General features: G+C 33.3%; 2 protein-coding genes across 2 annotated transcripts; one reads left to right on the top strand and one right to left on the bottom strand.

Annotated features, from left to right (window-relative positions):
* Window positions 1–22,042: 22,042 nt before the first annotated feature.
* LOC129229380 (DDB1- and CUL4-associated factor 5-like) lies at window positions 22,043–25,541 on the bottom strand. Its single transcript, XM_054863673.1, has one exon. It carries the CDS (start codon window positions 25,425–25,427, stop codon window positions 23,262–23,264), a length of 2,166 nt encoding a protein of 721 aa, XP_054719648.1. The 5' UTR covers window positions 25,428–25,541; the 3' UTR covers window positions 22,043–23,261.
* A 366-nt stretch (window positions 25,542–25,907) lies between these two features.
* LOC129230452 (kinesin-like protein KIF11) lies at window positions 25,908–67,598 on the top strand. Its single transcript, XM_054864851.1, has 11 exons — window positions 25,908–26,016; window positions 27,580–27,721; window positions 38,939–39,012; window positions 51,357–51,435; window positions 55,283–55,465; window positions 60,702–60,917; window positions 61,027–61,093; window positions 63,309–63,387; window positions 66,053–66,245; window positions 67,293–67,381; window positions 67,460–67,598. The coding sequence occupies exons 1-11, from the start codon at window positions 25,955–25,957 to the stop codon at window positions 67,596–67,598; spliced, it is 1,323 nt and encodes a 440-aa protein (XP_054720826.1). The 5' UTR covers window positions 25,908–25,954.
* Window positions 67,599–72,089: the final 4,491 nt, after the last annotated feature.

The following is a 72,089-nucleotide window of genomic DNA, read 5'->3' as shown; positions in this document are numbered from 1 at the left end:
CTGTTATTCAACATGAAATACTTAAGATGCACAACATGAATGACCAATGGGAATAAAAGATATAAAATAAAACAACACGGTACGCACTGCATGCAGTAAAATTAAAATGATGCACAAAATAGTACTGTACAGTAGATACAGTAGCAATATTTACGAGTTAAAAAATGAGGATACTAGTGATGATTTATGCTCCAAGATCGGATCGTTATTCTTATTTAATACATTTTTAAATACGCTTCACCTTTTATTTAAAACGTTTCAATTTGTGGCTACATCTCCTCTACCTGATCTTTTTATTAATCCACAATGCAAGAGCGCGCGTAGCTTCCATTTTCATAATTTTTACTTTGCTAGACTGCTCTGCAAGCTTCAATATTGAAACTAAGTTCTAAACGTTTACGGACTTCTTTTTGTTTTGACTTTTAATTGCACATAGGGAAGATTCACTCATACTTATTGTCGCGCTACCTTCGACGTTTTGTAATTGTTCAAGCATATCGAGAATCTTAGCCTTTTTCAATTTTTTTATCAGAAACTTTCTTTTTCTTTGCATTTTCAAACTTTAGATGAAGGTTGCACTAAGGTGCCATTATGGTTATTTAATGCACTAGACTAGTTTGGCGTGGGAACTTTGGCTGTCAGTGATGCTCAAAGGGACGTAATAACATTCACGAAATCAATATTTAGTAGCCAATAACGAAGCTGATGCTTCCTTCTAAAAAAATTCATGTTGTAGGCGAAAAATTCGCGTTATAAGCCATTAGCGGGAGTCGACTGTAGTCTGTTTTAGGGATGCCCCGAATACCAAATATGCGCTACTTTGATAACAAGGAATTAGCTTTTAAACAATGTTTAATATTTCATATGGTGTAAAACTTTGGTAATTAAAAACTAAACAATTTAATATCCAAGTGTTCCTTTTATGTACATAATTAATTACATTTTTAAATATTTGTGACAATTGATTTCTTTTTCCCAATATATTTTATACAAATTATCAGAAAATTGGCTTCACACATGTATGAGCATTGAACAATATGAGGGTTTTTTTTTTTTTTTTTTGAATACTCTTTCATAAATTTCGTCTTTATTTATTATCTAAATTTAACATTTGAATTTCATATTCAACATCTGAATGCGTTTTCTTGCATTAAATTTCTTAGAATATGTAATTAACAATTTGAATTAATTTTGTGCTATGGTACAATACTATAACTTTCATTCACTGTATGGAAGACCAACTGTGGAATATTTTAATTTGTTTACTATTCGGTTGCCGAATATTAAACGTTTTGGCAGAATAGAATATTTGGTTTGTCTGCCGGATAAGCAGTATACCGGATACCAACCGAAAATTCGGTGCATACCTAGACAGTTTCATATTTAGCTTAAATTAAATGTAACAATTCATGTTAGTTCATATAACGCTATTACTCAGCAGGGGTGCCCACCCTTCCTAAGAACAAGGGCGCACTCCTCTAGATATCGCGAAGACCCTTCCCTTTCAAAGCAGTAGTCCCCCACCCCCCCCCCCAAAAAATGAAAAATACCCCCTCAAAGCACCCCCTAAAAATTTCAATGGCGCAGTCTGCGCCATGAATCCCCCCTCCCCCCAGGTAGGCACCCCTGACTCAGTGTTAAAGGCGAAACAGACTATGCTTATATTTTACTATTTTCGACGTCATGAAAATAGTTTTTAACCAGAGTTTCAATCCAGACAAAAGTTCAACGATACGAGGAACATTTTGTTTAGAGAAACGTAGCCACTTCGCAACGCCTATTAAGCGTTAAGAAATTAAGCATTTTAAGACAGCCATGATAAAGTTAGGGGGGGAGTGGGGGACTACATCTCTTCTCGCTCTTTCTGTTTCTCTCTCTGTTTTTATAGGCTAGGTGTCATGGTTGACGGAGAGGGCAAAAGAAGGACAGTTTAGATTACTTTTATACCTGCTTTAATTTCCATCTCTCTCTCTCTTTTTTTTTTTTTTTTCAAAAAGACAAGGTTTGAAACTAATTTACATTAAATTTGCATTATTTTTTTTAATAATTAACTAAATGTTTCATAACATTTCATGTAAACTACGTAATTGTTAACTACGACATTGTGTGCATTGCGTCCCGGGTGACACTCGGAGCGGTAATTTGGAATTTAACTCCTCTGTTAGGGTCATTTTATTCTTCAATTTTGGAAAGACATAGAGCAAAGTGTTTTTACCGGTAGCTTCTTTTTTTTTTTTTTCAGTATACTTTCAACTCTTTAATGCCAGATTCCTCCTCCCTATTTTTTTTTCTTTGAGAAGGGGGGGGGGGATAATCTGCTGTGACATATTTTGAAGTTTGAAGGTGACTTATATCAAAGGTATGTCTTTTTGTTTTGTTTCTTCAATTTTACCAGGTAGGAAATTCTTACAACGTACTAAGCATAACATCATTCTTACCAAAGTTACATAATTCGTAAACAAATATCGCTTTTTTTTTTGCTTGAGAGCAAAACAGAGCTACGTGACTGAAAATGATGTATCGCCATCTCAATGTAATGACACTGTCCAGCTAAGATTCATTTCAACAGATCACGGGGTCGCAAACGCATAAGAATGAATTCCGGGGGGTTACACTTAGATATGTGCAGACTTTTAGAAGAGAACTATGTTGACTCTACCGGTTATTGTTATGCGCGGCAGTATGCCTTTTAACGGTGTGCGCACCCCCAAAGTCATCAATCATGCGTCTGATTGGCGGCATCAGTTCTTGCTGTTGGCGTCTCGAGTTTTGACAAGCTGATGAGAAAATTAAGAGTTAACACGCAGCTACAAAGCAAAGAATAAATAACAGATGGTAAGAGTTTCATCACTAAAATGTACCAGTATGTTACTGGAAATGTCTGAAGAAGGGTTTTTTCGTTTGTACACACTCTGAAGATCTGGGCTGCTTCAGTACGCCATGAATGAACAAGAAGTGCACACCTGTGTTGCGCAACGCATAGTTATTAAATTTATTGCGAGAGAAGGCACCAAACCCTCTAAAATTTAGATACAGCTTCATGCACAGTTTGTGGAAGAAACACTTCGCACACTCGAGGGCATGAGTAGGATTAAAAATACATGGCAGAAAGAGAAGCTGTAAAAAACGAACCTACTGAAAGGAGACCGCGGACAAGAATCACCGCGTACAACATTATTGTCATTCGTGACATTATTGACGAAGGACAACTAATGCAGGCTATTAATGTCGCCTTTTGGATGAAGTAGAAGCTGCAGACGAAGACGCCAAGCGATAAATAACGTCATTTTACTCTATGAAGATGCAAGGCCTCATACTGCTGCTTTAAAGCGAGAAAAATTTTACAAATTTCATCGCACACCTCTGAAACCACTCGGTACAGTCCAGATTTATCGTCTTGTGATTGGCATTTGTTTGAAACACTCAAAAAAGACCTAGGAGGACAAAAAATTGATGATGATATACTTGTATTGAAGAATTTGCGCAATTCGCTCTTCTTGTTGAGCAATCACGATTGCTTATTATTCTCATTTGACTGTTTTGAATTCCTATCATTTTATTTTCCCACCAGCACCCTCTGCCAGCACCATCGTCGCGTTCTACCGGCCTCACGATGCTGCTCCTCTTGCTAAAACCGTCTCCAGGTTGCGTCCATATCCTACACACACACACGCATACACACACATACACACACTCATGCATGCACACAGACACAAACACACACTCCTACACACACACACATACATATACACACACTCATGCCTGCACACAGACACAAACACATATGCCTAAATACACACAAACACACACACGAACATCTACACACACAGCACTACATACACAACACGCAAACGCATGCATACATGCACACATACACACGCACCCACACACATGCGCCTACACAAACACACACGTACATTCATACACACACACGCTCGTGATTGCGAAAAACATAATTTGAATTCAAGATGCCAAAAATTCAAATTAATATATATTTTTTCTTTTTTTTGGTCCCTTTTCTTTCTATCACGACGGCATCCAAAACTTAGCAGTTTTATAGAATAAAGTGCGTATTATAGGAAGGACACTATGCAGAAAAAGGATAACTGGTGTAAAAATTTCTTGGTAGATACAAATATTTTTTAAAAGAAATTCCGGTTTGTATTTGATTAACCCTCGTAGAAGTAAAACATATTTTAGTACCCAGACGGAGAGACACTAGATTTACAGACATCATAACAAATTCATTTTTGAGCAAAATAAAGCATATTTTCAGGACTGGACTAAGAAACAGTGGACTTAAAGGCATCACAGCCAATTCATTTTAGTAAAACATGTTTTCAACACCCGGTAGAGAGACACTAGACTTCGAGGCTCATTAAAAAAAAATCATTTTTTTAATTTTTTTTTTTTTTAGAAAAGTTTAAAAAAAAATTTAAGCACGGACGGAGAGATACTGAACTTAAAAGAATCGTAACAACAGAATGTTTTTAATTCCTTTACTATATCTTGTGCCCAACTCGCGACACATGGGTAAGGCTTTTGACTCGGAACAAGTAGGTTTCAATACCAGCATCACAGTCGTTGTTTTGAGAAACTAAAGGAGCGAAGGGGTTGATATAATACCTTGTCTGAATTTATTCTTCTAATCAGTTTATAAATGGGGATGATCAGTTTTAAACGTGCACCAGGATGGCAGCTCTTCTTCAAGATACTCTGTCCCTAAAAAACAAACTACGAAATACTACACCCCCTATTGAGTATGAGTGTTGGAAATATTGAGCATACTTCTAACTTCTTGTTGCAGCGTATTCTGTCGAGAAGGTTTCTCAAGCTTTACAAGAACTGAGAGAAAGCAGGATGAGGTGAGGGTGCCGCGAAGTGTCCATGGTAAGTATCCTTATTACTAATAACAAAGCTCTATGAACAGATCTCTCTCTGTCTGGATTAGGATCTCTGTGACGCGCATAGCGCCTTAGACCGTTCTGCCAATTTGCATGAAATTCGGCACAAAATTAGTTTGTAACATGGGGATATGCACCTCAGAGCGATTTTTAGAAAATTCGATTTTGTTCCTTTTCTATTCTAATTTTAAGAACATTTTATCGAAAAAATTATCATAACGGGGACGGGCAAATTATCATAACGTGGACGAGAAAACTACCATAACGTGGACGAGCAAATTACCATAACAAGGGCGAGCAAATGAACATAGCAAATTGGGCGAGAAAATCATCATCCATTATTTGCAAGTATACAGGCGAAACAAATGACCTTTTAATTTTCTACTACGGGCAAAGCCGTGCGGGTACCGCTAGTATATCACAATATAGTAAAACTGGACTGAGGCACAGTGAGAAAATTCTAGCTCTTCAGTGGGTGCCACGAAGCAGAAACGTTTAGTTTATTACATGTAAGGGCGGTTCTGACCAAAAACCCCATCCGAAGGTAACGTCTGGCTGCACTACTGTGGAGATATGATTATCTAAAGTTAATAAAAAGTGTAAACGGTTGGTGCAGAGGATATCGGGGTACCCTACCATGCCATGTGAAGATGTGCAACTCTCGACGAGGTCAGTAATAAACGGCAGAAGAATATTACTAGTGTTTTGTTTAGGTTTCTAACCAATTTTGTGTATTAAATTGCCGCTCCTATTACCTTCAAACACCTTTTGAAAGTTGGTATCACGTAGTTAAATAAATTGAACTTTTAATCCGTGAACTGCATTTTACATTTTTTTTTAAAGATTTCCACCTTAATTTACCAAATATCCTTTGCAACCTATCAAAAAAATTACCCTGGTTACGTAACATATGTAGACGGGTTATACAATGATAGTGCAGTTTTTTATATATATTTTTTTTAAATTCCAGTTTTTCCAAAATTTTCCCGTTTGAATCAAGCATAACTTTGAGTTCCTGTATTAAGTGAATCAACTGCGTAAAACATACCAAAAGATATTGGTTACTATAATTATGGCATACCTAACCTGGCAGCATTGTAAAAGCTATACAGATCCTAATCATATCATTGCGACGCTGCTAAGTTAAGTTTGCCCCAACTTTTGCAACGCGCAAAATATATCCAATTAACCTGAACTGCTGTTCTGGTGGTGAGAATAGCGGTGGTGTAAGTCAATTTCTATGCAGCTGATTGGTCCAGCAGCCTTGCTTCAGAGAAGCCTTGATTCAAAATTTTCATTATGATTGCTTTAAACATTACTGTTGCAAGACAACAAGATTTGTAACAATGGGCTTTATATTTAAACATTTAACGGGGAAATTATATGAAATTTGCTATTTTCCATCCAAACCGAAATAATAATTTTATTTCTGAATTTTAATTTTTCAGTGTTAAGTTGTACCTTAAGATTAAGCAAATCATTTAGTGAAATTCAGAAGTCTCTAAGTGATCTAGTTGCTGAAATATAAGCAAAACCAGGCCTCAGATTACTCAGTGACAATCAGGCCAAGTATAATAAAAGTGCTTAGTAATAAAAATGTTCCTATGTTTAGACCGAAATCTACGCTATTGATTTCTAAATTTCTGAAGTCTTGATTTCTTCTTTTGCAGATATTATTACAAAACCTTCATTTATTCAAAATTGTGTTGAAATGACTTACACTGAATACATTCTAACCAAGACATGTTGCACAAGTTTAAATTATTAAAAATTGAGTAGTGACTGAACGATACAATGTTGAAAACAATATTCAATATTACGCTGTTTTAAACCTCATACAGGTGTAAATTTCAGAATCGTCTCCATCAAGATATTTCAACTAATAGCTTTTGACGATGGGCAAAAATCTCTTTAATGTACCTTAAATAATCCCATAGAGAAACAAATGGAGCTTAATTCGCACCTCCGCCCCTTAATTATAACTCCCAACCAGCTCAAACCACCAACGAAATAGGACAAGATCCAAACCACTTTTTTCCCAGGATAAACAATCTGTTGAAACATCGTGTCCCACTTGTTGGAATGGATGGTGGGGTCACGCAAAATCGCTCCAGACGTGATTTTAGGTGAGTGCTAACGAGGATGGAAGGTGTGAAACATGGTAACTGGTTATTACTGGGATGCTTAGGACATCCCTTTCTTTAACATCGGAATCGCCACGCTCGTAAAACAGCGGGTCTTTGGAATGTTCTTTTTTGGAGGAAGAGCGGGTGAAAGGTCGATTCACCTACCAAGGAAGGAAGAGGAATTGATAGTCGGAACTTTTGATCCCGTTTCCGTCTGCGTCCTCCACCCTGCACACTACCTCCTCCATTTAGTCTGTTGTGCAAGTGGCTGACCGCTCAAGTTGAACCACTCTGGCAACGAAATTCATATTCCTGGAAATTCAGCTGATAATTTCGAAATCTGTGCTCAAATCACTGCAAAGCACAAAACTGGTTAGGCAAGCCGATAAAATTTTTGCCAAAATTTGGAGGAAACAACTGAAATACCGAGAAGCAAAGGGGTACAAGTGCCAGAACTAAAAATTTGGAGATAACTAATACATATGGTTAAAAAAAAAAAAAAAAAACTCTCATCTGTTTTGGGGAAAAAGAAAAGAGATGGTAATAGTAGATCTGGAAGGTGCTGCTATATAACGCGATTTAGAAAAACTTTTCAATGAAAGCCTGCCTATGATTTGAAATTTTCATGCGATTTACTTAAAATTTTAAAAAGCTCACTTGTATCCCTTTGCTTCTGACTGCCTCAATCATATATCTCCTCTCCAAGTTTCCTATCATTGAAGGCTTGAGTGCAGAGGCTTAGCCAAGGACTGGGGAGGAAAAGGTGTCAAAATACATTCAGAATCCTCGTTTATTTTTGTCATATTGCTAATGCTAGTCTAATGTGTCATCCCTTCCCCACACAGTAGAAAATTCTTCTTACACTACTGCTTGGATGACTAGTGAAAAATCCCAAAATAGTGCCATCAGCATTCAGGCTTAGTTAAATAATCATGGCTTATTTTTGCTGCAGTTAAGGCGGAGGGTGGGACTCCTGTCCAAACCTCGGCTGTAGTTTTCTTCATTGTATTGTATTTTCCTGATTATATTGTCTACACGTGCTTTGGGTTTTCCGGAATTAAAAGGAATTTGATTACATGTCGCTGTATATTCCATCAAGGTTCTTACCGTAAATAGCTGACTACTTACTCATTAATTTATAGTCTGAGTAGATAGTGAAAATATACGTAAAGGTTACAAAAAGTAAGGTAACAAGAGCACAGACGGGAGTGCAGATTCTCTGTATGATTAAAAATCACGCTGAAGATACCGAAGACAATCAGAGCTTTCTAACGGTACCGGTGGGTGGAGCTGGGAGTCCACTAACAGGACAGAATATCAATTAGAAGACGGCTGCGTTGACGTAAACATGCCCCGCCTATGAAACAAGATGCGTGATAGCGTTATTGCTTTGGGAGGTATCGGACCACCCTCCTTACAGTCCCAACCTCGCACTAAGTGACTTCCATCTCTTTGGACATTTAAAGAAACACTTAGAGGTCTGTCATGGAAGAAATCATCGTCAAGAGTGTGAAACCACAAAAAGATGGCTTGCTGAACAGCAGCATCGGTTCTGAATTGCTGATAACCCCAAGTGTTTCTTTTAAGGTCCAAAGAGACGGAAATCACTTGGTACGAGGTCGGGATTGTAAGGAGGATGATTCAATACCTCCCAAAGCAAAATCTTTCACATTTCTTCTTTCATTAACGGGACATGTTTCCGTCAACGCAGCCATCTTCATTTTGTCCTGTTGGTGGACACCCAGTTCCATCCACCGGTACCGTTTGAAAGTTCTAATTATCTTCGCTATCTTCAGTGTGATTTTTATTCGTTCAGAGAATTTACAAACACATCAAAGCTCTTATTACCTTACTTTTTGAAATCCCCTCATATAAAAGTTCTTTTTTGCGTCAACTTTTTGCATTCACACTAAAATCTAAATTATGCGTGTAGATTAATCTTAGCATTATTTAGAAGATTTGAAAACAGGTATAATCGAACAATGACCCCGTAAACCGTTTTAGAACTACATAAACTCCTAGTTAGTTAGAAATGAACAGAAATACTTCTTTTGTCGTTTTCCATGGAGGTAAAAGCTAACCTTTGAACCGTTCACTTGCTCGAAAGAGAGAATAGTTATTCCTCATCAGAGACTCATCCGATCCTTTATTTGAAGAACAATTAAAGAACATTTGTCGAATTAGGACGAATATTGGGAAAGGAGTTTGAGGAACATCAGTCAAATTGAAGGACAATCATTTGAAGAAGGATTTGAGGAACAATTGGTCAAAATGAAGAACAAAAAGAAGAGTTTGAAGAATATAAAGGTAATGGATTTCATGCTTTGATTAATGAGAGTTTGCAGAAATTGACAGTTTGTTACAAAGGGTAAGGAAAGGAGAACAAGAATTCTGACATAACGCATCTTGACTGAAAAAAAAAATTCTACCAACTTTTATGCAATGTGGCATGACATTATTATGTGTTATAGCAGAAAAACGATATCAAAAAGCTGTAATATAATACTGTAAAGATATAACTCACTGACATAAACATTCTCTCCGAATTCAAAATACTTTTGGAAAAGTTGCATGCAAGTTAAAGTAACAATAGACATTTGCAGCTCAAGTGCACGTGAAAGTCCTACTCCAATTTTATTATTCTCTGATCTGAATACCTTGACCGCAGTTTGACCTTTACGTCTGTTATACTGTCTCTTCAAGCCTTGTTATAGCAGTTTCAGATTGATTTAAGACTCTTCGAGAAACGTTTAGAGCTTTCCATGACAATAGTAAGATTCCATGGGGAGCCGAAAAGAGAGGAAATGTTACTATGCGTATAATGGAAGTGTGCAGAACATGTGATTGGTTTCATTAAAAAAAAAAGTTTTATAACAGTGCTAGAAATATCTGCTATAACCAGTGGCGTAACGATAAGTTTTTCGCGGAGGAGGTTTTCATTTATCTTCATACACACGCATCAATATACAAAGGGGTATAGTAAAAAAACGGAATTCTCTTTTAAAAGTTATATATATTTTCATTTTTTACAAAACAACCTTGTCCGTTTCAAAAGACTCTTCATTACAATCAATACATTTGTCCCACTGGTGCTTTCACTGTTTGAAACGAATGGCTGACATCGCCTCTCTGGTTTGTTTCTTGACCTCTTCAATGTTGTTGAATTTCTATCCTTTCATGCTAATTTCCCTTATTAAAAATAAGGCAAAGTCGCACGGAGCCAAGTCAGGAGAGTAAGATGCGTATTGCAGAGGAACCATGTTATTTTCAGAGGAAAACTGGCTAACAGATAGATATGTGTGCAGGTGCATTGTCGTTTTGGAAGAACTAATCTCCTGTCTGCCACAGATCGGGTCTTATTTGACTATCACTGCAAGATCAGAGCGAAATCTCGTTCCAATCCCTCTGGGATATAATAGAAAATCTACGAAAAAAACTCTTCGATAAAAAGGAACTGGATTTAAAATTGGTATTTTGCAAAAGTCAGTTTTATTAGCAAACCCCAACTCATTCATAAATGCAAATACTACTGCTTACTACTTCGTCAGATAAACATCATAGCTATCTCTCCCTGTTTTCAATGCCAAATTTGAGAGGAGGGGAACGAAACCTACATAATTTGACTTTTATTTCGAGTAGAAGATTCTTTTGTATTCCAGTTATAAACGAAATTTCTACATAAATTTCCCGATTTAGGGGGAAAATCTTTACTCTTAGTAAAATAAATGAAATTTAATTTAATTTCAAATCAGAAAAGTTTTCAGTTTTTCCTCTTTTTTGAATTTAAAGTACATTTACATTCATTTGTGGGTAGCAAACTGCAAATTTCGCGGCTATTTTACTTTGAATAAACAAGCTTGAATGTTCATTACCGTTTTGTTTTTTAAGAGCGACACTTGGGGGGGCTATGATAAATGCTTCACACTGATGCTGCCCTCTAGGAACGAATCAAAAAACAAAAATCTAATTACAAAGATTCTACACTGGATATAAAATGAAAACAAATATGTAAAGTAAAACTTTATTGCGGCCTTTTTCCAGGCAAGGTCAAGAAAACTATGAAGGTGTATAAGTTTGTCAAACCTCCTTAATTTCTTCAAATGCATATAAAAGTATGGAAAAGTATTCAGCTTCTCTTAAGAGGTAGGCCCGATGTGAGGCCAGGTCAGTTTAGACCAGGGGCGTAGCTAAGGGGGGGGGGGTTTGGGGACAAACCCCCCCCCCCCAAAAAGTTAGTCTCAAAAAAAAGAGAAAAAGAAGAGAGAAGTGAAAGAAAAAAAAAGAAGAAAAGGAAAAAATTCCAAGCGATTATATATATATATATATATATATATATATATATATATATATATATATATATATAAAAGAAGTAACCCCCCCCGAAAGTCGAGTCTAGCTACGCCACTGGTTTAGACTTAAACTAGGGGTCCGTACCTGGAGTTACCGACTTGGAATCAGAGCGGTATAAATTTTATTGATGGAGGGGTCCATGGGCGGATTTACGGGGGTGCCAGGGGGTGCGCCGCACCCCCAAAATTTTCGATTGGGTTTTGAAAAAATTAGTTTAGTATATTTCACTCAGAAACGCAGTTGGGGGAAAAAAAATCATAGCTGCTATACTAGTAAATTTACTTGAATCCAGTGCATCACCACACGTCGCTAGTGCAGGAAAAACATAACTGTTCTCATATTAAGAATTAAAGTAATTTTATCCATTTGGAAAAAAAACCCTAATAAATTATTTCATGCAAATAAAGAAACTTCTCAAACAATTTATTGTTCAGTGCTGTGTTATTGTATAGAATAATTGCATGTTCTGAAATTGGGTATTTATTCGTATATCAATACCAATTCTTCTGTTTTAAAACAACAATGGCTAATAAAGTCAAAAAAAAAAAAAAAAAAAAAAAAAAAAAAACATGGCTATTGCAAGAAACTTTATCAATAAAATCTACACCGAAATCAACCAAAAACCAACACTTTTAATGTAAATTTTCAAAAATTTTTGAAGGAGGACTCCCAGACATTTTGCTGCAGTGGTTCATCCAGGGGGAGGGGAACAAGACTGGTGACCCTCCCCACAAAATGCTGAGTAGGTATTCTTTATAAAAAATATTCTTTATTATTGAAGAGAAGAAAAGATCTGATTTTGGGAAAACGCAGTTATTTTACGAAAAAAAAAAGAATGTTAGGAAAAAATCTTAATTTCTTTCAAAAAGAAACATTGACATTTAAATTTTTCAATAGCTTCAGATTATTGGCGGCGAACTGTATGCCTCCTCGCACAATCCTCTTTCTTTCATATCTCCCCCTCCCCCCCCCCCCCCTTTTTTTTTCATTTTTTCTATTTCGTTTTCATTTTTTCTATTAGTCCTCAAAATGTTTCTTCTCTAAAGCTCTTTCTCCAACCAAAGTTATTACAGAGTACCTCAAATTTCGTTACTTGGGCTTCACTTTCGCAAAATTTCCAAGGAAGATCTTCTAATCACCTAAATACATCAAAAATCGTTTAAAATTGCGTTTTTGGAGCTTCAGTTTTGAAAAACTGCAGTGTCCCTTACGTTACCAAATATGGTCTTACACTCATGTGTTTAAGACTTTAATTTTGGAAAATATTCGAACAAGAGCCTCCAACCCCCCTTTCTCTAATATCATCAAAGAATGTTAATATTTTGGTTCTGAAAACTACTATTTCGAAATATTTAAGTAGGAGAATCCCTTTTTTTTAATACCATGGAGTATTGTAGAAGAACTTCATTTTTAGGGCTTCAATTTCGAAAATTTTCCAGGGGGGAGCTCCAGAACCTCCCGTCCGGTAACAGCATCAAAAATTGTCCTCCGTAGTATTTTTGGAACTTCAATAATGAAAAGTTAAAGAGGTAGCGTGGGGGAGGGAAGGGGGTACATATTTCTATCTGCTTTTCAAAAAATCGATTGGAGACAGTCTATGAATCTCATTCCTAACCCAAACTAATAATATTTATAAGACTAAAATTTCTAAAAATAGCCTTGGAGCCACACGTACCTTTCTTGCCCCTAAATATCACCAAGAACTGTAAAACTGCGTTTTCAAAACTACTATTTCAAATTTTTTTCTGGGGCGTGAATCCCATTCCAAACCAGTAGCTGGATTCACCCATTGCTTCTAATATCGACTTTCGTTTAAGACTTTTTCTGCAGTTTGAAATGTTAAGAATTGCACATCCCCTAATCTTACTAAATATGGTTTACATCGCGTTTTTTGGACTTAAAAGTGTGTCCGCCCTAAAATTATTTTCTGATTTCGCCACTGCCTTGTTATTCCGGGAATACCCCCCCTCCCCAGGTCCCTGATATTGTTGCACCCCCAAATATTTCAGCCTAAATCCGCCTATGGAGGGGTCCCAACGAATAAACTGACAAGGGGCGCGCCTTGGCTCTCGGTGGCCCTGTTAAGAGTGTCATTTTTAGATCTGAGTTCAGCAACATGAAACTAACCGCAAGTATTATTCACTCTGAAGTACGAGGGTCCAAGGGTTTCTACCTTGAAAAAATTTTCGAAAATAGATTTAAAAACGCAGTTCTAGATGACTTTTCGAAATGTTGGGAGGAGTCAGAGGAAGGAGAGGATCGGGGTGCTCCCCCGACAATTTTTCGAAATTACAACTCCAAAATGGCAGCAGTAGATAATTTTGAGTTATTTTACGAAGAGGGGGGGGGGGGGGGTGGAGGTCAAGCGTCACCCCTGAAATTTTTTAAAAATGGCAGCTCTAAAAACGCAGTCTTAGTAGATTTTTGGTGATGTTAAGGGCAGGAGAGATTCGTGGACATCTACAGGAAACGTTTCGAAACTAAAGTCTTAAAAACGCGAATGAGGCAGCTTTTGGTAATGTTAGTGGATTGGTATTTTTTGGAAGTGCAAATCCAGAAACGTAATTTTAACTGTTTCAAAAAAAAAAAAAGGAGTATTCAGGGACTCTCACGCGGAATTTTATCAAAATTTAAGAAGATCTTCAATGACGTTGGCAAAAGGAGGGGGCGGCAGGTAGGGGCGGCGTAGCCAAGGGGAGGGTCCATGGGGTCTGGAACCTCCTCAAAATAGGTAAGAAAGGCGTTCATTATTTTCACACATAATTTTCCTGTTCGTATTCATAAAAAACTCGAATTTGAGGATAAGCAAACTTCATTAAACCCTGATCAAAATGAAATCTACTACGCTAGTAGGGGGAGGGAAAGTGGTGCCCTCCAAGAAAATTCTTGAGGTTATCGCATTTAAAACGCAGTTTTAGACGATCTTTTTCAATGTTAGTGGGAGGGGGGGGGGTCTCTTCTATTAAACCACAATAGATAAATACACTTTACTATACTTATCTTTCATTTGAAAACTATTTAAAACATTTCGTTTCTCACGGATATTTAAAATGCTGCCCCTTTTCAGAAAAAAAAAAAAAAAAAAAGATCTGTGGCGGAGCGTTCTTTACAACTTTCTCGGATTCGCCGCTGGTATGTAGAAGTATAAATAAGTTGAACCGGAAAATAAGCAACACATGCGAAGTTCCACTTTTTCACTCTCTTATTTTTTTTTTTTTTTTGAAGATTATCCCAGACAACCACAAATATCTGTTAGACATCCAAAAAGATCCACCACATATCGAGATATCTGCTGGATATTTTAGTTATCTGGCAGACATCCAGGAATATCCAAGTCATGGATTTGAAGTTTCTAATATCTACCAGATATCCAGATTGTTACATGTTTTAGATATGGATATTCGGATATCCATTGGACATCTGGGTATATCCAAATCGTGGATTTGGATTTTTTTCATATCTGTGAGATATCCAGACTTTTACATGTTTCAGATATAGATATTTGGATATCCTGTAGATAACTATTCGATAACCTCCATCCTTGAGTTTGTATTATGTATTAATTTGTATTAGTTTATTTCTTCATGTTATTGTGCATATATTTTTGATATACGTTGGTTTAATTTGCATTCTAATTATTTTGAATTTTAGCTGTGATATTATGCTTTGCTTAATAATTCGTATTAATAAAATTTGTAGGTGAACAATTATTTAGCATCATTTCTTTTCAATCGTTATAGTATGTTTTTGACGTAACTATATATTCTTTTTTAGCAAAACTAACATAATGGTTTAACGGTTGAAATTTTTTTTCTAGCATAAACTCGCTTATTTTTGTAGCATAACTAGCTAACTTAATGCGCCATGCGAAGGCCAGGCATAATTCAAAGATAGCAACAAGCCCAGCTCTGTAGATGCTTCCCAATCTATTATTTAATTTCTTATGTACAGTACTTGTTTATGTGTATGTAAATAAAGATCTTTGAACTATTTCTGTCGGTTTCTCTAAATTTTTAATAAAAGGGTTCTTTTCACTAAAATATTTGTCATAAGATATAATTTTTATATGTTATAATTGTTATACGATATAATTTTTCAGCTTCTCAAAAAGTGGAATGAAGTCAAGATTACAGTTCCAAACACAATGTACATAATTTGATTATACAGGGTTAGGGAAACCTGAAAAAGCAGGGAGAGTACAGGAAATTCAAAAGTCCTGGAAATTTTGATAATTTTTTTACAACTCTGGAAAATGCAGGGATTTACCTTTCCTGAAACCGTACTGAAAACTAGTCAATAGATTATTAGTCTCTAAAAAATTTACTATCTTAATTTTCATCAATGTTTCAAAAATTTTGCAAACCACCGAAGTTAGACTCACAGGTCTATAATTTCCTGCACTCCCTTTACACCCTTTCTTGAATATTTGAAAATAACTTTAAACGTGTTAAAAATAAGAGAACACTGTCATATACTAAATTTATGGTATAAATAGAAGAGATGTAAAACACAGAATTGCGCAATGGGGTGGTTTCCTTCAGTCAAAAGTACTACTTTTAGTCATTTCATCATTTGTGATGTCATCGGCACAGAGGGAGCCTCCCTGCATCGCAGAAGCATAAACAATGAAAGCTCGCCGATTTAAGTAATTTTTAAACAATATTAAACTTAGTCAAATTATTTAAAAAATGGTCATATACTGTGTTTTTAAGCATGCTCTTTCAGAAAAAAATACTTTTAAAATTTTTTGAAACGACCCCATTCTCTAAACGAAACACACTACACTAGCAATACTACACTAGTAGTAGTAAATTTGGTGCTGCCATCTATTAATAAAGATTAACGACAATGTATTAATCTGACTATTTTTCGAGTGGATATTTTTTTTTCTTCGTGATCTAGTAGGAGGAGAACACAGAACAGAATAGAGTAGTGCGGTAAAAAAAAAGGGGGAGGGGTATCTCAAGGCCAGTGCTCCCCCCAGAATGTTGAGTTGAGTGTTTTTCAAAACTATTCTTTATTATTGAGGAGAAGAAAATAACGCGTCTAGGGAAAGCAAAGTGATTTTAAGACGAAATAAGGGAGAAAATCTTAATTTCTGAAAAAAAGAAATCTTTGAATAAATTTTTTCAATAGTTCCAGCTTATTGGTCAGTTAATCCTTCCCTTTCCCTCCCCATTTTTTATCGTTCGTCGGAAAATTAGAAAGTCTTCAAAATGCTACTCCTCCGAACCCCCCCCCCCCCCCCCCACTGGAAGCATCATTCAAATTCTGAAATTTCAGTTCCAGACCTTTTATTTCGCAAAATTTCCAGGGGAAAGTCCTCGAATACCTAACAGCATCGAAACTTACGCGATTTCGGAGCTTCAATTTCGAAAAATTACCGGCCTTAACATTACCAAATATAGTCTTACAATCGCGTTTTCAGGACTTTAATTTCAGAAAATATTCGGACTAGAGTCTGCGAACTGCCTTCTTCTAATATCATTAAAATTAGGATCTTTAGACTACACTTACGAAAAAATTTAAATAGAATAGCCCCTGAACGCCTCCAATACTGCTTAAGTTTTTAAAACCTTAATTTTCAAAATTTTCCAGGAAAGAACTCCAGAACCCTCTTTCCGTAAAATCTTCATTGCGTTTTTGAACCATCCATCATAAAAATATAAAGTTGTGTATAATATGTGTTGTTGTATAAAACTGTAAGAAAGTTGAAAAATGGTAATAATAATAAAAAATCTTAGAAGAGTTAACCGTTGCATGCAAAGCGCATTGCAGATCTTCAATAAAGAGGCTTACACTCACACACGTACTTAAGATTGGAAACGAAATTAAGTTCTGTTTTCAGCTGACCACCTAAGTAGGTCAGGCCTTGATCCCCTTAGTTTAGTTTTTTCACCTCTGGATAGATTAATTTAAGATTTTAATTTTGTTTTGTTTTCATGTTCCAAACTCAACTGCCTTATCTCATGTATATATATGCTCACAATAAATGAAGTATTAAAACTTCTATTTCATTCATCACCATTTTGATAGATTGCATGTTTAGTCAAATACAAAATTGTTTAAAAGCTATTAATTTTTTGTGTAGTTGAACTCAATTCAAATTCAAGAAATAATTTTAGATTATTATTTTCCAGTCATAAGCTGCAAGTTACACTTGCCAGAGTTAGGAATGCAGCCAGATATAAGCCAGAGTTTAGACAATGCAGATTCACCCTTGTTAGAGATCATCAGTCTGAAAGCTTTAACAGAACTAAACGTAGAAAACTTGTCAAAGAATATCTTCACAATAGTAGCTAATTTACTAAGTTCCTGCAATTGGGGGCAGTGCCATTCAATTAAAACTTATATTTCTTTACTAAGTTAAAAAAAAAAAAGAGGAAAATTTTCTGAGTTTCAGAATGGGATTTTTCAAATCCATCTCAATACACACCTGATGGGGAGGTTATTTGTACCCTGAATTTTACCTTCATTTTAAAATGCAAAGCTGTACCATTTTCAACCCAAGCTGGCATGCCAAATATGCTACCAGTATGAAAATAATTTCAGCTTCTTTGAGAAGTTTTCTCCCTTCGGCTCAGTCATACTACTTTAGGCTGTATTCTTATAGAAACTGAAGGAGAAGCTTCGGTTTCTATAAGAATATACAGCCTAACTGAAATTCAACAGTTTAACTGAAGGTGGATCTTCAGTTTTTGAATGAAGTAACAAGCTGTTCGGTAATTGCTCGCAGTTTTGGCTATGAGGGAATTACTTGCGTCATGTTACTTTTTGCTTTCACTTCATCTGGCAGAGCGCGGATCTATAAATTTTGGGCCCCCTGCAACAAAATCTGTTGGGCACCTCCCCAGAGGCCAGCAGTGTATACAGATGGCACTGTGTTTAATGGCGTTCTATTTAACGACTTTCTCTGTTTAACGACGGCTTTTCACGGTCCCAGATGGTCCACTGTAGTGTTAAAAGCATTTTATTTAAGGACAATTTTTTGAGGTCCCTTGAAGTCGTTAAAAACAGAGCCAACTGTATTTGCAACATGAATAAGCCCCCCCCCCCTCCTGCACTGCGGGTATACAGAACCGAGATTGTTTGCACACTCCTTGCTGGTATCTACATAAATTAACTACCAGTGTGAAGGTAATCTCAGCTTCTTTGCAAGGCTTACAGCCTCCAGCTTTGTTGTGGCAACTCCAGGTCGATGATCCATAGCCAGCCTGCCTATGAATGCTGCAACAAGCGATTTGATAGGTTCTATTGGATTTTGCAACACAAGAGCCTTAAGAGACTTTACCGTGCCTGAGCTGAATTTGCCTGAACATTCAATCAAATGATTTGAAATACCTCTCATGATTTGAGTATCTTCTCTGCTGAACTGTTAATGGTTTAGTTAGTTTTGGATGCAAAAGTTCTTAAAGCTTGATTATTGAATTCTTAATTTTGTTAGATTTTGATCATTTCAGTAATGACAAAAATAAATAAATAAACATAAAAGTCATACAAACCACATCAGGACCAGTGCTTGGAAATCAAAACTATTATTTCCTACTAAGAGTTTATGGGAGTGAACTCAGAACTACATAGTCAAAAGCTCGTTAATTGCTACTTCTTATACCAGCAAAAAAATTGTATACTTTTGCAAATCAAACCCTTGTGAACAATGAGAAGTATTAGTGTATCAGGCAATCTATCGCTTTTTATCTAGCTACCCAATAGATGGCGCCACTGGGGGCCAAACTTTTTAGGGGTGCTGTTATTCCCTTGTAACTTACAGTACATGAGGAGAAATGTCTTGTTTGCAACTTCTGCTGTTGATAAAGTACATTGAATTTTGAAATTGAAAATGACAGTATAGCCACAATTCAAGATACAAGTTTTGGGGAAAACTTCTTTGAAAGATATAGTAAAAATAGAATTTGAATATTGAATTCAGGCTACAAAATTTTTTTTAAAGATAAGTTTTTGAGATAAACAGTTTCAACTGAAGGAAAAGAGTCCTGAAAACTTGGTCTAATATAGACGGAACAGCAGCTAAGTTTAAAAATGCTTGGTTATCAGCAGGGCCAACAAGAGGCCATGTCAACCAAGTTGGAAACTAGGGGCCCAGCACAGAATTGGGGTAGCATAAATTTGGCAAGCTTTAGGGGTCAACGGTGGGAGGGCAGTGACCAGACTAACAAGGTGCCCACCTTGGCTCATGGCAGCTCTGGTTGACAGTAAGCTTGCCACATTTCTGAAATGTTCAACAGGGACACCGGAATGCCCCCCCCCCCCACCTCCAGCGTTGCTTGTAATCCAATCTGTACACATCCCTGGCTAATTTTTGGAGCGTATTATAGGGAAGTTTATTCTCAATGCTATTAATAAATGGTTACTAATTATGAACCTAAAACAGGGATGATAAAAAATGACATAAGCAGATTAAATTGGAACATTTCACTTCTAAGATGCAAATATTTACAATTTATTTCAGTTTGAAAAAACGAAAGAAATTTAAATGGGGAACATTTGAATGAGGAATAAAAAGTTGAACAATATTTAGATATACTTTTCATTTCATATGATTTTTTATAGTCTTTTTTGGTTTTAATCGTATTGTAAAAATCCTCACAAGCTAAACCAGTATTAATTTTATAAGTCAATGTTACAAAGGATAAAATAATTATCCTAAAAAACCCTGGGATCTTGTTTGAAAACTGGGACTGTCCCGGTCAAACCAGGATGTCTGGCAAGCCTAGTTAACAGGCGTAAGGTTAAAAAGAATAACCTACAGCTGCGTTCACATGGCGATCTTGAATCTTTCTTATCACCAAATTCCTTTTTTTTACCGGTAATATGTAGATCAGCCTGTTTCCGGTTCTCAACTGAAGATTTTCTGCCTTTCTAACCAGAATGCATTTTGCTAATTTGCAGCGCTAGGTAAAACTGCTTTCTGAGACATTGGTGTTTGAAGGCGTGTGTGCGTAGACCTGTGTGTATGCACGTAGGCGTGTATGAGAGTTTGTATGTGTGAGAGTGTGCATGTGTATGAATGTGCGTGTTTGTAGGACATGGGCACCACCAACCAGGAGCAGGGGATTCCGGGGGAAGTGCTCAGGACCAGTGGCCAGTGGAGCTGCAGAGGCCCCTAGTCCATGCTGAAAAAGGAACCAAACGCCAAGGACGGTGAAGTGAGAAGAATAAGCAATCATGATTGCTCAAAAAAAAAAAAAAAAACAGTACTGTACTCATGTATTTTTTTACTTAGAATGCAACAGATGAAATTCCTCAATGCGTTTAAGCAAAGGAAAAGTACATATTTTAAGAAGGCAATGAATACATAGTGCACTGTAATTTACCTCATAAGACAGATTTCAGAAAAATACTTTGAGGCAGTGGTGCTCAATCCCACGGGCCACATGAGACCTGCAAAGCTGATCAATGTAGTCTGTAGTTCCATTCAGTATTACGAATCATAAACTATGTTCTAAAAACTTTCAGAACAACTTCTGAAACATCAAGAAATGTACATCATCTCATCTACCCAATGAAGATCAGTTCAACTTCTGAACTCATCTGCATTCGATATTAAAACTGATTATTGCCAACTTGATATGCCAAATGGTCAAAAATAAGTTTCTATAAGACAGATGAAAGCTTCATATTGATAAAGCAAGCTTATACTGTCATCTCCACTTATCTGTGATCACTTTAGGATACACTCATTTTGATAACAATAAACAAATTAAGAAGTTTTATAAACTTACCAACTACAGAGTTTCAAAACTAAATTTAAAAAAACCAAAAAAAAAAAAAAAAAAACCCTCTTTATTTATAGTATTTTTTCCTTAAAACATCAAAACAAAAATTATACATTCTTTGAAAAATCAAAAATAACCGAGTGGCTCCCAGTTCTTAGAGGCTCATTTATGAATTGCTCTTAATTAATGCCTTAATCAGCAAGGGATTTTCCATGAAACTTTTCAGTTCCATAGTTCCAACCCCTCCCCCTCTCCTTTGTTTTTAACAATATGACAAACTTCTGATATTTTCAATGTGAAGCTACAGGAATATTTTGATACATTTATGGCTCAAACTCTTGAGATATTAAATCTGAAATATTCTCTATCATTCTTGGGTTTTTCTTTCTTGTAAAAACTTGAGTAGGCAAAGCCGTTTACGAACATTTCAAACAGGATCCCTGATTGCAAAACTGATAGCATTAAACAATGTGATAGTCACATAAAGCGATAATTTTAATATGCAAATGAATAGAGAAAATCTGGTGATTTTAGTAACATGATAACAACTAACAACATTAACCGTGAACTAATTTTATGTTCAGTATACTGTAGTAATTGCTGATAACTACTATTGGTTTTTGATTTTTCTTCCTTTTCCATTGCGATTTCCCATGCTATCTAGAAAAAAATTAAATATAGTTAAACTTAAAATGCATTCTCTGCATAATTTTTGAGAAGGTTTTTTTTTTTCATTGTGAAAACATTAGATAGATTATGTTTCTGAACCGTTATTGCCTTTGCATAATTTTTAAATTATTTGTACAACAAATACTTGCAATGCCTGAAAATATATCACCAAATTAGTAAAAAAATTAAAATTTCATTCTACTAAAGCAAGTCCTTTATAAAATAAAAATAAATTTCAATATCTTACCTGGAAACATTTATTTAATAATAAAGGTAACATAGTTACAATTATAAATGCAATAAAATTTATAAATAAAATTTCATAACAAAGGTATCAAAATAAACATAAATCATTAATCTTTTATAGAACATTCAAAATGAGCAGATTATACAATATAAATACATTAAGAAGATTTGTATTTAGAATAACGACTAATTTTATGCATAATTTGTTGGACTTTACTGTCTGTTGGATTTTTTTCTTTTATATGTTATACTCTGATAAAAGTACAATCAGAATGTAAAAGCAATAAGATTTTTCATTGCATTATTATGTATTGAAACATTGAGAAAATGTTTAAATATTTTGAATTTACAAAATATATATACCGCAATGAATTAATTGCATCAATAAATTAGGAGTGCCGAGGGTGTAAAGGGGGGGGGGGAGTCCCTGCATTAATGATGGCACTAATATTGATTAGCAAATAAGCTTGCAAATTACTGAAAATCATAAAAGTGAGGAAAGAAATTTTCAGAAAACAAAATGTAATCAAAAAGATAAAAATGATCATACTCCTTATCTTTTTTCAAAGATATTGACATAAATTATATGTTCTTAATGGTTAATGCAATTGAAAAAGAAATATTATTTGAAAAAAACTACAATATGGTACACAAAAAGCAACAAATCAAAATATTTCTCCAACTACATAGGTGACATAATACATTCTGTAAAGCCCAGACCTCATGAATATGTTTAGTAAAACCTCAATGTTTTAGATTGATAAAGTAAACTAGATTTTTTTCAAAAATTTGCAACATTTTTAGAACTCAAAAATTTTTAGGGAAACATCTTCCTTATGCATTTTTTGTCTCCAACAGAATTGGATCTATTCAATTTAATAGCAGTTGCATGTATTTCAATAGAAGTTTCTCCTCATTATATCATTGAACTCATTTAGCATTAAATAAAATAATCTAAAACAAACCAGTATAACTTCAAATAATTCAGAAAAGTACTACTCTCAAATGCATAGGAATTACTGAATTTTGATTTTTTTAAAATTAATATAACACATAAAAAATCAAATTACATAACAATAGATAAAAATTGAGTTTGATGTTCATAATTTTATTTCAAGGTCCAACAGCACTAAATTTGAAAAATAAATATTTAAAAATGCAATTAAGTAAATATTAGTTTTCTTTCTTTCATTTTTTTAAAATGAGGTATGCATCTATACTGTAGCTGTTCAATCTTCTTCCAATTCATCAGCACTTTTCTTCCTGTAATTTCTTTTACTATGTTTCATATTTTTTGAAGAAAAATAAATTAATGAACTAGAATTGGCAGCAACACTAGAATCGGTTCCATTTAAGTCACTGCCAGATGAATTAGGCAGAGATTCATTACTATTAAAATTAGAAGTCTCTTTGCAAACTGTGCTGCTAACATCCACAACTCCATTCTCTTTCTGAGCTGGAAGTTCTTCACTTTCCTCAGTTTTATGCTCTGTTTTGTCAAGATGACTGGTATCAGTTAATTCTTTGCTATTTTCATCAGAATCAGAACTATCTTCATCCAACATGGAATCTTTGCTGATTTTGGCACGTCTCTTCAAATACAATTTTCTTTTGTCTTTTGCTTTAAATATTGTGCTTAAATCTTTACTTGAGTTCCCACAATTTGAATCACAACTTTTAAAATTACTACCACTTGCAGTATTGTCTTGATTTTTTTTGTCAATTTTTACAGAGTCACGTTGGTGATGCTTGGCTACTTTGGAATTTTTCCCATTGCATTTCCCACGTGAAGTTCTCAACTTTTGTTCACGTCTCTTGTGAGCTATCAACCAAGATATTCTATTGACGCCGGGGACTACCTTATCATCCATGATCTTTTGGGATTTTTTGGTATGTCCCTTGGCCATTGCTTTTTGCGTAATAAAAGTAAGAGTAATAGTTGTTGGATTTAGAACATCACTCTGAGGAGCAGGTGTAATGTTATTTTCATTTTGTTTCACTTTTTTACGCTGCTGTTCACTATCATCATCAGAAGATGAGGAACTAGATGATGAGCTAGGCGACCTTATATCAATACACGCATTCAATAGATCTGTATCATTTGAGTCAGAAGTCCAACCTTCTATATCTCTCTGTACCAAAGAGTCGAAAAATGCCATCATTCTTTGGTCTTCCTGAACAGAATGATGACTGTAATCATGAGTCATAAACTGTCCGCTTTCTAGCACTAGATTAATGTATTCTTCATGAGAATACACTTTCCTTAAAAGTTCTTGATCTGACAAGTAATCATCTACATCATCAGAATGTTTCATCGAAAAGGAACTCCATAATTTTACAATTTTTTCTACACCAGATGAAGCCAGCACACCATAAGTATTATTGTATCTCACTTGATTGACGATTGATCGATGCCCTGTCAAAATACGATGAACCTCTCCCACACGAGTGCTGCTTTTAGAGTTTAGAGAGTCTGGGATTTTCCACACATATAATCTAAAATCATCAGACCCAGAGAGAACATACTGGTCCTTATCGCCTGCAAAGCAACAACTCTTCATTGTGCAAGAGTTATAGTATTCTTCATGATCGAATTCAGCAACAAAATAGTCAGCAGTAATGTCATACAGAACTGGTGGAAGTCGTCGTCTTAGAGCGAGCAAATGTGTACCAGAATTATTGAATCTAACACTCATTGCACTATCACTGGGTTGGTTAGAAATATATTTCATCAAGCATACCCTAGGTTTTCGAATGTCCCATAAGCAAACTCCATCTTTAGCATTAGCAGTAGCTACGAAACGAGGTTCAACAGGATTATACATTACAGCATGATATGCAGTGGAACAACCTGCTAGCATCAAAGCATCATTTGCTGTTTGACGAATGTCCCAAATTAAAATTCGACCATCATCACAAGCACTAGCGAAGATATTTTCATTAGCAGGATGAACCGACAAACCATAAACTGCTTCATCATGAAGGAACACATCTAAAATTTCGGCTGTGTTTACATCATGTAGAATAACTTGCTCGTCATTTCCCGCAGAAAATAATTTTGTGTGAAGCGTATTAAATCCCAAACAGAATATGTTGCTGTTATGCTCACCTTTCATTACTTTTGGATTGCTTTTACCCGACAATATTTTGTCAACATTCCAAATTAATACGCGCTTGTCATCTCCACCGGATACTAACCATTCGCCATCATTAGAAAATTCTATTGCATTTACGCAACCATAATGGGCATACAGATTTTTACTATATAAATGTTTACTAAACTGCAATCGATTATCAATCATACGCAATCCCCCCGATCTTTCCCCACAATACTGCTGATGATTGAGATAATGTATACCCGTCATAAATGCACTTTTATTAACGTTTAGTGACATCTTGAATTTCTTTTCAATCCAGATAAATCAAAAATAGTTCTTGACTATAAAATTTACCCCTACATCGCATAATTATTAAATTACAGTCATAAGTACAACCCACTCAGAGACAGGTTCCGCACCATCAAAATCAAAACTATCACGTATCACCGTATCAAGTTGAGTTTACATGAGTCCATTTAACTACTTTGTGGTACAGCAGCGCCCTCTTTGTTTTTGCCTTCATTTCAAAAAAAGCTTTTTATGCTATTTTTTAAAATTTAAATAATCATTTAAGTAACGAATAAAATAAGAAAATTTAGTTCTTATTTATGTGAAATATTTCATCAAAAAATTAGCAGCAAAAAGATGTAAATTAAGTCACATGACTACATACTCAATCGTGATTGGTCAGACATTACTGGTGTGCACATTTGAAAGATAACTTGGCTAAGAAAACATAGCAATCGAGACGGAAAAGAACGAAAACGATAAAAACTTATATTTTTTAATCGTGTTTTGTTCCGACGTTCGTGTTTGCGTACGAAATGAACAAAAGCAAAGAACACAATGCGAAAAACCAACGGATTCAGGTCTTCGCTCGTTGCAGGTATGTTAATATATTTGATATTTTTCTTGAACTCATCATAGTTGATGTAACGATGCATAAGTCAATATAATTCAACCCCAAACACTACACACACAAACAATGCATTTAAATTTGATTCCGTGTTGTTTTTGAATTTTTATTCGGGGAAAGTTTACTTTGAGCTATTATTTGCCTTTAATCTTATCTAAATCGTCAGCTTCATAACTTTAAAATTTAATGTTGTAGTCTTCGTGAAAGATACACATCGTCGTCTAAGATCAACAGTAAGACAGCTAAGCCCAGAAATAAGTGGTATTCTACTGTTGTTCTTAGGCTACGATATGTAATGACCAGATTTTTCAAACTAAAAAATCAAGACATGTCACTTTTCGAGGAGGCAGCGTTTTTTTAGAGGTTGAGTATGTGCTCTTAGTGGAGGAATTTGAGGTTTTGCATGAGAAATAAAGAATCACATTGGATACCCCCACCCTCCTGATGTATGTGTTTCATTAAATTATATTAATTGTTTTGAAATAACTGACTAATAAATGTCTAATAATTCAGTTATAACTGAAGAATTTAGGAGTTTAATAACTCAATGGGTATTAATTGTAGAATCTTTGCAGCACACAAATATATTTGACTAAACTTTTCTCAAATGACTACATTCCAATCAAAGCTCATGCGTTGCTGATTAATGATGGAAAAACTTTAGTTTTTCATATCAGAGTTTCAGGAGAAAAAATAATAAATTTGTTTGCATGTAAAATTTTTGTAGGATTTGTCGGAAAACGAAAATTTTTATTTTAGAAATGTGTCTTTTGTATGTGAAAAAAAAAAATTATGTAAAAGCAAAACAAGATTACAATGTATTACACTTATAAGGAAGCAAATCATGCAAACAGATTAACTGAAACAGATCAAGCTAGGTTGCACCAAATGTTCTAATGTTTAGTTTTTTATTGTTCATTGTTATTTACACACTTACACTAGCAGTTGTGCAAACCTGGCGGTGATACATTTATAAACTGAATATATGCATACTCAGGGACAGATGCAAACCTCCCCTATTTGGGGGGAAGGGTCATGCTGAAGAAGGACCCCCCTCTCCCTGAACGAACTTATGGTTCTGAACATGGGAAAAAAATTTTGCGCAGGTGTCGATAAAAAGCAATGGAAAAAGAAATTTGAAAAATAATTAAGAAATTAAAAAGGCAACTGAAATCTTTTACATTTTATTTATACAGTTGTGGTAACGGATACCATTGTCAATGGCTTGGAGGGGGGGGGTCTTGACCCTCCCCTTGTATTCACCACAATGCACGCTACACGCATTAAAAATGTTATTATAAGTGCCCTGATTTTTGTAATATTGTGTCTTGATTTTTTTGTTTTTCAAAGACATTACAAAGTGTTTTTGGAAAGGAGGAGAAAGAAACGCATGGGAATGTTTAAGCATATATTTCTCACTTGTTAAAATGAGTAATGATTTGCATTTTAATCATCTATATACTTTTTTTTTTTGCAAGTGTGAAATTATTTTCTAATGGCATTAAGATTCCTTTCTTCTTTTTCATGTAATAGGCCATTAAACAGCTTTGAGAAAAGACAAGGTTCACCATCAATTGTTGAAGTTATACCTGAAAAAAAAGAAATTGTATTGAAGGATAAAAACCACAACAGAGAGTTCTTTTTTGATAAGGTTTTCCCGATAGATTCTGAGCAGGTAATACTTTATCGTTTTACTGCAAATATATCAAAGTTATACAATGCTAGTTTTATTTGAAATTTATTAAAAATGATGACCACTTAATTATATAATTAGTGGTGCAAGAATGCGATAGCTATCCACGACATCAATTCAGATGTAAAATTCTATATTGTAAAAGTGGCCATTTTACAAAATTTAATATTTCTTAAAATTAAACTTTTCACAAAATTTCATTTTTAAAAACAATTCTTTCATCTCTTTTAAGCTCAATCTCAGGGTTGGCAAAAACCCGGGTTTTTTAAAAAAAGCCTATGGACCCAGGATTTTTGGGTTTTTTTTAAATAAAACCCAAAAAACCCCAACTAAAACTTTTTTTTAAAAAAAGAAATGTGGTTTTTTTTTGTAGTTTTGAGGCACAATGTGGGGTACTTGTAGCATAAGTATATGGACAAAGCGCAAAAATTGTCTTAGGGTAAAAACACTTGGAAAACTAGTTAAAATTCAGCGTTTTCTGAAGAAAAGTATAAAAAACAACAAAACCTAAGAATGGTGAAGTTTTATATTTTTTAGTTTCCATGATTACCAACAGTTAAGGCAAAAATACTTTTCGAGCAAGGGCGCCCATATGGGGGGGGGGAGGGGGCTCAAACCGCTCTTTATAAATTAGAAATTTATTGCTTTTAGTACCTTTTCTTAGCAAAAATGTAAAAACATTTCTTCTCCAGCCATTAATGAATGAGTTATTAAAAATTCAAATTTTAATAACTCTAATCTGTACTGAACTTTATGGGTCACCTTCACCCATAAAGTCACCTTCACAATTATAGATGGTGCGCGCAAGAGGGGCCGCCCACCAACCAGATGGCTCGATTGTGCCGAAAAAGACTTAAAAATTGTTGGCCTCAGTGGATGGAGGAAATCTGTTTCTGACTGGTCGGGATGGAGGAAACTGATTGAGACGGTCTTGGCCTGCTCTAGGCTGTAGTGCCGAAGAAGAATCTGTACTGAAATCAGTTTCTATGAAGAGAATATCCTGCTAAACCATGGAGAAAATATTTGAGCCCTCCCCACCCTTAAAATTTTGCATATGGGCGTCCTTGTTCTCGAGTGATAAAATCATTGTTCGTTTTTAATTACTACATTTTTTTTCTTTTTTTGCATTTTACTTTATTGTATTTCATTTTGTTATGCAAAACTACTGTAGAACCTCAAGTAGTTAAAATAATACTTTTTTACTGAATTCCAGCTTAATCAAGACACTTCTTTGAATTTTATGTTGCCTGTTTTTCTGTTTCTGTATATAGAGTAGGGTTGCCATTGGCGACTAAAAAGGCGACTTTTGCGACTATTTTTTACCGTAGGCGACTATGGCGACTTTTTTGGCAAAAAAACAGGCCAAAAACGACTATTTTAAAAAAAACGGCGACCTTTTGCAATAAAAAGCGACTATTTTTTCATATTTTATGAAATTCATAGAAAGATTTTGAGCCAGTCAGTTGCATTCCAACACACTATGGAGATTGCATCATACAGTTTTCAGCCAATAGCGTTTCGCCGCGGCGAACGCGTCGATTTACTGAGGTCGAATTCAAATGCAAAAAAAAGGGGGGGGGGGGGGGGGGTAGAAAGATGATCTGATCAAGGATTGTAGTTCCAGGATTTTGATAACAGCCGATGTGAAATAAATACGTTCAAGTAAGTGTTAAAAAATATTATTTACTTTACATTATAACAGGGATAGATCGCCGCCTTTTCTCTTGGTTTTTAAAGACTTTTTCTGGATTTTTCTCCGAAATTTTAAAATTTTCAAATCAATCAAATTTTGAAGTTAAAATATCATATTTTTTCTTTTTTAAGGATAAAATTACTTTAATATGCCTCCCACCATCATACCCGAAAAAAAAAATCGTAAGTTCTGCGAAACCAAAACTAAAAACATGCTGCACATTGTGATTCCCCCCCCCCCCCCCCCCCTAAAGCTCAATTTTCGTTTTCTGTAATAAAATTGCATTATTAGTAATAATCTCCAGTGCTTTGACTTAAGATATCATAATTTGTACGGCAAAAAACCAAAGCCGTTCTTGTTTAACATTCTAGCGTCGAACACGTGCGTCGCCGAAAATTGCATGCCTTGTTCGAAATTGAAATCTTTTAGCATCCGGTTAATGTTTGAACTATTTTAAAAGGTCTTAGATATTTAAAATTATGCAATCTTAGGGCAATTTATTTTGGTTTTTATTTCAATAATTTCTTAATTTTTTTAAAACTTTGTTCTTAAGTTGTTATTAGTTACGTATTTTCGTAAAAATACGAAAATTAAAACTAGCAAACTTCCTTACTTTTAAATTTATGTCCAAAATAAATATTTTCAAAGCTACTTAAACTGAATTTTCCTGTTTTTTGAAGTTTACATAGAAATGAAAATATAGAGAACAAACACTCAAGCGTCGAACACGTGCTTCGCCGAAAATGTCTTGCCGTGCTCGAAATTTTAATCTTTTAGCATCCAGTCAGTGTTTTAATATTTTTAAATGGTCTTAGATATTTTAACTTATGCTATCTTAAAGCAATTTATTTTGATTTTTATTTCAATAATTTCTTATTTTTTTAAAACTTTGTTCTTAAGTTGTTATTAGTTACGTATTTTCGTACAAAAAACGAAATTTCAAACTAGCAAATTTGTTTATATTCAATTTTATTCCCAAAATATTTTCAAAGCTACTCTAATTTAATTTTCTTGTTTTTTAAAGTTCACATAGAAATGAACATAACTAAAAATTGAACTCTAGGTGAAATTCATATGAAAATGAAAATTTGACTCCTTTTAGCTGGAAACTGCTTCAAGTGATCACTAATAGCACTAAAATATAAAATGAAATGAAAATTGATTTAACAATTAACAACAGTCAGAAATTTACTTGAATGTTCATGTATTGGTTTGCAATAATTAACTTTAGCTTATTAGGTAATTTAAAATATGTTTTCACATGTAGAAGTCTGATAACATTACATCAGCATCTGCTAAAACAAAAAACCTGTCACTACAGGAACATAAACTGGGTCCTTGCCCTAAAAGTTAAGCTAAGAAGTAGAACTGGCCCTGCCATTATTTAAGAATTTTTTTAAAGATGTTTTGCTTGACGTTGTCATGGTGCCATGTTCACATGTGCCCCCCTCCCCTATACTAGTTTGTTGTTTACTTTGCTTATTTCAAAAGCCATTTTACCTATTACATTACTTTCCCTATATAGCTATTGCTTAATTATTACATTTGAATAGTAGTATGAAAAAACTGTCTCATTTTAGTTCACAGTTCTTAATTTTTAATAAGACTAGACTTTGAAGTACACAAATCAATGATCAGCATTGAAAAAAAAAATCAACATTTAAATGTATCGACAATTTTAAATTTAAAATGCATGGGAAAATGTCAATACTGTCTCCCCCAACTTAAATACTTTGAAGACTCATGAATATGTTTTACACTTTTTACTTATTAATAATGAAAAAGAGAAAAAAATACATCATTTATTATATGCTTTTACTAAAAATTTTAAATAATACTTTTTTTTTTCAAAAATTAAGAATTTTGAAGAAATATTTTTTTAATAAAAATTCTTAATTTTTTACACTATAAACTTGAATGTGTCACTTAAGTTTTTATATTGCCTCAAGTAGGACTTTTAAAAATAAAGTGAGCCTCACAGACCCTAGGAGATGTGTTACTTTATTTAAAGTTTAATCTTCATTAAATTCTATTATTAGTAGTACCATTAAAAAATGCTGAATGAACCAAGTTAATTTTGAAAAAAAAAAAATATCATGTTTGGGAAAATAAGTTTTTATTTTCTTGTAGTTACTATAGGTAGTCATCTTTTGATTGTGTGACACAATGTATTTTTTTAATTTGTAAGTATTTAAAAAATATTGGAAATATGAACTTCATTACTATTCTGAGAGTTGCTTTTTTGAAGTAGTAATTCCAGTAAAAAATGTTGAATGATGTTAAAACACATGTTAGATCTGAGAAATTAAGTTTTGATTTTTTTCTTTTTTTTGCATTTACTATAAATAGCTATGTTTTAAGATTTTCTGTTGTGTGATTTTGTTACACTAAGTATTTTTTGAGTTAGTAAATAGTTAAAAGATATTGGAAAAAGCAACTAAATGGGTGAAAAAAGCAACTTAATCATTGTGCTGAGGAGACTATTTAGGCGACTTTTTTTTACAATTTAGGCCACTAAAGCAACTTTTTTGAAGCAAAATTTGGATGGCAACCCTAATAGAGTAACAAATATTAAACTTTTTCGTAAGATAATGAAAATACTGTTCATAATATTCTGTTTTCTGTACGACCGGTTGTAAAACCTGTTAATTTCTAAAAATTATACCTTGTTTATTCGAGATTTGTGACAGGTTGGTTTGCAAAAAATAATTCACATGAAAGCCTTTTAGCTAGAGAAGTTTCCTCTGTACAATCTACAAATATTGAGAAAATCAGACATGACAGGACTTAGTCAAGATAATTTGAGTTAGTTATTGACCAGTTAAAGAAAAGAAAAAAATTAAATATATTTATTTAAAATCTTTGAAGTATTTTTTTAATGCTGTTAAGAGTTAAGAAATACTATTGAAGTTCAAAATTCATTTTGTATATCCATTGTCTGTGGTGAAGACCAAAGAAAAAAGAAGTTTAAATTGTGAAAGTATTTTGATTATTTTTTTTAAAAAACGTCTCGGAAAATTAAAAAAACCCAAAAGTGGGCTAAATAATGGTTTTTTTCAAAAAAAAAAAAAAAAAACCCATTGGATCCAATCCGGCCAACCCTGCAATCAATTAGTCGGTAAAAAATCTTCAGCTTCCAAGTACCATATTTTCGGGAATAAGCGCCGCACCCGGTGTAAGCGCCGCATCGTAATATATTCTCAAAGAAAAAAGTTTTTTAATGTATGCGCCACACCCGGTGTAAGCGCTGCACCTTTCATAAGCGCACACTCAGCATTAAAAAACTTAAAAGCACAATCAGTAGTAAAGCAAGCTGGATTAAATGTAAATAAAAAATATTTTTTTATTTCTCGTTAGTATTTTTAATTAACAATAAAGAAATATTTTTTAAAATCCCCATTTTTCACTTTTTGCCTTCGGCATCCCTCGATTGGTCATCACTTTCGATGGTTAATTTATCCGATTTCCAACGGCAAACGCATCTCGTCAGTGCCAAACTCTGGCAGCAAAACGATTTTCAATTGCTTCTGCCTTTATAACCTTAAACTTAAAGGCTGCAGTATAACTTTTCAATTGCTAAAGAGCCATTTCAAAAGCAACTCTAAAAAAATTCGTAAAAAAAAGATAAGCCAAGAACGCACGAACGGCAGCAAAAGATGCAACACGACGATGTGAGTGAATAATAAAATTAGAGCTAGGAGACAAGTTTCCCATTAGGTTACTTGACCAAGCAACCTATTTTCGTGAGAGAGGTGGTAAATTCCCTTTACACACTGGACATTCATCCCTCTCTCTTACTAGTACTTTTGCTGCCTCCTCTCCCTGACCCCTTCGCTCCGACGCGATAAGGCTTGCTTGCCCACGTGTATCAACTCTCTTCAGCGAAACATGTGCAATCGCAGACTCACCTTCCCTCCCCCTCTTTACTTTACTTGTCGCGAAGGTCGAAGGATTTCCTGACCCCTTCGCTCCGCCGCGATAAGGCTTACTCGCGCACGTGGACCAGCATTTCTCTCAGGTTTGCCAACTCCTAAAAATGTTTCCCCCTAAACTCAACACATAAAACCCCTAAATGACGTCAGAAAGTCACGTGATCCTTTGACTGGGACGTCACACGTGGGATTAAAAGGTCACGTGACCATTGCTATTTTTCGCTACTGAGTGAGTAAAGGCATTTGCATCATTTTTATGTCGTTTCTGATCAAAACCATGGACTATTAAGGGTCAAAAAAAGACTATGTAAGTAAAAAAATAAATGAAACAATCGAAAAATTACGTTTTCAAAGGTAAAAGAAAAACATTTTTACTTGATAAACCCTAAAATTAAAACCCCTAAATTTACCCCTAAAAATTTTATCCCCCTAAAAAAATCCCATTCTAAAATTTTCCCCCTAAATTTAGGGGGAAAACCCCCAAGTTGGCAACCCTGATTTCTCTCGTCGGTGAAACATACGCAATCGCTGACTCACCTTCCCTCCCCCTCTTTGCTTTACTTGTCGCCTAAGAGCGAGGGATTTCCGCGAAATGAAAGCAAACGATGTGGTGCCATCTGTTAGCAGCATTTTCTGATTTTTTTTTTAAACTTGGAAAAAAGGCACTGTATCCGCCGCACTAATTATATGCGCCGCACCGGCAATTTTTTTACTTTTTTTCTGGTATGCGCCGCGGCGCTTATTCCCGAAAATACGGTAATTCTTAGTGAAATCCTTTATATCAAAGCAGGGTTCGAAAATATCATATTTTCAAAAATATCCGATATTTTGATATATATCCAATATTGTCAATGAGCACAAACTAAAGTCTTCAAAATCCTCAAATCACTTTTTATTTTCTTATGTTATAATTGCAATATATAGACAGAACATTAATGTTTCTTTCATTAATTATATCTAATATTTCATTTTACATTTCTATCAATTTTAATGGAGATAATTTAGCATTAGCTGTTATAGTCATTTTTAGAGACGTACCTAGTAGCACTTTGGCCGAGTACCAAGTACTCGGCCTTTCACTATTGGGCCGAGTTTCCAAGTACCAATTATGTTTTAAGAAGAACCACCGACACACATGTAATGAATTTTGAACTTATTGGAATAGTAGTATAGACCTCCTGGTCCATATAATAGTTTTTAAAACTAAATTCCTGCTGAAATTTAATTACGTATTACGTATAAACAATTTTGTTTCTGTCAAAAATTTTACAAAAATTTTTTTTTTAACTTAAAAATAAATAAATAAAAGGTATGATTAATCAAGTTGGAATTAAAACAAATAACAGTGAAATCCCTCTAATGCAGACACTAACAGGACAATTTTTTTTGTCCGCAATAGAGAGGTATCCGCAGGACGGGGGTTTAATAATGTTATTTGCATTGGAACTTGGAACTGGGGAATTAAAAATTGTCCGCATAAGAGGGGTGTCTGTTAGGAGCGGTTTCACTGTATACCAATCATAGTTCTAGTTCGCCAAACATAAATAATTTTTAAAAGCAGATAAAACAAATGTGCAGGAACACTGCAGACACGTGTTTCTGCCCCCCTCCCCTCCCGTTACAAGGAATGTCTTTTTCAGTGCATAACATGTGAGTTAAGGAATAAAGACCTTTGACAAAAAAAATTCGACTTTTGTAGGATGCCTTAAATCCACGAGCTCCCATTTTGTGCATTGAAAAAGGAATTCCTTGTAACGCCAAAACACATGTCTGCAGTTTTTCTGCACTGTGCTTTTAACGTTGTTTTGTTTCCTTTTATTTTTTAAGCAAAGGTATTTTTATATTTTTTATAACTAATTTTTGTTTGTAGCAAAAATCCATTTTTAATATAAAAATTCCATATTTTCTATACTTTACTTCTATACTTTTTTTGCATAATTTCTAATAATAAGTTTTATTTACTTTGGGGACATTAAAATAAAGATTTATTCTATTGAAGCATTACAAACTGCATTACTCTCAAAATTTAAATTTGACTTATAAATTGTAATTGTAAATGATTGCAGAATATAATGCTTGCTCTTTTTTTAGACATTTTAGTATCTGTCTTGGACAATATTCAATTTTTTGCAACTACTCAGTATTGGCCGAGTATCTGATCAGAATTTGGCCGAGTACCGAGTACTTGGCAAATTGGCCGAGTAGGCCGAGTAGTTACCAAGTACTCGGTACGTCTCTAGTCATTTTTCTTCTGTTAGCTACTTTTATAGTTATGATCCAGAAATAAAAAATATGCATTACTCAGTGCAGTCAATGGACACTTTTTTTTTTTCTGAGCAATGTTTAAAATTAAATTAGGCACTTTTAATATGAATTAATATTGGAACATTCCTAATAATTTTATGAATATAAAATACAGGTAAAAATGGAAAATTATATTAACTTAGTTATATTAATAGTGCATTATACATCATAAAAATATAGTACATAACTTTTTGGTTGTTTTTAATAATAAATGTACAATTTTACTATGATTTATATACTTTTAAATTAAAAATACCATAGTTGAAAATATAAATATTGAAAATATCATGATATTTTCGAAATACATGTCGGCTATATATCGTGATATATATCCTTGAATATATATTGGCGAAACCCTGTAACAAAAGGATTTAAAATTAGAATTGTGACTTGCAAACATGCTGTATATAATACAACAGAATGTTTTCACAAAAAATATGCAAATAAAAAGTGACCAAAAATTAGGGTTTTTTTTCCCCACAAAGAATTCACAAAAATTTCTTTCTTTCGCAAAATGCAGACCTGTAAATAAAAGCCTGGATGAATGAACATTGCTATCTATTTGGCCAAATGTCAGTATGATTTGATATTTTTCTTTTTTTCATATGGATGAAGTATTTGTTTAAACTTAAATCATTTTATGCTTTAATTTACCTATCAATATTAAATGATCTCCTGTATTATGTTTTGTCTGACGATGCAGGGGAAAATATATAAATAAACTGCATACATCAATTTAAAATTTTTATATAGCTTGAAAAAAGTAGAACATGCCTTGATTAAAAAATGCTTCAATTTTATTAAATTTTTAGATTTGAAATTAGAAGAAATAAAATAGTAATCATGTCATTAAAAGTAATTTATATTTTTTATGTTTCTGAAAAAGTGCTTTACTGAACATTGAAAGTGTTTAAAAGTCAAGATAAAATATTGAAAAGCTTTCAGGCAAATTGTTTAGTAGTGGTGCCCAACCTTTTTTTCCTTGAAACCACATCTCACATTCAGATGAATCTCGCAGGTCAGAACACATACTTAAAATGAAAAAAAAAAAATCCCCCCCCCCCCCAGCCAGGGTTGCTATTTTGTCCACTTTTTTGTAAAAAGTCCGGGCGACGAAGAAACTGGACAAAATGAAAAATAAATTGATTATATATGTTGCATAAATTTATTGTTATGGTGTAATAATATTAGTATATTGTTCTAATACATTTTCTGTTATGAAATAATCATTGAATTAAAATAGAATCATTAGCTTTAGAATTTCATAAATCTAAAAAAAACATTAACTACAGATTAGTGCAGCTAATTTTAGATCATAATTTACTTAAAAGTAATAAAATTTAACTATGTGAATAAGCTATTGGGAATGATTAGACTGTTATATACAATGGTAGAAAATAAACTCAATTGGAAAGTCAAATGAAATGCTTGGAGACATACATACAAAACAAAAGATTTACAGACTAAAGATATTTTATAACTGTTATATTTTTCGAGTTTTTTTTGATGTCACCCCATAGTAAAATATTTATGTACTCATCTATTTTATGGATATGTTAATGTCATACAAATTAAGGAAAATTACTATTTTAGTAGGTTTGTGGGTACCCAGAACAGTGTACCGGAAGAGGCTATAATAAGCAAGAGGGTAGAAAGCTTTAAAAGGGCCATTAATCATCATTGGGGACTAATAAATTACTAAGGAACAGCCTAGTCAGAGCCTGTTGCTGATCATCACATTTGTATTGCAAGAACAGATTTCACTTCATGCCAACATTTCTTTTATTAATATCAAGTAGTTTTTCCTTCTTTTTACTTTCTTCTATATCTAATATATAAAAGAAAGTATTGGATTCGTGCAAATTTTCGAATTTTGACGGATTCAAACGTTTTGAGGTGTGCCAAGTCCATTTCGACTATTTTTGGAAAATGTCTGTCTGTGTGTGTGTGTGTGTCGCGTCTGTGTGTGACCAGTTTTTTGTGGCCGCTCTACAGCTAAAAGTGCCGCATGAAATCGAACAAAATTTGGTAAACATATGTGCCCCTATGTGAACTTGTGCCCATTGGTTTTTCGCGCGAATTCCTCTAAGGGGGGTGGAGCAATGGGGCGTTTTTTGAGTTATGCATGCTTGCTATTCCTCAGGAAGTAACTGGCGGAATCAAACAAAATTTGGTCCATATGTTGTCATTAACAGGAACAGGTGATGATTCAATTTTGGTGTCAATAATTCAATCGGGGGTTGAGCCATAGAACGTTTTTTGTCATCAATTGTGACTGCTGTATCTCAAGAAATAATGAACGGAATGAAAGAAAAATTTATCGGCAAGTAGCCCTTAGTGGGTATAAGAGCCGATTTTATTTTGGTGTCAACAGCTAAAAAGGGGGTAGCGCAATCGCCCGTTCTTTTTTTCCATTGTAAGTGCCCTATCTCAAGAAGTAATGCTACCTTCTGGTTGAAATTTGGAATATATGTGAATCCATATGTAAACAGGCTTTGGTTCAATTTTGACGCCAATCGCTCCAAGAGGTGTTGATTTTTTTTTGAATAAAAATAGCTTTAACATAGCATTAATGCAACAATAAGAAAGATAAATCATAATAGATTGTCGTCCGCGTATTTCTCGTTATTTTAATTGTATGGAAATGATCGGAAATTACTGATATTAAATAATGTAAGTTGACATTCATTGTCCTGGAATTTTTTTTAAAATCAACTGGAAAACCTGGAAATGTCAGGAAATTTCATTCTTGAACTTCTGTGGCAACCCTGGAAGCCTGATTGTTGAACATGCATCACTTGACATAACTTTTATTTTCGAGGTGGACTGCAAAGCTGGGCAATGCAGCCAGTAGAATTAATAATTCTCGCATCTTGTGATAGTTATAACCCATAATTTAGTCTTTGAATTGTGTCTTCATTATAAAAATTATCTTACCTTACTTTAGGTGACCCTCATTTTTGTTGTATGTAGTTATATAATAGATAAGTTAATCATGATTTTCGTCATTTCCATATCACATATAAGGGGGGAAATATGATTACGTTTTGCAACCCACCACATTTGGATTCTTTAAAATTTCATTAAAATAGTTTTTCCTTTTCCCAGAGAGATTACAATAGCTTCTGTAAACTATTATTTCCTCTATGTGTCATTCCCTATCCCAGCTTGTGCCATTCTCTGCCCTGTTCAAATAGCGCTGTTAAGGGAAAATGACTCGTAAAAATTTGAAAAAAGAAAATTCATAATTTTCTATCTTTCTTTATTTAGATCTCTGTTTACAAAGCTGTTGTAGCACCACTCATAAAAGAAGTTCTAAATGGATACAACTGTACAGTGTTTGCGTAAGTAAAATCTATTTTGAATTTTTCATGAAAACTTAGCAGTAAAATGAAATAAATAATCCTTTTTCTGTGGTTACAGGCAAGATAAACATCACTTTGATTTATGAAATTTCTTGCAGTCATCCTGCATATTGACAGATAAATGATTGTAAAGATAATATTAGTGAATGCTTTACCTTGCTTAAAAAAAATCTTCCTGTATACTTACCAAGTGTTCCACTTTTTTTTGAGCAATCACGATAGCTTATCACTTGACTGTTTTGATGTCCTATGATTTTATTCCCCCCCCCCCCCCGCCCCCAGCCTCCCTCTGCAGCACCACCGTCGGCCAGCGCCTCACGATGCTGCTCCTCTAGTGAAAACCGTCTCCAGGTTGCGTCTCTTGCCTTACACACACCTACACACACTAACAAACACATACACACACCTACACATACACACAATTACCCACACATAAAAACACCCCCATACAAACACACATGCCTACATACACATACCCCCCCCCCCACACACACACACACAAGCACGCACTCCTACATACACACCCACTCGTGATTGCGAAAAACATAATTTGAATTCAAGATGTAAAAGTTCAAATTATTATTATTTTTTTCTTACTTATCTTGCAATTTTTTTACAGACTTGTTATATATTTACCGTTCAAATATAGGTTTTAGACTCATAAATTTTTATGTGTAGAACCAATTGAACTGCTTATGCTCTTTTTTAATAATACTCAGCAGAGGAAAAAAAATGCTTTAAAATGTTTATTGACTTTTTTAAAAATAAAATTTAATGGATTAAAGTGTTGTTTAAGAATTTGAATAAAATTGGAAATGCAGGAAGCATTCATTTGTCCTTACACCATTAACAGCTTTTTTGTGTCTAATAAAATCAGGGTTTGAGCCGAGTTCAAAAGATCTTAAGCAAAAAAGCTAAAATTGAAATAAAAGATTTAGTGAAATATTAAAATGTCGAAGGTTCACATATCTTTCTAAATGCCTCGATTTGTTTCGTCTACTATACAGTTGAAAACTAAATTCAAAGTTCAGCCATGACATCTTTAAAAAAATAAATATGCTGTAGCTATATTTACTTTTAATATGAAATAATAAAAATAGGATTGTACTTATTATTGAGAAAACACAAGTTGAACTTCCACTCCCCCCTCCAATATGCAGTATTGGGGTAACATTATGCTTATTAAGACTAAATGTTGTTGAACTTAAAGGGGCATTCTCTAGTCTAGAAATTCAAAAAAATCGAATTTTTTTCCCTTCATATTCTCAGACCTTTTAGAATAGACCTTTAAAAAAAAGGTTCTATGCGGATTTAAAGAAATTCAAATTATTTTTGGAGTTACAGTTAATTTTGTTGAAATAAACTCTTTTGCTGAAATGAGACTGCAAACTTTAAAAGTGTTTTTCTCAAAACTAATTTTTTCAACATGATTGACAAGATATCTCAAGTTCTAGTACACCGATTTACTTGACATTTGGTACAGACTTTCTTAGTACTATAAAATTGTCCCCATGTTGGGTTTTTTGAAATTTTTGATTTTTATTATTTTTAAAAAAATACCAAAGTTCAAAAAAGGAGCCAAAAAATGAACTTTTTGTGATCAAATCGCTACGTCCAGACAATTTTACATCTTTGTTAAATAAGAATTAACCTTGACGTTATGTTTCAGATCACCTGGAGGATTGGAATCATGTCAACCAGGAGACCTCCCCCCCCCCTTTTTACTTTCTTCTATATTTAATATATAGAAGAAAGTATTGGATTCGTGCAAATTTTCGAATTTCGAATTTTGACGAATTCGAACGTTTTGAGGTGTGCTGAGTCCATTTCGACTATTTTTGGAAAATGTCTGTCTGTCTGTGTGTGTGTATGTGTGTGTGTCACGTCTGTGTGTGACCAGTTTTTTGTGGCCGCTCTACAGCAAAAACTACCACATGAAATCAAACGAAATTTGGTACACATATGGGCCCCTATGTGAACTTGTGCCCATTGGTTTTTGGCGTGAATTCCTCCAAGGGGGGTGGAGCAATGGGACGTTTTTTGAGTTACGCGTGATTGCTATTCCTCAGGAAGTAACGGGCGGAATCAAACAAAATTTGGTCCATATGTTGCCAGTAACAGGAAGAGGTGCTGATTCAATTTTGGTGCCAATAACTCAAACGGGGGTTGAGCTATAGAACGTTTTTTGTCGTTAATTGTGACTGCTGTATCTCAAGAAATAATGAACGGAATGAAAAAAAAAATTATCGGCAAGTAGCACTTAGTGGGTATAAAAGCTGATTTTATTTTGGTGTCAACAGCTAAAAAGCGGGTAGCGCAATCGCCCGTTCTTTTTTTCCATTGTGAGTGCCCTATCTCAAGAAGTAATGCTACGTTCTGTTTGAAATTTGGAATATATGTGAATCCATATGTAAACAGGCTTTGGTTCAATTTTGACACCAATCGCTCCAAGGTGTTGGCGGGGAATTCAACTGAAACGCGTTCGATCGAATCAGAAACGGTCGAATTTCTCCTTTGAATTCGAACGTTTTCGGAATCGTTCGATTTTCGCACTTCAACTTGCTTTTTGACGTTCGATCGAAACGTGTAGGGTTGCAATCGAATGTTTTCCTCGCTCGACGTTTCCTCATATGGCCAGAAGTTTGAGGCAGCCAATCACAAAATTGAATGAGGGAATGAAGTTACCTGTAACTGCAGCTGTTGTGCTTGTTTACGTTTGTCATGTCATTCTCGTTTCGTGTGTTTATTTTTCCGGATATCTGCAAGTTATCTTTTACTATTGAATACAAATCTGAAAACAAACAGACACACACTTTTTTTTTTTAGAAAGCTACCGAAACTTTATAACCATAACCATTTATTTGTCTGGTTCTTTTTCTTCTTAGAATAAAAAATATTTTTTTTAATCTCATGAAGTTAAAATGTATTCTAATTTTAAATTTTCATGGTTCATTGTAAATCGCAAAAACTATATTGATCTTACTTTTTCCATGTAACTTGTATCACAAACAATTGTTGCTTTTATTGGTTTTTAGTTATAATAATAGCTTAGCTCAATACATTTTGCTTTAAGTTGAATTTTTAGAAGTATATTTGGGGGGGGGGGTAACCACAGCTCAGATGCAATTTTATTTTCACAAAGCACAATTATTGTGAAAAATGTCAACGGAAAATCATGGACTTGAAAACTCTGAATGTAACAGATACCCTGTTCATAAAACTTTGAAACAAAAAATCTTTTCTATCACATTTTGATTGTTCAGTGGTGTATTTCATCTATTAAAAGCAACAGCATAGTTGAAATATGGAAATTTAATGAATAGTTATTAATTGCAAATTATTGATTTATTTTTACACTTATGATATGTATGTTTTCTGTATAAAAGTAACCTTTTAAATAATTAGAACTTCTTTTTATCATTGGATTTAATATTTTTACGAAACAAATTACAGTTAAGTGTTCAGTATTCTGTAAATATTTAATGTTGTTAAATTTCTTTTTACTGATTTATTTTTTTTATAAGAAACATTACTTAAAAAAAAAGAGAGAGAATGTTTGGTTTAGAAAATGACAAAAATGCAATTTACGAGTAGCATTATAATTCAGAAAAAGATTCAATCAATAACCAAGTACGGCAAAACAATATAAAAAAATATTTTACCCTTGAAATACTTCCTGCTTTTTTGTAAATAGCATTACAACTTTTTTTTTTGAGCAATCACGATTGCTTATTGTTCTCACTTGACTGTTTTTGGCGTGCTATGATTTTATTTTCCCAACGCCTCCCTCTGCCAGCACTACCGTCGACCGTCCTCACGATGCTGCTCCTCCAGCGAAAAGTCTCCAGGTTGCGTCCATATCCTACATACACACAAGCATGCTTACACAACACACTTACACACATACCCACACACTCATGCCTGCACACAGACACAAACACACGCCTACACACACACACGCCTGCATACAGATACAAACACACACATACCCACACACACGCCTGCACAGAGACACAAATACACACACATGCCTGCACACACGCCAAAAAATATGTGATTGCGAAAAACATAATTTGAATTCAAGACGTCAAAATTCAAAATTTTTTTTTAATCAGTTTTCACAAAAATTACACTTCTCCCCCTTCCTCCAAAAAAAAAAAAAAAAACAGTTCCTGTAATTAGCCATGCAATGTTTTATTAAACAATAACTACCATTAATTTTAAATTTATCAAAATTATATAAACTTATCAATTGTGCATAGTTAACATTGTTTTCAATAAAACAAAACATTTATTACAAGTAGAAACTCATTTATTGCAGATTTGTGCTACACAGTTTCTAACATTATTTGCTTTCACAAATGCGGAATTATTAGTTTCCTTTGCTGTCATCATCAGTATCTTTGGCACTCAAATGTAAGAATCATAGGTACAACCTGACCAACAACTCCAATTATTTGCAGTTAATGTCAGAGACCTAAATTACAAAAGAAGGATAAGAGTATCAATGCATTATCAAAAATATGTAACACACAAGGCCGTCCACAGAGATTTTGGGGCCCATCCCAAAATGAGTTCCCCCCCCCCCTTCATATTGTTTACTTCTATATTCCAAGCCTAGTTTTGAAAACATTGGGCCCCTATTGGGCACGGGTGTCCCTTCCCTCTCCTGTGCACACACAAACAACTAAACTTTTTATTGAGTAAATTATCAGGAGTCTCGTCATAAACATACACGTCAAAACAGCAAAATTACCTACGGTAGGATACTTGACTAGATTTTTTCTTGGCAACATGGCCAGGGCTAAGGCAGAAATACATGAAATACACCGCCAGCTCAGTCATTGCAGCCGAGGACTGCAGTTTTGTGCTTATTAGCACTCAATTTGTCTGGCACTCTTGGCTTCCTTAAGAGGTTTTCCACCTCCAGCTCAGTCATGCCGCGCTGTTGAGTGCTAATAAGCACAAAACTGCAGTCCTCGGCTGGAATGACTGAGCTGGCGGTGTATTTCAGGTAGCTATAGTTCGGCCAAACCTAACCTGGCAATGATGCAATACTGAGATAGGATCGGTCTAGCCTTCACAATACTGCCAAGTTAGGTTTGCCCCAACTATAGTAAGTATAACATTTTGTCTGCTAACTTGATTTTTCTACCGAACCTCATTACTTGACTCTGAAGAAAGAAAACTTATCCGTGAAAAATATATATTTCAGAAAGTTATATGAATTAGTTTGAATATATTAATCAATAATTTCAAAAATAGTGTTGTAAAATGATTCATAATAGATATAATCGAGCTATATCTCGATATAAGGTCACCCTTCCGGACTGTTTGAAACTGATCTTAGAAGTGGGTGACCTTATAAACAATTCATATTCATTTGTCTACAGTTTCTTTTAAGCTTAATATATTCGAATATCTAGTGCTGTACCCAGTATTCCGTATATATCGTTGCTCAGAGCAACAGTGAGCTATCTAATTCCAGAAATAACACTAAGGTACCATACTGTTGCTCTGAGGTGACGATATGATGTCAGACTCGCAACTTGGGGGCACAGTAAATGTGTTTGTAGTCACATACTTCAATTAATACCTCTGGGGGTGCTAAATCAGAGGTAGCTCAGCTTCTGCCTGGTCTGCATGAAAAAACAGAGCTGTCTTCAGGGCAGGGCCGTCCGAAGAGGGGGCGATTGCCCCGGGCACCTAGACATGAAAGGGCGCCATAAACTAAGCTTTTACTACTCGTACATTTCAAATTCTTTATTAAAAAAAAAGTTTTTTAAATTTAACACATTACTTTTCAGATTACATGTTTAATTATGTAATAATTGATTTTAAAAAATGTTCGGTACTTTTCCAAAAAATGCCCACCACTCCGTGTGTGGCAAGAGGGCATCAGAAAATATTCGCCCCGGGGGAGGTCCTCTCTTGGGATGGCCCTGCTTCAGGGTATCCAACAGGTTAAACCATTTTCAGTTATTTACCGCCCTACAGCCAGGGCTATGGCAGAAATTCATGAAATACGATGGTGTATTTCAGATTAAACTATGTATAGTAGAATGTACAGGACACTCTGGAATGTAAGGTGTAGAGCAAGGTGCCCACTCCCCTAACACCTAAGGTGCACCCACCTAAATATTGCTACCCCCCCCTTCCCCAATGAGGAAAAAAACCCTCAAAACACCCCCTAAAATTTAATGGCGCAGTCTGCGCTATGACACCCTGTTTAAAATATATGCTCAGTGCTGGCCTGATCAGAAAAACCTCGGACTTGTAACTGGAGGGTACCGAGTTCGAAGACAGCCGGACAAAGAATCTTTGTGTTCGCTGATGGTGACTGGGGCATGTTAAATATGCTGTGGTCACAAAGTCCTCGAAGTGAAACAATACTTCTGAGGGTGCTGGACCAGGGATTGCTCAATTTCTGGTACAACAAGGTTAATCAAAGAAAAGCCATATATATATATATATATATATATATATATATATATATATATATATATATATATATATATATATAAAGCAGCTTTGAAATTGATCTCAGCATTGGAAATCTTAAAGTAACAGGTCAGGCACCAGTTCTACCAAACATACTGGATCCAACATGTCACACAGGTGACTTAAAAAAAAAAAAGTTTAGGTGACAAGTTGTTTTAGAGCAAGTCTCTTTCAGAAGCTAAGATTTTTCCTATTAACTCGGATAAATAATTTGTCGGTAGCCTACAATTTTTTTCTGGCTACCAAGAGTTCACAATTTTTGTCGGACTCTGCACATGCACTGTACGTTGTATATACTATATTAATTTTACATGCATATGTAACACATCATGTTTTGTACTCACAAGTTGATATTCACAGCAAATTTCCCTCTTCTGTTCAAGTAGGGAACCCAATAGGTACTTGCACCTTTGTTTGGACAGTTGCATTCCATCCGTAATTTTCATATTTCTTGGGAACTGATACTTTTGGAAGAATTCCATTCTCCTGCCCCTCTTAGAAGATTCCAGCGTTGAGAAGGTGCAAGTGGACAGCATCTGGAATGTCAAAGAAATTGCTAAGAATAATATGATTCAAAGTTCTCAAAATAATGTATTTTTAAATGAAAAATAATAGTTTTTTATTCATTTCCTTAAAAAATATATATATATTATACTTATTTATACAAATTACAAGCATTTAAACGCTTGGAAAGGGGGGGGGGGCAATATATAAAACTGTTTTCTTGAAAACCCAAGTAGTTTACTAAACCTAGATGCTTCAATTTGTTTATTGAAATCTAATCAGTTACAAGAGAAGCAAGTTTTTATAGACATAGTTGTTATTCATAGAATTTAAAATAAATTAAAAAAAACAATTAGTATTTTCAGTAATAAGCAATATCTTTTAATTAACCTTAGATGTAAGCAGTAAAAGAAGTTTCGGAAATAGATATATTCATTAAATAAAGTAATAATTCATTAAATAATTTCCTAAAATAATCAAGACTCAATGCTGTCATATGTTACAATTACTTCGTAATTAGAGGAACTTTTATAAAATAGCTTCTTGCCAAACAAATTTTGATTTAATTTTGGAAACTTGTCACGATGTTTTCAAGTTTAAAAAAAGGATGAATGTTCGAACTAAATAAAAACTTAATTTTAAGCAGCAATCATCGTTATAGAAGTCATAAAAGTATTTATTTGTAATAAAAATGTAATACTCACCTGCAAATCAATTGCAGATGCGAATATAGCAAAATATTGTCATTGGCGATAGTGATTTCTGGCCGCTACTTCGTCTGCCATTGCTGCAAGATAAACAAATAAAACAGTCGAATCTTCACAATAGTTCGAATCCAACCACTCGGATGTGTCACATGGTTAAAAACGTTTGAATCGTTTCAGTTGAAGCCGGAGTCACTGCTTTTGATCGAAGCGTTCGATGGAAAAGGGGAAAACGTTCGAAAAATGTTTCAGTTGAATCTGCCCCTTGGTTTTTTTTTCGAATAAAAATAGCTTTATTAATGCAACAATAAGAAAGATAAATTGTAATAGATTGTCGTCTGCGTATTTCTCGTGATTTTAATTGTATGGAAATGATCGGAAATATTATCTCGATGATTTAAAATTTTTAACTGTTGCCATCTTATGTTTGTTAACAAATAAAATATTTGTAATTAATTCAAGCAAGGCTTTTGAAATAACTTTCAATTTTCGCTCTTTGCTTTGCTTTTGCAATAATTCAGACATTGGGATGGTCGTCAAGTTTTTGCATGTGTAATTTTGTTTTTGTTAGGAATATTGCTTCCTCGTCAAGCATGGGGAAGGATCAGAAAAAAAAGAAAAATATAGAAGAAAGTTTCGTGATGGCCACAACATACTAGTTTTAGAGTCCCCACTTTGCCAGCCTCCTCCAACTACAATTTTGAATTTTTCCCCCACTATTATGCATTTTTATACTTTTAAAGTTTAAAAAAAAAAACTGATAAAAATGGAGAATGAAATTAGCTGCTGTTTTTTGTTCTTTTTTTTTTCTATTAAGCCTGTAAAATCACCTTAAAATTTAGCCTCTTGACTTAGAATACCCCCTTAATAGTAATTTTCATGTCTTGGCTAGAGATGAAAACAGTCGGGGGGAAAAACGGAAAATTTCCGAAAAAACTGGAAAAAAACCGTTTTTTCCGAAAGAGTAAATTTCCACTTCGGAAAAATTGGAAAAAAAAAATTTCAACTTTTCAGGGTTTTAATTGAAATTTTCAGTAAAAAGTGATTACAAATTTCTCACGCTTAAATTCTGATGTAATTTCCTCCCCCCCCCCTTTTATGTTGAAACACTGCCTAACATTAATGCAAGTTGTTGTATGACAATATAATTTGCATATAGATCAAAAAATGTTTAATAATACTTTTTGCAAAAAAGCAAAGCCAATAACCTTAGTGAAGAATTTATTTTCCTTCTTCATAAAACAAACAAGCATAATTTTAATCACAAAATTATGTTTCTGCTGACTGTGCAAACCAAATGTACAGGATGCCCCGCCAAAAAAAAAAAAAAAAAAAAACGGGCAAACAATTTTTAAGAAACTCTATTAAAAACAAATAAATTAACAAAACACAAAAAATAATAATATCAGAAGACCTTTAGCAATCAATAAATTTAATTGCTTTCAAACTAGCAGCCTTTTGCAGTAATATAGAGATACAACTGCTTATTGAAATTTTCATTCAATGGCAGCAAGTCCTTTAATCAATCCTATTCCCAATGAAGTAATTGGTTTAGAGAGTTCAATTTTATGTGTGTTTCAGGTAGACCTTTGACTCCAAAATAGGCTATACAGTGTAGTAAATGGGATTGAGGTCGAGCGAGTAGAACGTCCACTCTAAAGATATTATGTCAAAAACAATGCGCCTTGCACCACTCTTGTCTTTTTGGCCATATGAATCGGTGTGGAGTTAAAGGAAAATGTTGTCTAATATATACAATGCTGAAGTGCTCTTAGGCCCACAGAAGTGCAATAACTTCTAAAATGTCCTTCTAGTTCACTTTTTGATTCATTTTACGGCCCTCATTCACAAAAAACTAGAGATTTTTTGTCGCTTGTGCTGATTCCATCTCAGACCAAGCCTGACTTCGTATTTTGGCGATATCTAACACTTTCTAAGGTGCTTGGAGTGTCTACAGACTAAATCCTATGGTTCTGGGGGATGTGAGCCGATTGAACAGTAAATCAGTGAAAGGTATCTCTTCCAGCGGGGACTTGCGGCCCGTCTCAAACGTTTCTGGCACCTTTGGAGTCATACAAATGCCTGAACTTTGTGGAACTCGTAAAACTTCTGTTTGAGCTGTTTTTTCCCTTAGTCCCACTTATCGGTCACAAATTTCCATCTTACGAATGACTTCTGTCGTGGAAACCCAAGGATTTCATTGCACTCACTTTTGGATGACCTGACGATTAACTGAAATATTCACTGTTCGTTTTTGCGCACATTTCCGACTATCATTTCCAAGCCACTTGAAACGGCATGCCGTTTCAAATACTGTTCGTCAAGGGACAACAAGCAAACGAACTGTCGTTCTACTTGGCTAAACAACTTAAAATAGCAGGTATTTTGCTTAAAATTGTAAGAAAACCAAAAAACAATACATAAACTAGGTAATATATTGTAAATTAGTTTCTAATAAAGTGAGAGACAAAAATAAATTAGGCACTCATTAAAATGAAATTACCTTTCTTCCATTCGATGATACAATTTTTGTCCGATATTTTTTTTGCCACACCCTGTATACTGCCGTGCTAAGCAAAAAAAGGGGAATTTGCAGTTGTGCTCAAGCTCAGATGTTGTATTTTAAAGTGTGGCTGGATCTTCCATATATTTGATTCAGATGTCTTTTTTTTTTTAAGAATTTTTCAAAACAATAGTTCTTGGTCAAATGACCCTAAAACATCTTATTTATTAAGTAAAATACGAAATAGAGAATTACTTGGTTATAATAACTCAAATTTGTTCAAAAGTACTGGTATGACTACTACGGCTGTATGAATAAACTATAACTACAATTTTTGTCCGATATTTTTTTTGCTGCACCCTATATACTGCCGTGCTAAGCAAAAAAGGAATTTGCAGTTGTGCTCAAGCTGAGATGTTGTATTTTAAAGTTTGGCTCTTCCATATATTTGATTCAGATGTCTTCTTTTTTTTTTAAGAATTTTTCAAAAGAATAGTTCTTGGTCAAATGACCCTAAAACATCTTATTTATTAAGTAAAATACGAAATAGAGAATTACTTGGTTATAATAACTCAAATTTGTTCAAAAGTACTGGTATGACTACTACGGCCATATGAATCAACTGAAACTGTAGTTTAAGATTTGGTTCAGCTTAAGAAACACCAATTTAGTTTTGATTTGGTCTGAGACTGAATTGAAAAAAATCAAAACTCAATAGCTTTCATTTTCAGACGGTAAAGTTACATTGTGTTATTTTCTTTCAAAAAAAAAAAAAATCAATCATGTTTGAAAGTCGAAAATTTCAATTAATACTTCAAGTTTCAAAGGCAATCTAAAAGAGAAAATGTAATTGTTACGATTAGACACACATTACCAATATTATTGGTTGAATGATGATTTGACTTATTTCTGGTGTTTGATCATGTAAGCTCTCAGTTATAAAACAAAAAAATTTTTTTTGTTCTAATTAATCTTACGTTTAAGTGTATTTCTGTCAATCAGATGTGTGGATAGCATATTTCTTAATGCTTAACCCTTTGTATGTTCGAAGAAACACAGAGCTGTTAAGAAACCCTAATTTTATACATAAAAAAATCAAATTTTCCTTTTTTTTCCAATTTTTCCTGGAAAAAAAAACGGTAAAAAACCGGTCTTTTTCCATCATTTCAAAATTTCCGGAAATTTTGCATCTCTAGTTTTGGCTAATATTTTAATTAAGATTAAGCATCGCCATGCTAGCATCTTCTCTCGGATGGTGCATTGTTTATTTATTTAGTGTTTTACTTATAAGGGGCAAAAAAGCGAAAATGACTTGCTTCAATTTCGTATTTAGTTAGTAGTTTCTCATTTTGCAAAAAATGCGACCTAGCTGAAACTCTGAATAAAATGGGTAATTACATTGCTGCCAGTCTCTTGATTCAATCAAAAGACTGCTGAATTTTGGGAGCTTTTCCCCAACTCTTTAATGAAGTGTATACCTTCCAAATTTTCATCAAAATCATCAAAACAATGACTACCTTAAAAAAGGAATAATCCAGTAATTAGAATTTTGGGCTAAATCTCTGCAGCATAACGATCACAATTACAAAAAAGTTAACCTTTTCATACACGAGTTTGAAAATTTTATATGTCTGATCTATTATTTTTGAAACATGTTTATTTCATTTTCGTTCTTTAAACATTTTATTTCAAAAAATGCTATAAAACATTCCTGATTTTTCTCTGAACTTCCTAAATGTTTACCTGCTGCAAGATATGTTTATTATTGCTGATGAGAAATGAAAAGGCATACCTGAAAAAAGTAAATTATTTAAAAGTTATTTGAAAAAAGTAAAAATTAACTATACAATTTACAAATTTCAGATCCTGCCAAATTTCCAAATGCCGAATTTCGGGTCTTATCAGGGTAATTTTTTGGACTGTCTTAAGAGAAAGTTTTGCTTTACGAATACTTTTTCTAATATATTTAAGTATTCTATCAAAATATTTTAGAGTTTTTTTTTTTGCTTTTCTTTTCTTCTTGTTTTGAGAGTTAGTGATGTTTTTGGATTTTACTAAATTTTGATCAATGGTTATTTGTCCTATTTCCTACTTTCATTTTTATTTTTCAGATATGGCCAGACTGGTACTGGAAAAACATATACAATGGAAGGTGGAGAGAGGGGAGATTCAAAGTGTTCTTGGGAAGAAGTAATAGACTTTTTCATTATTTTTGCATAGTATAAGAAGATACTTTCATAGAATGTATTGATGAATCTGAATAGATAATTTATGTTGAATAATATCAGTTACATAATTATTTCACTAAACACATTGATATTCAAGGGGACGAGGGGGGGATCGTTAGCGATAAAAGATTTTTTAAATGACATCTCTCCACAGAATAAGAATGAACAATTTTCTCATTTATGTTTTGAAACTAATTGTGACAGCCATATATCTATTTGCGAATTGAAAGAACCTTTGTGTATGTTTACAATATTTAAAATTGAAGGAAAACGAAATTTTGTCTAGGTGAATAGAACTAGAAAAAAGTTCAAAAGTTTTATATTGATAAGGGAGTTTTTTTTTATATGGAGGAAGGAAAAAATGATATAATAGTGAAACTCATAAGAACCTTTGTGAGTAATAATAGACAATAAATCCAGAAAAGGGTTCCTGGTTGACATTTGTAAAATTTCCAATTTTGTTTGCTGCCAAAACATTATAAGATTTGGTGTTCTCTGCTACCCCTCGCTGACAGGATGTTGCTGGTGTGTTATAATGCTTTACACAATTTTTACTGTGAAAAAGTGCATATTTTTTACATTAAATTTGGCTTCCCATTAGATATGAACATTCTTTTTAAAAATTAATATGATTGTCTATTTGTTGTTACATGCAAATAAGTTAATATTTAATCAAATCAAACAGAAATCTGTATTATATGTTCCATACTTAATTAAAAATTAATTCAATAAGTTACTTGAATATTTTTTATCAAAATATAATATTGATCATTTATAAATCACCAAGGAAAGAAATTCTGTGATGTCACTTACAGATGTTCCGTTTTCTTACTTTTTTACTGCGAAAAATGGCTTGTTTTTGATTCTGGTGTTAAAAATCATCTACATTCAGTTTTTGGACCATTCCATGAAGAAGCAGACATTTTATCTTGCACATGACAGATTAGGGTTCGCCGATATATATCATGAAATACAGTCGGACCTCCATATATTGAAGTAGTAAATTGCCGGAAAAAAATTTGATGTATAGAAACTTCGATATAGAAACAATCTTATCTTATCCTAAAAATCTCCTAAAACATTAAAACTAAAGCTTTCTTTCCTTTATGAAACCCAATTTCTAATTTATATGAGCATTGGATTAAATGAAAGTTAATAAATAAAAAAATAAAAGAAATTACATTTTTGCGCCTTCATACATCTTCATTCTTCGGCAATTCAACTTCGTTTGACGATTCGTTTTGACTATGTAATCGCGAGAAAAGTAAAAAATCAATATGCTTAACTAGAATGATTTTTACTGCATCTAAAAAAACTAGGAATGATAATCAACAGACAAAAGGGCTAATGTGAAACTGATTTTAAATGTTAGTGGTTACAACTAAGATATTTGAAATAAACTTGAGGGAATTTAAGAACTCTAGAACGAAATAACAACCTATACACACCCCTCAACCCCGGATTCCTTATGAGTTTCGTAGCAACCTTTAGTGAACATGATTTTCTCCCCTAACCTTTATTTTTCACGAGACAAACAATCTAAAGTGGGAAAAAAATCTACCAATGTCTCGAAAGAATTTTCGATACGTAGAGATTTTTTCGATATATAGAAACAATTTTTCTATGTAATGAACATAGAAATTTGTTGGAATTTCGATTCATAGAAAATTTTGATTTGTGGAAGTTCGATATATGGAGGTTCGACTGTATATCATGATATATATCCGATATTTATTTTGAAAATATCTTGATATTTTTGATATTTATTTTTTCAACCATGGTATTTTCAATGTAAAAATAATATTAATCATGGTAATATTGTTCATTTATTTTTGAAAATAACCAAAAAGTTTTGTACTATATTTTTAAGATGTATTAATACATCATTAATATAACAAAGTAATATAGTATTCCTTTTTTTATTTTATTTTCATAAAATTATTAGTAATGTAACAATTTTAATTCTGATTAAAGGTGCTCAATTTAATATTAAACTTTGGTCAGAAAAAAAGAAAATGTCCTATGACTGTGCACCAACTAATACATATTTTTTATTTCTCATTCATATTACAACTGTGTAAAACTAGCTAATCGAAGAAAAATGAGTAAAACAGCTAATGCTAAATTAATTCCATTAAAATTGATTAAAATGTCAAATGAAATGTTAGATATAAATAATAGCAGAAACCTTAATTTTAAGTCTGCATATTGTAATAACAGTGTAAGAAAATAAAGAGTGTTTTGAAGATGCATTTACTATTTTGAAGACTTGAGTTTGGGCTGGTTGAAAATATAAGATATATGTCAAAATATCGGATATTTTTGATATTTCCGAAAACATTATGATATTTTCAAACTCTGACAGATTTACATTTAACTTCCAAATACGTAACAAGCAAACTATTTTTGCCTAAGAAATATCACGTTTATGTATTGTTTCTTAGGGAAAAAACCTTTTATTATGTTTTTAAACTATTACTTTTGATGGGGAATCTAGAGCTTGCCACAATGTGGGACAAAATGTCTGATTTTCTGTGGAATGGTCTATTTGTTTCTTTTTGATTCGAACATTTAAAAAAATGGTAGAAAATCAAAGTATAAATTAAATAAATTTGTAACAATAGATTTGAAGGTTTTAATTGCTAAAATCTATCTCTAAAGCTGATGTCCAAAAGTATATCCCACACATAACAGGTAAATTTTGTTAAAAAACTCACAAAATTTTTGCTTGAAAAATAAATCACACAAGTCAAGTACTTTCACTTGGTCAACTAACTTAATTTAAAAATGCTTACAACTTTTTTTCCTTTGAAGATAAAAGCTAAGTTTTTTGACCATAGGTCAAGAAAGATCTGGAGTTAAAAATGTCGCTTTTTCTAATGGTGTCAAAAAGAAAACTGTGGGACAATTCCTTCACTTTTTATTGATAGATTTAATGAAAAAAGTAGTGCCTAAATTTTATCTAAGCCTAAAAGAGTTCAAGCTAAAAATACAAATTTCTACCCTTTTCAATGATATATAATATTAATATGTGCAAGTAATTTTTCACTCCCATATTTGGCAATTTATGTGAAATTTGGGCCTAAATTGGAATAAAAAAACTCTCTATCGGATTTTTTCAAATGATATTCTATGTTATTCAGTAAGAAAGCACCTTTCATATAGTGAAGGAATTTTTCAAATAGGTGCAGTGGTTCGGGAGATTACCTTGACCATATGAACACACAAAAATCAGCTCTCTCTTTATAATATTAGTATAGATAATGATTTTTTTTTGGTCATTTTGCACCTTTAAATTGCTTAATATTTATGCGCAATACAGCATTGCCTCAAAGCAACAGTAGGATATTTCACTGTTGTTCCTGGGATCTAAGGCGGCGATATGCAATGGAACTAAAATGGAAGATAAAGTAAAGCTTTGCACCCCCCTCCCTTTTGCAACTTTTTACTGACCAATGTATGCATTTTTTCTTTTTTTTTCAATGAAATTCCCCTAGTCAACATTAAGTTCCTAAGTCTCTATAAATGGACCAAACCTACCTGGGCAGCCCAACTATAAGTTGGGACAATCCAAACCTGTCACTTATGGTGTCAGAAGGAGCAATCGCTCCCCCTGGCTTTGAGGAATTTAATGTATTTACATGTAAGTGGGCATGGTTTTTGTTGTTTTTTGTTATGATTTGCATTGAATTTATACCTTTATACTACTCCAAAAATGGAAAATGACGGGCCTGGCTCTTATTATTTTGTACTCGGTTTTAACGTTTTAAGACATCATTTGTAATTTTAATTATTTATTTACTTTTAAGGATCCCAGTGCAGGAATAATTCCTCGATCACTCCATCAATTATTTGAAGAATTAACAAAAGAAGAAAATGTTGAATTTACTGTCCGTGTATCGTTCCTTGAATTGTATAATGAAGAATTATTTGATCTATTGAGTTTAACAGAACTGTCAAGATTGCGATTGTTTGAAGATTCCTCAAAAAAAGTAAGTTTGTTTTTATTATAATTCTTTTTTCTTGGTTGATTTTTAAGTTGCAATTAGTAGCACTCGCAGCGCAGCTAGAATATTCAGGGGTGATTGTGTTCTGGGTTTTTCACCAGAATTCCGGTATTTTTCTGTCTGGGTAATTCCACATAATTTCCACAAATATGGGTTTTTCTGTTTTTTCATGGAGTAAAATATAAACTAAAGGAAATAAAATCCATTTACAGAAAAGATCTAGCTTGATTTTTTCTTTAGTAATGCTGAATCAAACACTGTTAGCCTATTTTTAGCAAAATTCAATGGGTAACTAAATGCTATATGTTTCTTAAACTAGAGAGATATGCAAAAAATTTTCAAAACTTTTGAATTCTGTAGAAGTTTTTCTAGTTAGGTAATGTTAATCTTTGGTTTTATCGATATGAAACAAAATTTTGAGTACTTTTAAAAGTAAGGTGAAATATTAAATAAAATACAAGTTTTTGAAATTAATTTATCTCGTGAAGGAGAAAAGGTAATACTTATCTTTTTTTATATACAGTGAAGCCTGTGTAAGTTGACCACTTGTGGTGCACTACTTTAGTGGTAAACTTAAGCAGGTGGTCAACTTACAGAGGTAGATTTATATGATAAGGGTCCATGTCTGAATAAAGCAGTCAACTTAAACAGGTGTTCAACTTACAAGGGTGGTCAACTTCACAGGTTTTACTGTGCTGTATTTTGAAATAAAAGCATGTTTTTCAATCAGATTCAGACTTTTTTTTTACCTTGTTTCTGAAATAAAACTTTAAAATTCAAAATTGCCATATTTGGCACCTTAGGGGATACTTGATCTCTACTTTAGTTTTCATTTTTTTTTTCTCTGCTGCAAATTATCAGTCTTTCAAAAAAAAAAAGTACGTGAACAAAGGTAGTAATTTTCTCTATCTGGCAGTATTTTTTAATTGAAATTAATCAGATAGTTTTTATAAAATAATGTTTTTCAAGAATTTCATGAAGGGATTATGTATCTCCACATCAAGGGATACATGATCCCACTGAGAAAATAAATAGGCTTTTCATTACATCAGCGATGTGTTTATGGATTTTAGTTCTCTACATAATGTTTTTAAAAAATAACACCATTTCTAATTTTCTTTATTGTATTATAATAATATGAATACAAAATAACATAGTTTGAAATTTCACTAGACATTTGTAAAAAAAAAAAAAATGACAGCTTTCATGAACTTATGATGCTTTTGAACAGTTACTTATTATCCAATACAGTTGTGTACCATACTATATTTTATAAATAAATCTAACAATTTTTTTAAAAGTAGTGTATTGAAGCTAAAATTACAACAAATAAAAAAAATAGGATGACAAGCATGAAAATCATCTTATTTGTTTCTTGTCGTGCAATAATAAAATTAAGAGTTTCATCAATTGAATTAATTTTTAAAAAGAGGGAAAAGAAATGTAAGTATCAGTGTACTTATAAAAAAGAAAGCCTAGTTTATATGTTTTCAAAACCTGAAAAGTCAAATGCAAACAATTTGTTTGTTGTAGTTCTTAAAGTTCTGCTCAACCCAACTGGATGTGTGCAGTTTAACACATTTTTGTCAATTTTTCTGGAAAAATAGATTGATTAAGCATATTACCTTTTTGCTTCAGAAAACTTATTTCAAACTCTAGTAATCCAACTTTGCATTCTCTCCACTAATGGGTCTACATAATGGGTCACTCACTTTTTTGTTGTAAATCTAACTATAGCAAAATATTTTTTTTTCTTTCAAACAAAGATTTGACATAGATATCAATTTGTTCAAGCTCATTTGGCTGATCAGAACATAATTTATCAGTAGAGTTAGTTTATGTTTAGATGTTTGAGGTGTTATGTGGGTTACAAGTGTGAACTAATATTTCAATTGTTTAGCATATTTACTGTAGTGATTGTTTAAATCTATCACTCAAACCATGATAAATTTTATTATGCTAACTTGGTTTTGAACGTTTAAAGTTAATGTCAACTAAGTAAACAACATTTATATTGTTTTCATTCTGTTTATACTGTCATATGGATACTTGATCCCTGGGATCATGTACTCCTCTAAACAATGGGATCAAATATCCCTAATATGCGGCTTTTACAATCATACTCGTTCTATTATTAACAATCAGCAATTTACTAAAAATGTGTCTCAATTAGTACAGACTGTCTATACTTTAACATTACACGTCAGAATTTTTTTAAAGTTGTATTTAACGGATGATGTAAACTTCGGAATGCTTTCCTAAAAAAAAAGCTTCCCTTGACACATTCAGACGATCATTTCTTGAGCTAAAACAAAATGGCTGAATAAAAACAAAAATGTTGCCACTTTTTATGTACAAGTATAATATAATTGTCTGGTTTCAAATCTCTACTTAATGATTTTGGTACATTTTTGGCTATGGGATCATATATCCCTAGGGATCAAGTATCCCCAGTCTCACCTATAGCTTGAAAGGGGGAGCAGCATTCTCATGAAATATGCCAAGGTAAGACTTATCTTTTTTACTCTTGGGCCACATTATAAATTTTTGAAGGCGAGGCCGGCCAGCATTCAACAATATGGGTTTAAATGGTTTTTTCAATATTCGTCCCCCCCCCCTTTCCCCCTGCACTCCCCAACCTTTTTTTTTTTTTTCAATAAGCGCTCAGTAGCATGAGCGCAGTCTGCATTAACGTTATGGAAGGGCGATCCAGGTCAAGATTGCGGTTTTTAGCTGCCTCCTCAAGCCAAAAGATATGTATCAAAAGTTATGAGTCATTACAAGTTTTAGACTGTCTTTGAATCAGAAGAGGGATAGAGGTGGGTAGATCAATCGATATCTCCAGGAAAATTTTCCGAATTGAAGTCTTAAAGGCTCAGTGTTAGTCAATCTTAGCAGGTGTTAGAGATGGTCGAAGGACAGGTTTCAGGTCAATCTTAAGAGAAATTTTCAAAATTCACATTAAAATTTGCATTTTTAGGCAATTTTAGTAAAATGAAGGAAAAGAGAAGTAACGATTTGATTAAATCAACTTTAGATTATCTTGGAAGATGTCAAAAGACCCCCCATTTTTTCCCTTTGCAATTAATTTTAGAAACTCAATTTTTGACTATCTGACCTTCTGTAACAGCCTCCCCTCTCCTGCCTGTGCCTGTTGCATTTTTGTACATAAATGAGTATTCCCTGCCCCCCTTACTGCAGTGTCGGTGGGTTGCAGATATGCCCACTCACCAGTCAGTGGGTTGCAGACCTGCACCCTCACCTCCTCCAGCAGCAAGGTTGCTGGTTCTCTCCTTCAAGCCAGTGTCCAGCTCCAAAGGAGCTGGGAACTGGGCAGTGGTAAAAGGTCAACACCCGCACAACCACCCTGTACGAGTGCAACGCAAATTACAACGAGGTTTCGCCCGGTTCCTTGAAGGGACCGTTTAGACATTATACAACCCAGATGCCATCCATCCATCAGCACGGTGCCTCACACCTTAGATTGGGTATCCATTTTAGTCGCCTTTTACGACACGCATGGACTACGTTGGGACTATTCTGCTCCGGTCACCACAGAGTAAAGAGACTTGAGTAGGTGTTTTGAAAAGGTGTGTACGCATTTTAGTTGGGAAAAAAAAGATCATTTCATAGGGGGGGGAGAGAATGGATTTTTTTTCCTATGGACTTCTTTTAAATTCTTAGCATGAGCATCGCTGTGCAGGTACTGGCTAGTAATGCATAAAACTTTTTCTTTTAAAGAAGCCTTTATTTTTTCCAAGTTCAAAACACCCAAAATTAACACACTTAATTTTGAGTAGGGTGTTTTTTTATGAGTTGTTAAATCAAAATATTTCACTAGTTGATGTTATTGATTAATTCTGTCCTGTGTATACCTTAAATTTTAGTGAGATAAAAGTAGCATAAAATACTTTGGTGCTCAATAAATTTAAATTATTTGCAGCCTCCATTTTCAAAGTTAGTGTTTTTTGTGTGAGATGCTGAACAAAAAAAAAAAAAGAGTATAATTATAATAAACTTCTGAATACATTATTTTCTGCAAGAACTTCCAAAAACCATTTTTTTCCCGAGTTGAGATCATTCCCTCAATAGTAAAATTATTTCATTCTCAAAAAAAAAAGGGGGCGGGGGGTATTCCCCAAAGATTTTGGGCTTTTTCTAGCCGTGCCAATATTTACACACATAAAATAAAAATATAATAAAATTTATACTTAAATATTTACACTAATTGATATTATTGATATATTAGTTCTGTTTTGTGTATATAATTGCATTATTAATAAGTAAATTAGCAAATTTTACTTAGGTACACAGAGAAGTTAAATTATCTTACAGTTTGCATTATCAAAAATATTTTTGTTTGGGATACTAAACATGAAAAAATGTTTAAACAAAAAAAAAAAAAAAGCTTTGTAATATAAGTATTATAAATTCCTGAATACTCAAGTTTGTGATTGAAATTTCAAAATATCCAATTTCTCCTGAGTGGAAATAAACCTTTTCATTCTTTGGGAAAAAAAAAAAAAAAACTTTAGACCCTCCCTCAGAAAAACTGGTTTTCCCTGCCAAAGTTTCCAGATTTTTTCCCCCCAGACTATTTCTTTCTATGCTCCCAGGTAATACCAAAGTATTTCTATAGAAAACTGGTGTCTTCCTTCACTCCTGTCTACAGTCTCTTTCACATGCCTCCCCATTTGTCTTTTTAACATAAGTGGAAACAAGGTTGTCCTCATGTATATAATAATAGCCAATGATCTAGTAATGCTCCTGACATCATCAGCAATGTAACTTACGTCATGTCATGATAATTTGATAATATGTTTTGGTAATGTTGAAAATGCAGGGAAAGGCTTTATTGTGCCAAGGCTGAACTGGATCCGTCAACTTAACTGTTTTACTGGTAAGACTGTCATTTCAGGGGATTGAAGAAACAAAAAAGTGGTCAACAATGAACACAAACCTACTGGAATTTACAGTTAATCCACTGGAGTTAGGGTTAAAATTTCAGCCATCAAAATATCACCAAACAGGCTATTGCTTCTTCAATTGTAGAAGCAATTTTCACTCATCATATCTTGACGGGTGATTTTCTAGTTTTCAAATAAAAGTAATTAGTTTTTATGTTTTGTTGATAACTGGTTTGACAGCTGGATGCTTTTTATAGTTTTCATATGGATTTCGCGTTATGAAAACTTCGAATTTTTTCATGTTTTGATTTTAGGGGTCTGTTATTATCCAAGGGTTAGAAGAAGTTAAGGTTGATTCCAAGGATGAAGTTTATAGTATACTGGAAAAAGGCACTTCAAGGAGACAAACTGCAGCTACCCTTCTTAATGCTGCTTCCAGTAGAAGTCATACAGTTTTTTCTGTAACTGTGCGTGTAAAAGAAAATACAATAGATGGGGAAGAACTCATCAAAACTGGAAAATTGAATTTAGTAAGAAAAGTTTTCTTATATTAATTTCTTTTTACTTTTTCAATTATTCATATAGAACTTAATTTAATCTTAATTTATAGATTTGAATAAATATTTTTTATTCTTTAAGGTTGATTTGGCTGGCAGTGAAAATGTTGGACGTTCTGGAGCAGTTGACAAAAGAGCTAGAGAAGCTGGTATTAAGATTTGCATTCAAAGATAATACTTTTCTACCATTTCTAAACCTTTCATTTATTTTAACTATCAAAATGTACCTTGAGCTCTAATAATTTATCTACATTTTTCTACTATGTAATTGATATGCAGAAAGTGTTTTTTGTGAAATAGTTTTAAGAAGTTGAGTGGATACATTTTGAAAACTCTGTAAAGTTTTTTTTTTTTTTTTTTGGATAGCTGCAGTAAGAGAAATGTAGATTCTTTTCCACTCTGTTTTGTCTGTTCACTTACTCATTTTTGGGTTATCATGAACCACTTTTTATGTGTTGATAATGGCAAAGCTGCCACTGCAGACTAAAAAAGCGACTATTTTAAAGAGCTGCAGACTATTACAATTATTTCAACCTAAATTAAGCCGAAAACTGCTATTTTGTGAAAAAAACTGTTACTATTTTGGCCTAAAAGTGACTAAAATGTAAAAAATACAAGGGGTGTAAAAAAATGGAAAAGTAAAATAAAAGCTTCAGCTTCAAGTATCATAGACCAAACTTTTCTAATTTTGAACTCACTCTGGGTCTGCTAAATTACGCGAAAAGCCTCCAAATGGGCTAGCTTGGCCATATTTATTGCCAAGAGTGAGTAAAACAGCCCTTCAAAAACTTTTATTGTGCCTCAACAATCAACATACACACACGTTGTTTCATAAAGTAATTTAACCCTTTAAATGCCACTCTATGTTCCAAATGTAAAATATTGAATTACTATATAAAAATAGGACTGTTAGGCATCCCTTTACACAATGCTAGAAGAAATTTTCGAAATTTTTTTTAATCTAACATTTTGGGCATGTTCCCATTTGGGAACATTGGCGTGTTACGTTAAGTGTTTTACTAAGACTTTTAATCGAATACACTTTACGCTTGCTATGGCTTCAGTTTTGTTATTTATGCAGAAACGATTGATATAAATGACACTATTTGTCACATTCATTTCAATTTCAAATGTTAAATATTTCAGGACATATAAAAACAGAAAAAAAAATGTACTTATAAGCAAATTTATTCAAAATTTGATACCAATTATATGAAATCCAAGAGTCGGAGTCAGTCATTTTTTTTCTCTAGGTCTAAATTTTTCCAAAGCTACCAAGGAAGAGTCGGAGTTTGGGAGTCGGATCCCACTAATTTTCGTGTACAGGAGTCGGAGTCGACTACTCTAAAATTCTAGGAGTCGGAGCCTGAAGTTAGTCAACAAGAATTGTTTCCAACAAAATTTGTTTGAAATAAATTGCCTTTTAGTACAGGATCAAGATTGATTTTAATTTCCCCATGGGATTTATTGTTACATGTTTGTTTTTTCTTTATCTGACTTTTACTGGGATAGTAGGCCAAAATGTAAAAAAAAATGATTGGGGGCTGAATCTCCGGAAAGTCTCATGTGCCAAGGAAGGGGAATTTATTGCTTGCAGTTTGAAGCCTAAGAGGGATACTAAGAAGAGCTGTAAACATCTTCATTTCTACATACAAAACAATTTTTTGTTATCACTCCCACCCTCAAACTGGAGCGGTAGGTGGGGGGGAGGGGAACAGTGAAAGGTCAAAATATCCCCCACCTGTTTTTAGATGCATCAATAGAGGTTGTTTTCAATTCTGAGGCTTTTACTAATCACATAACAGAACTTACGCAGCAGCTTAAATTGCCCAGTTTTGTATAGTGGATCACGCCAATGTTCCGGATCGGGAACAACGAACTTTGTTCGCTTATAGGATCTACATTTTTGTTGGAAATTTTTATCAGTCATATTTGGTCGTCAAAAGGATCCCTATTTATTGTTACTCTAGAATATCAAAACGGTTAAGCATTTTTAAAATATATATATAAATTTTTCAATCTATCTCTGTGAAAATCGGTAAAAAAGCACATTTTTGCGAATTTTTGTAGAAAACAGTAATTGCAAATTAGAACTAGTTTTTCTTCAAAAAATTCAGGTCTATTTTTGGTAATAAATAGAAAAAAAATTAAGTCCTTACAAGCAAAACTTTATTTTTTATGATTTTTTAAAGTTGATGTTTCTATTTGGGAACAATTGGCGCTTAAAAGGTTAAGTAATCACATTCCTAGTTCTTCATCTTACAAACCTTGAATTTAGATGGCAGCATTTTTTTTTTCAAATGTAATTTTAATATACATGCTTAAGTGTGTGTGCGTTTTAGCAACCTGTTTTTTTCCCCACAGGTAATATAAATCAAAGCCTTCTCACTTTAGGAAGAGTCATTACAGCTTTGATTGAGAAGCAACCACATGTTCCTTACAGGTATGTCTTCAAATTTGTTTTGTAAGCAAAATCATTGCAATCTTCTTTTTTTTTTACATTACACTATTATACAAGGTCCGGGTATTAATTTCCAAGACTGACGTAACTGTAAGAGAACGAAAAGCCGGAAGATGGCGTTAATGATTGCATATTGAAGAGCATTTTCTTGCGCATGTGCAATGCAATCAGCACCATTCTGAAGTAGTTCTTGTGGAAAGGCGCATTAAAACGTAGCTCTTCCATTCCTGTTGTCACCATAATGCAAACTTTTTCAATTGATTCCAGCATGCGTACGGACTGGTGCCAACCTGTGTGTGGATCATCGTCGACGTTTTTGCACCTGTCCTGAAAGTTTTTAAACCATTCCAATGTTTAAGTGAACTTGTTTCAACATTTCGTATGTTTCTGCAGCTGTTTTGCCAAGTTTGAAGCAAAATTTAATGTTGATTCTTTGCTCTATTTTCAGTTTGACAACAGGAATTTGAGAACTAAGTTTTGATTGCGCCTTTCCACGAGAACCACTTACTTTAGAATGGCACCGATTGCACTGCACATGAGCAAGACTATATAAATGAATGTTTAAAAAATTTTTAATTTTTGTTTTAGATGTAGATTTTTTGGTAATCTTTTGGAATATGTTCTCCAAAAAGGAAGTACAGTTGTGTTAGGCATAAATGCCTGTTAATAACAACAGTAAATAATCCTATCTCATCACCTCACAACACCAAGAGTAAAAGAATGTTTTTCCTTACTTACAATGTATTTACCAATCACTCTGCATGACTGGGGTAAAAGATTCTTATCAGCATTCATTCACATTGGTCGAATCGACCGAATGTTTGTTTCACTTTCGTCCACCTGTGGCGGGAACTCCGTTGTGGATGACGTCTTAGATGCTTCTAGAAGGAATCTGATGGCACGTGTGCTTAACGATAGCAGTGATGTGTCCGTTCACGTGACTCGGATATGCTAATGACCCGGGGGGATATTTAAACTGCTCGCGGCTTATGTTCTCTCTCTTTGATCATCTCTCGTCGTTGTAGGCGGTCGCTCGATCGGCATTCAAACTTGCTTGTTCGTGCCGCTCGCCCTTTATTAGAAATGATGAGCTGGAATTAGCTTATTTCCCAATGGGTTTACTTCATCCAAGTTTTTAGTCAATAGTCATGCAGTTTGCATTGCAGTATTAGTTATCTCATGCAAAAATAGCATGTGGAGAGATTGTGTTCTTAGTATTTATTTTTATCATTTACAGCGTGTTTTAACTATTTACATTATTGTTTAAATAAACTTCATGCAAGTTAGAAATAGTTTGTTAAGTCTTATTTCCGAACTCACTCTGCTAGTATCAAAGAAACATTGGGGAGATATTATTAGATTAGAAATTCTCCCCAACAAGTTGAACTCGGTTAATACGAAGTGTCGAAAATCCATGAATTTGTTTGTATTAGCCGTTATTCGTAACAACCGTGAATGAGTGATGCTGTGAAAAAAACAAAAAAATGCTTACCTATATTTTAAAAAGTTACTACTAATACATGCATTTTTTTCTATCTATTATTACACTCAAAAAAAAAAACACTTGTTTTTTATAAATGAATGTTTTTGGAAAATATTGAAAACGGAACATGATAATTGGCAATCGCAGAACAGGTTGTATTCCACAATTGAAGATGAACAGTTTTATCTCTGATTAAATTGAAATGTCCACAGGCAAACAAACGTACTGGCTTTATTTTCTGTGCAAAATATTTAATATTTTCTTCTTGATACACAACTGGACTTCTACTACTTAAGAAAATGATGAATGATTTCTAAAAAACAAAATTATAGTATTTAACAAGTAAAGAGTTCAGTATTTTTGTTCGTCTTGTCAAGACTTTCAATTTAATGTACGTATTATATGTGGAAATTTTTAATGTAATTAGATAGCAAAACAAACTTAATGAACAAAATGTTCGTTTTATCCATGATTTCGTATTAAACATGAGATCGTATTAAAAGAGTTCAATTGTATTCTAAAAGTTACAATAATAGCATCTTGCTCAATTTTAGATATGAAGGAATAACTTGATAATAATATTTAAAAAAAAGAATAGTGTTTTACATTGGAGGATAATCTTAAATATAGATTGTATTGCATTAGTAAAAATACCAGTTTGAATATTTTTCCAAGAAGAAAAATAGCTATACTCAAACCATACAAAATATATCTAATCTTTACTAGTTAACCATTTTGCCCCTCCACCCCACTACTACTTTTTCAACAGCTCAATGCTAGATTATATGGGGTGACAAGTTTTGCTGTTGTCATCAAAAAATAAATTAAGAAGAAAAAAAAAGGTTTTTTTTTTTTTTTTCTCTCCTGTGATAATAGAGTAGAAATTCTGCCCTAAACTGCAACACGTTCTTTTTTTAGAATTACCAATGCACCCAGATTTTATACAAATCTCCAGAAGTTTTTTCTGAAGTTCTAAATTTCCTTTTTTCTTTTTTTTTTTGGCTGACCTGTAAATTCAACTTGGGAAGGCAGGTCTGCTAATGTCCCCCTGCCCACATAAGAAAAATATACTGTATCTTGTTAAATATAAGAAAAGATAAGTTCAGGTGCTCAGGACCTAAAAGTATTTTGTTATATATGGTTTTTATTTTGTTTCTTTTTTAGAGAAAGTAAACTGACACGGCTTTTACAAGACTCTCTAGGTGGACATACAAAAACATCTATTATTGCTACAATATCTCCTGCACTGTGCAATTTTGATGAAACACTCAGTACCTTAGACTATGCAACGAAAGCAAAGAGCATTACTATCAGACCAGAAGTAAATCAGAAAATGACAAAGCGTGCTCTCATAAGGGTAAAACATTTTTGTGTTTGAAAAGTCTTGACAGCTATATTTTTGTCCTTACCTTTTCTATATTTTAGGAATTGATGCCTAACATTTTTGATGATGAATTTTGTTCTGAATTATTTATTGATTATGTTTTTGTATACATTGTTTACTTTTGCTGTTTGTGTTTCATATTTTATTGGCACTTTTTAAACATACAGTATGTTTCTTGCTATTTGGCATGCAGTCTTTTGTCTATGTGTGCATCTGTTGTTAGTTTGCAGTAATGCTACCTTCCGTCAAAGTTATTACTGTAGCTTGACCACAGAGATGGCAGATGAACAGGTTGGGGAAACAAGACACTTCAATTTGTAATAGATAGAGTCTGCAAGAACATGCCAGCAGTTAAAGTTTTAATGCTCACGCAATCTTGCTAATTCTACTTATTACAAAATGAAGTTTCCTGTTTCCGCTTCCAGTTCATTCGCCATTTCTCCATGGTCAAGCTATATCTTATGTCTTAAAGTGGATTCTAAACTTACAGACAGATTAGAGCAACTAATTTCTGTGCTTTTAGGCTATGATCCACTCACTGTTTCACTTGACGTGTTTCAGTTTTATTTTGAGCACAAATGGGGTCAGCGGGATGAAGTCTGAACTTGAATTTAGAACTTGGACCAAAAATTCCCTATTAATTCATTTAGATTCTGAAGAAGAAAAATATTTTGGGCAAAACGTTGACCTCAGACTTCTTGCATGGACCACAGACTGTAAGCCCCAAAATTAGTTACATTTTTTATATTCAAAGGCAGGGCCCTATTAAGATATTGAGGGGCCCAAGGCCAAATACTGTTTTGGGGGGCCCCATGTATTCAAACTTTATAACTTTAGCCATTGGCTGAAACAATTTTAGCCATAGACTAAATTTCAGCCATTTGGAGACCCTAGTCCATGGCCTATTTGACCTATTCAGTAATCAGGTCCTGCTCAATCGGCAAACCTTTGCTCTCAGATGTACAGATTACTGTATGAAATATTATATATTTGTAGACTGATGTTCATTTAATATTCCAGGAATATGCAGATGAAATAGAGAAACTTAGAAAAGATCTTGTTGCACTACGTTCGAAAGAAGGGTTTTTTGTTGATTTGGAAAATTATAAGTAAGTTTGGAACTTTCGATTATGTGCTTTAACACAACCAATTTCATGCATAAAATTCATATTTATTTTCTGTCCCAGCAACATGTTAGCTGATCTTACAAAGAAGACAGAAATGATCACTGAGTTGACAGACACAAACAGCTTATTAAAGGAAGAAAATATGAAGGTACATTTACTTCTTGTTTACTTTTTTAAAAAATGCATGTTGACTGTTTAAATTTTGTGAGTGTGTCTGTAGTTTGAAGCTTTTTTTTTTTTTTGCACAAGCAAAATACTTTTTTTACTTGAACAGTTGTAAACAGTTGGTTATATTTAAGGGGGAAAACCAGCTTACAAAACCAAAATTTTAAGTGTTTTTCGTGAATCTTTTTTAACAGGAAAGGAAATATCAGAATTTGTTCAAACTTTGATGATATTTTATTCATCTTTTGAAGAACATTTTGTAATTTTTAACACTCTTTTATTAGCTTCACCTGTATGTATGTATGTATGTATGTATCTTGTTACGGAATCTTGCAGCTCAAATTTCGCCCACTTCCTGAGATCTGATTCTTTTGAAATTTGGCACGCTTCCTCAGACCCGATGACAATGCAATATTCTATAATCAAATTAATTAACTCTTAATTGTTAGTTTCCTCCAATTTTAATCAATATTTTGGCATAAATCCAACAATGAAATAGGAAAAATTTTAAAAAATACATTAAAAAAATGCTTGCAAAAATTATTTTAAAATATCTACAAAAACCTTACATTTTTCTGCATCAGACAAAATTTGTTCCAATGTTCCAAGGTAATTCAAACATGAAATATAACTGTTTTTAACTAATTTAATGCCAAAATTTAGGTGAGCCTTCAGTTGGAAATTCATTGCTGATCAGACCATTGTTGAACAAAACTTTTATTCAAATGCATCTCAAATTTTCAACGTAATATAAATATGATTTCCGCAAACATACATCGATGACTCACAGTAACTTCCCATCGGGGTGGCCTTGTCTTAACTTTAAGATATTACCTCGCACTTGTTTTATAAATACTTTCGTCAATTCTGGATAAATATTTCAACTGTATATAAAAAATGCATATAAACTGCACATGGACTTGGTATAAATTTCTGTTTGTAGATCAACTTTTCGAAATAGAATTCCAAATGTTTTGCTCGTCCACATTGCCAGTCATATTCTGTATAGAAAACTTTGTCAAACTTAATGAAAGTAAAAAATATTGCAGTACTATGACTTTTACGAAAAGAAATAATTGCAACTTTGCCTAATACTTCTCCAACATAAGACTAAAAAACAGAAAAATAAAATAATAGTTTAAAAACTAAAAAAACACGCTTTCGTAGCAAAATGAACTAAAAAGGGAAAAATAATCTTTGGATGATAGTAGTTGACCAATCACTTAATTTTAATGTAATACAAAAAAAGCGTGGGGGGTTATCAGTTGTCTTGAATTTCTTCCATTTGTTGTCCAAGCAAAAATGTAAATAGACCCTTTAGCTATCGTGCCAAATAGTTCCAATTAAAAAAATCTGCTACAAAATTGCTATTTTTACGTTTTCTGCACAGGCATTTCACCGTCCTGACTTTCAGAAATTAATGTATTTCCATATATTTGGGGGTTTTGTTTGTGATATGTATTTGCAGTATTTTCACAATGCTGCAATCTTTACAATTTGTGTTTTATTTACATTGATTATCTGCTTTGTATGTGCTATTTTTATTTTTAATGAGTAAATTTTCAGTTTGTCTAATTACTTTTTTTGCAACACTCATGATTGAGTTCAAATGAATACTTTTTCTCTTTTAACTGAATCTGTTTTCAGTTTGATACACTGACCTTTCGTTATTTGTTTTCTTATAGAATGAGCAGGCTTTTAATGCTGCAAAGGATGAACTTGCAAAGATTACTAAGCAACTGAATGAAACAATAAACAAATATGAGGAAACTGCTTCTGATCTTGTGCAAAAAACAAATGCTCTAAATGTTACCCGAAAGGTAATCATTTTTGTGTATTTGATTTACCTTATTTTCATTTCCCATACAGGGGTCTGTCCAGGATTTTTCACAGGGTCCGTTTTTTGTGAAAAATCAAATAATTTTGTGAAAAATGAATTAATTTTGTGAAAAATCAAAAAATTTCGCAAAAAAAAAAAAAAAAAAAAAAAAAAAATTTGTTAAAACGAAATTTTAGAATTTAGAGATGGCACAAACTGCATCAATTAAACTTAAAGTTGAGTGTTTTCTTCTTCTATGACGAGAAAATCATTCTGGATTTTTTTCTTCTGATATTTGGCGGGGGGGGGGGGGGGGGGGGGGGGGGGGGGCATCGCTCTTTCAAGTATCAATATTTATCTACCATTCTGCATTATGTTAAATTATACTAGATATATTTCTGTACAGTATTTAAAATAATTGTAACAAAAATATAAATAAATAAAACAAAATTCAGAATAGGGTTCAGCATTCAACTTTTTGACCCAAGACACTCTTAAAAAGCACGAAATTTCGTTTCTAACTTATAAATTCCGTGATTTTAACAAAAATAAGATATTTCAATTGTTTACCTCTTAACAAAGCGTAATAATCATCAAAAATTTGAAAAATCGGATTCCCATAGCGGATGCAAAGAGATCGCAATTCTCAAAGTGAAGGCATCAAAAGTATAAAAACGGCTTGTAAAAGAAATATTTTTGATAAAATTATTTTAAAATTGCATTTTAGAGTCCTATGATAACATATCATTAATATCTGTGAACACAGTTGACCCCCCAAAAAAATAATAATAAAATAAAATAAACCATCTATTTAGCATTTTAATTTTTGACTCATAACAGAAAATGGAATTTTGCTTTAAAAACTTGAAATGAGAGTTCTAACAGAAATAAAAAAGAGACTTTTCATTTATTTGAATCCTAATAAAGCGAAGTTAGCTTGAAAAAAGAACAAAATATGATTCTCATATCGGATGTTAAAAGATTGCATTTTTCAAAATGTAGACATCTAAAGAAAAAAAAACGGTAATTAAAAGAGTTTACTTAAAGTTAATCATAATTGTTAGCATCGAAAAATCAAAACCCATATAATTTTCTCCCAAAATAACAATTGAACATCGCACCCGCACCGTAAAAACGCAAATATTGATAAGCCCGCTAAGTGGTGATAGTTTTGAAGTTGGTAACCCTATCTCAAGCGATCATATTTTTTCCTCACCCTTACTATCCCTTTGCAGTTCTAAGTTCATTTTGCAGATATATATTATTATTGTTTATTAAATCATGAGCGGAGAATGCTTACCAATGCATTTTCAGAAAAGTTTACAACAACACCGCTGTTAATTAGCTGTGATAAAACAAACAACCATTATATTTATTTGGCAGTAGCAATTATTTATCGCTTGCTGGAGCATCGGAGCATCACAAGAGTGCCGATTTTTTTTTTTCTTTTTTTTCAAAATTAGCCGATTTTGTATAAGCTGATCCCTCTATTTTGACTTAAAAAAAGGTTCCAAAAATTATCGGTTTATACACAGAAATATGCGTTATTTTGCTTTCAGATTTGCTCTTTCAATAAACAATTTGTGACAGATCCGATCTTGTTTATCAGAATTTTGTGAAGGGTCCGTTTTGTTTGATCGGGATTTTGTGAAAGGTCCGTTTTGTTTGATCGGGATTTTGTGAAAGGTCCGTTTTGGTTGATCGGATTTTTGTGAAGGGTCCGTTAACGGACCCAAATATTCTCTGGCCAGACCCCTGCCATAATACTGTCCGCCTTGCTAATCGAATATTATTGGTTCCAAGAAATATTCGATTAAGCGTGGAAATTTTCTTTACCTTTCTAAAATGACAACATTTGTCTTAAAACGTAATAATCATAAAGCAATAGCTATATAAATGAATTAATTAATTTTATTGCAAAACGGCTTTGAAATAAACTAAGTTAACACAAAAATGGTTTAATAATTAGTATATCATCGTCTCAGAGCAACAGTAAGTCCCAGAAATAACACCAAGATATCTTACTGTTGCTCTGAGGCTATGATATATGTATATTACAAGTACGTATGAAAAAATTATAATAAGTAACTTACAAGTCTTGAAATCTTTGTTTTGGCACCTTTTTTCAGAACATTATTTTTTGAAAAATTCCATAACAGTAGGTTGCTTGCTCAAGGTTTTTCGGGAATATATTTCTGATTCTCCCCCCCTAGTCTATTGTATTTTGTATGTAATATTTATCAATTGATTATCATCTAAAATGTGTATATTTCTTTGTGTTATTTAATTCAAAAATTGATTGCGCTATCTTTTTTTTTTGTAATGGCAAAGATGAAAGAAACTATAGAATAGTGGAACATTTTGATACATGAATATATTTGGAATATGAATGTTGTTTTTGTCACTCGTTCTCGGTGAAAAATATTACTTTACAAGTTTCGTCGCCCGGCTTTGCACTGTCTACCTCGAAAATAAAAGTTATGTCAAGTGACGCGTTTTCAACAACCAGGCTGAACAAAAAAAAAAAAAAAAAAATCAGTACAATTTTGCAGCAGATTGTGGAAAAATAACCAAAAAGGAAACATTTTAAATACCCCGATTGCAGCAAAAGCCTTTAAAAAAACAGAATTTTACTTTTTCATATTCAAGAAAAGAAATGGCAACGCATCTTTCATCTCAATCATTTTCTTCACGCTACAAATTTTA

Source organism: Uloborus diversus, chromosome 9 (genome assembly GCF_026930045.1).
Source record: "Uloborus diversus isolate 005 chromosome 9, Udiv.v.3.1, whole genome shotgun sequence".
Classification (NCBI taxonomy): Eukaryota; Metazoa; Arthropoda; class Arachnida; order Araneae; family Uloboridae; genus Uloborus; species Uloborus diversus.
Note: the sequence above shows the minus strand (reverse complement) of the source record. Positions and strands in the feature narration are given on the sequence as shown.

What these genes read in the sequence shown, in the direction of transcription:
- LOC129229380 (XM_054863673.1), bottom strand. Translation starts at nt 25,427, where the DNA reads ATGTCACTAAACGTTAATAAAAGTGCATTTATGACGGGTATACATTAT.
- LOC129230452 (XM_054864851.1), top strand. Translation starts at nt 25,955, where the DNA reads ATGAACAAAAGCAAAGAACACAATGCGAAAAACCAACGGATTCAGGTC. An exon ending in TACAACTGTACAGTGTTTGC is followed by an intron (nt 39,013 to 51,356) that starts GTAAGTAAAATC and finishes TTTATTTTTCAG; the next exon opens with ATATGGCCAGACTGGTACTG. An exon ending in CAAAAGAGCTAGAGAAGCTG is followed by an intron (nt 61,094 to 63,308) that starts GTATTAAGATTT and finishes TTTTCCCCACAG; the next exon opens with GTAATATAAATCAAAGCCTT.